The sequence below is a fragment of the Elaeis guineensis genome, chromosome 9, assembly GCF_000442705.2.
Source record: "Elaeis guineensis isolate ETL-2024a chromosome 9, EG11, whole genome shotgun sequence".
Lineage (NCBI taxonomy): Eukaryota > Viridiplantae > Streptophyta > Magnoliopsida > Arecales > Arecaceae > Elaeis > Elaeis guineensis.
Window position 1 is genome coordinate 71,080,110 of NC_026001.2, and position 72,089 is coordinate 71,152,198.

General features: G+C 37.8%; 2 protein-coding genes across 2 annotated transcripts; one reads left to right on the plus strand and one right to left on the minus strand.

The window, feature by feature from the left end:
- Positions 1-12,974: 12,974 nt before the first annotated feature.
- LOC105033949 (uncharacterized) lies at positions 12,975-28,681 on the plus strand. Its single transcript, XM_073243027.1, is given in 10 exon segments — positions 12,975-13,285; positions 13,379-13,421; positions 23,264-23,305; positions 23,395-23,566; positions 23,569-23,729; positions 23,857-23,908; positions 25,378-25,448; positions 26,162-26,204; positions 28,306-28,554; positions 28,557-28,681. Coding segments are annotated over 10 exon segments (888 nt in total). The 5' UTR covers positions 12,975-13,277; the 3' UTR covers positions 28,604-28,681.
- Positions 28,682-37,456: 8,775 nt separating this feature from the next.
- On the minus strand, positions 37,457-48,755 carry LOC105033950 (probable xyloglucan glycosyltransferase 6). Its single transcript, XM_010908936.4, is given in 6 exon segments — positions 37,457-38,552; positions 38,680-38,793; positions 38,876-39,166; positions 39,520-39,551; positions 39,554-39,827; positions 47,914-48,755. Coding segments are annotated over 6 exon segments (2,079 nt in total). The 5' UTR covers positions 48,643-48,755; the 3' UTR covers positions 37,457-37,913.
- Positions 48,756-72,089: the final 23,334 nt, after the last annotated feature.

The following is a 72,089-nucleotide window of genomic DNA, read 5'->3' on the forward strand; positions in this document are numbered from 1 at the left end:
TCTTTGGTGGGCGTGGGGTTGCTGGTTTGAGTGCCTAGGGACCTTAGGAGAGGTCTCTTTAAATAGACATAAGGTTTGAATCCTATTCAGAATCAAACAAGCTTTTAATACAAGTCCTACTTGCATTAGGTTTCCTAATAACTTAAATTATTCAACTTTCTTTAGAAAACCTATTAGATGTCAATTCTTGGAGCCCTTGCGCCCATAAAATCACATCTTTTTTTTCACCCAAGTGATACCCCATCAAAGATCCACAAGTTCTCTAAAGATGGGACACATGCAACTTGATCAAATCAAGTAGTGTCCCATCAAAACTATCAAGAAAATAAATTAAGGACTTGCACCCTTAATTAGTTTGATCCAAAATCTTAGGCATCTAATAATTGAAGTCCAATGAATCTAATTCATTTAGATTATTATCAGGTAATTAAGTTTAAATTATCTTATCAAATAAGAAAATTAAACATAAAGAGAAAATTAGATCCAACCATGTGCTAGCAAGATTACTTTGAATCCAATAAGATTTTTCTAAATCCAATTGACACTTCATAAGTCTAATTACTTATTCCAAGTCTAATCCCTTTGTTGTGTGATCCATAGGTTCAATTCTATTTGGTAGTGAGATATACAATGATCTTTGTTATAGTATCATTAAATTTTTTTCAATGGGTCGGAACAATTTCATTCTAACTCATCAAGAATTATCGATCCTAAGCAACCCTAGTGAGCTCTCATAATTTACCAATGACACCTAGCAGTATATAGTGGTAATTCAGTAGAATCAAAAATGAACCTTAAGGTATAGTTAACGTGTGATTCAGTTCCTCTATCATGAGTCTGACAAGATGACAGATTATGGATAAATCGTCAAACCTCAATATCTGTCATATGATAGATTCGATCAGCTCAAATCTATTTGTGATTCTTGTAGAAATTCTTTTTCAATAATTACACTATTGTGGCCACAGACTCTCAGACTTAGCCTCTCAAATCTCATAGGACTACTCCTCTCTATCAAGATCGATAGATCCCATCTTGATGCACATCCTACTCCTACAGTGGACCAACTGTTGCCAACATCCACTACAAGGGCTCATTGAGATCATTTTTATGTGTCAGTCAAACTTCAGGAATCTCACTGCGAGCAGTCGTATCATCTCAAGTTAAAAGACCATTCACACAACTACAACATCGAGACAATCACTGATAATCAAGTAAAAATCTAAGTGATCTCTCGTATGATCACGCTAAGTACTAGTTATTTTCTAACAACTACATGCACTCGTCGTTCAGTGTCTTTACACTGTAGATCAGAAACTCATCTATCCCGAAGGAAGTGATTTATGCGTCAGTCTATGTGGATCGATCACCATCCTCATGATGATACTATGATTGAAAGTATTTAGAAATTAAATACATATCTCTAGTTCTCAACACTTTGAGAATATATCTCGAAAAGTTAATTCCATGGATGATTCAAGAACACATCACACTTGAATGAAAAATAAACTTATTCTTTTATTGATCAAATCAATATATTAAGTATAAAATTATGTCTTAGCTATATTACAATGTGTCAGCCATATTGACTTTTAGGACATATATCTAACAATCTCTCATTTAGACTAAAGTTAATTGACCACTAATCTAAGTCCCATCTTCTTAAGATGGACTTTTATTTTTGGCTGGCTTAATTGTTTTATCAGTGGGTCTGGCACATTATCCTCGAAGTCTACTCTTCGCACCTCGACATGTTTCTTTTCGAGGTAGTTGCATATGATATGATATTATCGTTCGATGTGCTTTGATTTTTGATGAGACCTCGACTCCTTAATCAGTGTTATGGCTCCATTGTTGTCACAGTAAAGTGATATGGCATCCAATGTCATAACCCCAAATTCTATGATAAATTTTTTGAATCAGAAGCCTTTCTTTACAGCATATGAAACAGCAATATACTTAGCCTTTGTGGTCGAATCCGCTATGATGGATTGCTTGAAACTTTTTCAGCTGATTGTGCTACCATTGCAAACAAACACATATCCTGATATAGACTTTCTATCATCAGGATCAGGCATGAAGTCTGAATCAATGTACCCCTTGACTCGCAACTCAGAACCTCCTCCAAAGATCAAGAATAAATCTTTAGTCCTTCTCAAATACTTAAGGATGTTCTTCTCCACTATCCAGTGCTCCTCATCTGGATTCGATTGATATCTGCTCGTGATACTCACACAAGAGCAATATCAGATCGAGTACACAGCATAGCATACATGAGGCTTCCTATGGCTGAGACATAAAGAATCCTACTCATGTGCTGAACTTTCTCAGATGTGGTCGGACACATCGTCTTAGAAAGATTAATACCATATCTAAGAGGTAATAGTCCTCTTTTAAGTTTTTCATGCTGAAACTCTTCAGCATATTTTCTATGTACAGCTTTTGTGAGAAGTCTAGCATCCTCTTAGATCTATTCCTATAGACTTTTATTCCAAGAATATAGAATGCTTTTCCTAGATCTTTCATGAAGAATTCTTTGGACAACAATCTTTTGACCGTGATCAATATGGAATATCATTCTCAATAAGGAGAATATCATCTACGTACAATACGAAGAATATTATTGCTCTCCCACTGACCCTTTTGTATACACATGGTTCCTCTTTATTTTTAATGAAATCAAACGATTTGGTCACATCATCAAAAGGATTATTCCAACTTTGAGAAACTTGCTTTAATCTATATATAGACCTTTGCAGCTTGCAGACTCTATGATCACCATCACCAGATATGAAATTCAAAGGCTGCTTCATATAGATATCTTCCTCAAGATATCCATTCAGAAAAATAGTTTTCACATCCATCTATCAGATTTCATAATCATAATAAGCTGCAACAACAAGCAGAGTGCGGATGGATTTCAGCATGGCTATAGACGAGAAGATTTCTTGATAGTCAAATATCCTCGTGTTGACTATAATCTTTTACCACAAGCCTAGCTTTATAGGTCTCTATCTTACCATCGACATCTATTTTTCTTTTGTAGATTTATTTACACCCAATGGATACTATACCCTCAAGTGGATCCACTAAGGTCCATACTTGGATCAAGTGCATCGAGTCAATTTCTGACTTCATTGTATTTAACTATTTTTCAAAATTGATATAGACATTGCCTCGTCAAAGGTATTAGGATCATTACCATGATCTTTATCTCCTATAAGAAATATTTTCTTTACTTCCTTCATAAGCATACCCATATACCTTTCAGGAGGTCAGGAGACTCTGCTAGATCTTCAAGGTGGTAGAGGAACGTCAACTACTGACTCATGAATAATAAGCTTCTGAGGATCTATAGCTTTTTGCTCTTCAGAGATCTTCTCTTCGAGCTCAACTAACCTCCCATTGCCACCATCCTAGATAAACTATTTTTCTAAGAATATAGTATTCGACTCATAATCACATTATGATCTTGTGAAAAGTAAAAGTAGTATCCCATTGATTCTTTTGGATACCCTATAAAATGAGCTATTACAGATCTATCCTTTAATTTATTAGTCATCTGTGTCTTGACATAGGCCGGATATTTTCAAGTCTTAAGATAACCTAGACTCGATTTCTTATTGTACCATATCTCATATGGTGTGATAGGAACGGACTTTGATGGAATCCTATTCAACAGGTGAATGACAGTTAATAAGGCATATCTCCAAAAATATAAGGATAGATCAGTGAAGCTCATCATAGATCTGACCATATCTAATAGGATCCTGTTCCTCCTTTTGGATACTCCATTGAGTTGAGACGTTCCGAGAAGAGTCCATTGAGAGACTATGTCATTATTTTTGAGATATCCTAAAATTTTTAACTAAGATATTCACCTCCTTAATCAAATTGAAGAATCTTAATGAGCTTGTCTGTTTATTTCTCAACTTTATTTCTGAATTCTTTGAATTATTCAAAGGCTTTAAACTTGTATTTTATTAGATACATATACCCATACCTAGATAGATTATCGGTAAAGGTAATGAAGTAGCTATAACCACCTCTGGTCTGCACATCAAATGACCTACACATATCAGTGTGTACCAGGATAAGTAATTCAGTGGCCCTTTCTCCATGTCTTACAAAAGGCAACTTGGCTATTTTTCCACAAGGGCAAGATTCACAAGCTAGATACGACTCTGGATTAAGAGAGTCAAAGATTCCATCTCTTTTCAGTTTGTTTATCTTATCCTCTCTAACATGGCCTAGTCTATGATGTCACAGGTAGTTCTAGTTAATTTCATCTCTGATCTCTTTTGACCTACGGCACTCACTATTTACTCGTTTAAATTCACATTCGCATCAATATACAAGTAATATGACTATTAATTAAAAGATCTCGTGTAATCAATTTATTTTGTAAATAAATGAAACAAAAATTTTTTATTGAAACTAATTTCAAAACCTTCATTTGCTAGTACAGATACGAAAATCAAATTCCAACTAGCTACAGAAATAAAATAATAGTCCTTTAAATCTAATATAAATTAGACGATAATTGAAGAGGATAAGTGCCAATAGCTTCTGCAGCAACTTTTGCTCCATTGCCAATCCGAAGGCTCATGTCATCTTTCCTCAACCTCTTACTTTTTATTAGATCCTGCATTGAGGTACATACATGAGCACTCGAACTAGAGTCCAATATCCAACTAGAAGTAAAAGAATTCATAAGGTTAGATTCAATTACGAGTATACCTTCTAAAGATTTATCACCCTTTTTAGTCTTTAGGCTCTCCAGATAAAGTGGACAGTTTCTCCTCCAATGGCCTTCAGCATCACAGTGGAAATACTTTTCCTTTGCTTCGACCTTCTTTGGAATGTTCTTCTTTAGCTTGCTCTCTTTCTTTTGCTTCTTAGCGGATTTAGTCTTCTTCTTTTGAGTAGACTTTCTCTTGAAAGAAGTTCGCTCCACAGTAAGAACAGTACCCCTTGAACTCTTCAAGATTTCTTCCATAGTGACCAATATGTTAACCAGTTTGGATATAGTGCAATCGAGTTTGTTCATATAAAAATTTATAATAAATTGACTATATGAACTCGTAAGGGATTGAAAGATCAAATCCATCTGAATTCCTTTTGCATTTTAAGCCCGAGCTTCCAAAGCTCCTCAATGTCCTTGATCATTGTCATATAGTGCTTATGGACTAACTACCCTTCACGTATCTTCAAATTGAATAGTCTCTTGGATACTTTAAAGTATGCAGTATGACTTTGCTCATCATACAACTCTTACAAATGAGTTATCATAGCCCTGACAATGGGCATATGCTCATGCTGGTTTTGCAACTCGTTTGACATAGATGCCAGCACATGGTACTTCATCCGACTGTCTTCATCTGTTTACTTTTCAAAAGTAGTTTTTTGCTCAATAGTAGGACGGTTTGGTAATACTATAGGTTTCTAGTCGAGTACATTACCTAATTTTTTTGAGGTCAGGACAATCCTGAGGTTTCTGAGCCAGTCTTTATAATTAATTTCGATCAAACGATTGGTTTCAAAGATATGGGCAAGAGGATTTGAGGCTGATATGATTTAACTGTGAGAGTAGAGATTCAAGTTAGACTTTTATGCTTTAAAACTATATTTGCTTCTAGAGACTTTAAGATGTAAACAATGACTCTCACTAATTTTTTGGATCCCTCCATTCTCCGGATGGAAAACAAAAATCCTAACGCGATAAAAAGATTTCTAGTGGGTGCTGCGGTCCTATCGATGCCATGCACCTCACCTAACAGTTATTGATAACATACACACCGATGTATGGACAACTCTTTATCCAGATGCTTCTCTAAGCATGTTGCAGCGACTTGATCTCTAAGTTATGTAGACTCACCTAATAGTTATTGACCACACTCCTTAGTTAAATCAGACCCACTATTCACAAGCAGGTGCAAGACCGTCATTGGGTTCCTCATCTAATAGTTATTGGGTCCAACCACATTCTTATCCTGGAGTAACTCTTTGCTAATAGAGTAGTTGGATGTAACTGAACCACGGTAACCAACTGAGAACAATCAACACCAATAGCATGCCCGCATATCTACAATGGTGGAAGATGTATGGACTTAATATTTTTGGAGAGGTTTAGGTTTAGGTCTCATCGAATCAGTTATCATATGACCAATTTAATTGACATGGGCTAAACCAAAAATGCCAAGCAACCTAATTGAAGACTTAATCTTCCAAATTGGTCAGGTAAGTGGAGATCGATGGGAGTCCCCCTGTTGCTTTTTTTTGAATATCAATAAATTGATCAGATCAGCTAACGAAATCAATTAAATAACTACCTCTCAATTACTTGTCTTAGATATCAATACGTCAATTGGTCCAAATAGGTTAACTCAAGTGAATTAGACTCAAGCCATTGAGCCGAATTAGGTCCTTAGATTAATCTAGTCTATATATGGGATTCAATCGATTTGATCAACAATAATTGCATGATAATATTACTTAATTGATCTAATTTTAATCAATACTTGATTTGGTTTGATCAATTACTCAATCGAATTAAATCCATAATATTCAAATCAAAAATCTTAGATACAATTTAATTACATGATCTATTTTTTGATTTTTTTATAATCAAAACTCTCATGCATAAATGTAAGATTCTAAAATTAAATTTCAGATCTAAATTCTTTACATAAAAGGTAAGTTTTAAATCATGAAATAAGTTTTAAATTTAACATACAAACCTATATCTCATATATGTATATAAAATTTAGATCTAAACAAAATTTAGATCAATACATGATATCATATATCTCATATTTAAATCATAAATTAGATCAAATAAAATTTTAGATTTATGCATGTATCTAGATATGACACGAACTAGAAACCGTTCTAGATCAAAATTCAGATCTATGCATGCTTTAACATATCAATTATATATTCTAAAATTAAATCTAAAATAAATTTTAGATTCAAAATATTCATCTATACATATCATGTATTAAGAAAAAAATAGATTTTGAAACTCTTTTCAAAATATGTATATCAATTTCATGCATATGAAATCCGTAGCTCTGATACCACTGTTGGAATTTTCATGTCAGGGCATGCATATATGTTTTAAAAATTTTATTTTTAAATATCACAGTAAAATAGAAGATTAAAACTTCTTTTAATCTATATCATTCATACATAAATTAAAAATTATAAAGATCTACTTTATATGCTGAAATTGAATATACACTGAAATTTAATATGTGATCGAATTACATATCTGTTTGGCAATTTTTTTCTTCAAATCTGGATCTGAAAGAGAAGAGGCTCTCTCTTAATCACGTAAGTACCCGACCTTTACAGATATTCACTCAAGATCAGTCTGGAACAGCCCTCTTAAAATTGATTTTTCTTCTCCATGAAAAATTAGCCTGCAAATCTGAACGAAGTCTGGATCGCAATCAAATCTTTGATCCTTTTCTCGATCATCTTCTTCTTTTCTTCTCTTGCTTTTCTTCCTCTGATTGTGCTGCTATTAGGGACTAAAAACCAGCATAAGACGTGGATGCCCAAAGCCCTTATGGGCGTGAAGAAGATGGACACCCAAAGAGAAGGATGTTGGACAACCAAGGGAGAAGAGAGGGAGAGAGGGCATGGGGCTCTCTTTGGTGGGCATGGGGTTGCTGGTTTGAGTGCCTAGGGATTTTAGGAAAGGTCCCTATAAATAGGCATAAGATTTGAATCCTATTCAAAACTAAACAAACTCTTAATACAAGTCCTACTTGCATTAGGTTTTCTAATAACTTAAGTTATTCAACTTCTTTTAGGAAACCTATTAGATGCCAACTCTTGGAGTCCTTGTACCCACAAAATTACACTCCCTTTTTCACCCAAGGGATGCCCCATCAGGATCCATAAGCCCTCTGAAGGTGAGACACGTCCAACTTGATCAAATCAAGTGGCGCCCTATCAAAATTATCAAGAACATAAATTAAGGACTTGCACCCTTAATTAGTTTGATCCAAAACCTTAAGCACCCAACAATTAGAGTCTAATGAATCTAATTTATTTAAGTTATTAGCAGATAATTAAGTTTGAATTATCTTATCAAATAAAAAAATCAAATATAAAGAAAAAATTGGATCCAACCATATGCTAGCAAGGTTACCTTGAACCCAATAAGATTTTTCTAAATTCAGTTGATACTTCATAAGTTCAATTGCTTATTCCAGATCTAATCTCTTTGTTGTGTGACCCCATAAGTTCAATTCTATATGATAGTGAGATATATAATGATCTTTATCATAGTATCATTGAAACTCTTTTTAATGAGTCAGAATAATTTCACTCTAACTCATCAAGGATTGTCGATCTTAAGCAACCCTAGTGAGCTCTCATAATCTATCAGTGACACCTGTAGTATATAGTGGTAATCCAGTAGAATCAAAAATGAACCTCAAGGTATAGTTAATGTGTGATTCAATCCCTCTATTGTTAGTCCCAACTAGATGGCAGATCATAGATAAATCATCAAACCTCAACATCAATCATATGATAGATTCGATCAGCTCAAGTCTATTTGTGATTCTTATAATTTTTTTTTTTAACAATCACACTACTGTGGCCACAGACTCTCGGATTTAGCCTCTCAAATTTCATAGAACTACTCATCTCTATCAAAATCGATAGATTCTATCTTAATGCGCATTCTACTCTTACAGTGGACCAACTGTTGCCAACATCCACTACAAGAGCTCATTGAGACCATATTTATATATCAGTCAAACTTCAGTAATCTCATTGCGAGCAATCATATCATCTCAGATCAAAGGACCATTCACACAACTACAGCATCGAGATAATCACTGACGATCGAGTAGAAATTCAAATGATCTCTCGTATGGTCACGCTCAATATTAGCTGTTCTCTAACAACTACTCGTACTCATCGTTCAGTGTCTCTATACTATAGATCAGAGACTCATTTATCTCAAAGAAAGTGATTTGTGCATCAGTTTATCTGGATCGATCACTGTCCTCATGATGATACTATGATCGAGAGTATTTAGGAATTAAACATATATCTCTAATTCTCAATACTTTGAGAATATATCGAAAAGTAATTCAATGGATAATTCAAAGATACATTACAATTGAATGAAAAATAAACTTATCTTTTTATTGATCAAATCAATACATTAAGTACAAAATAGTATCCTAGCTATATTACAATGTGTCAGCCATATTGACTTCTAGGACATACATCTAACAATAAATATATCAGAAAACTATATTTTCAGATTAATATGATGCAAGATCTCATTTCGAATCAATCTCATATCTCTCATAGTTGTTAAGGTTAAGAATTAAGAAAGAAAGATCAGATCTTCATCTTTGCACAGGTAGCTCTTCATCGTAATTTGATAATTATAGATGTCTTCTCGATTTCTTAAAACCACACAAGTGTCCGATCTTTATAGATATCCATATAGAAACGATCAAGTATTCTCTCCAAAAAGATTTGATTTTCTTCACAAGAAAATCAGCACACAGACTTTTCTTATGCAGCCTTTGATTGAGTGTCAACGTTTGATTGTTAGATGCAAAAAGAAAGAAGAGGGACAAATTCTCAAACCCATCCAACACCTTAGGCGTCCCAACCTTGGGCATAAGAGAGGAAGAGGAGAAGAAAAGGCACTGCAATCTATCTAAAATCTGTTGCCACATGCCCCATATAAATAGGTTTTATCCCTTAGGCACGTGGAGTTTTATGCAAACTAAAACTCCTAACAACCAAAGGAAAAAGGGGGAGCATAAAGGAGCTTCCTAACATGGAACCTTTCCAAAGGGGTTGTGTGAAAGAGGGTTGGCATCAAGGGATTGCATGAAGATTCAAGAGGAGTGCACACCACCTTCTAATGTGATTTCATATTGATGCTAGGAGTCCTACTCCTAGCCTTCTTAATGCCCCTTTTGTTCTACACTCAAGCCTCTTATGTGGTGCACACGGAGTTCTCCATGTTAAGGACTCTTTAAAGATGAGATATGGTGCACAATAAAAGGAAAGCTTTGATATGAGATCCAATCTTAAACCAATAAGGAGTTCCAATCCCATAAGACTTTGATCAAAACAAACCTTTTGATTTAGCCCAACCTTTTTAATTCTTCAAATCCTTATTTGAGAAGGACTCAGGCTCGTGGTGCTCTCTTTCTCTACACAATTAATAATTGGATGCGTGCTCAAATTAAAATCCTTATCGAATAAGGACTCCTAATGATTTGAAGAATCTAAGATTTAACTATGTGCTAGTATAGTATTCCAAAATTCTTTAGAATTTTATAAATCCTAATCTGATTAGAACTTCTCAAGCTCAATTTTAAATCTTTGATCTATTTTCTTTTGTGTATGATCCTATAAGTTCTATTCTATCTGGTAGTAAGATATATTGTAATCTCCATCATAAATATCATTAAAACTTCTTTTAAGAGATTGAAACAATTCCAACTCACTCATTGTGAATTATTGATCATCAATGTAACTCTCATGAGTTCCAATCCACTACTGATACCTAATAGCATGTAGTGGCATTCTAGTAGAATGGAATAGGTAAACCTCTAGGTGCAGTTACCATACGATACAGTCCTTTCGCAAGTTCCAACAAGATGGAGTCATGGATTGCTCATCAAATCTCATCGTCTGTCATATGTCAAATTTATTCAACTCAAATTTCTGATGTGAAAATTATGAAAACTCTTTTCTATATTCACACGGTCCTAGTCAAGATTTTTTGAACTCGATCTCATAAATCACATAGGACTAACTCCTTATCTATCAAGGATGATAGATTTATCTAAATGTACATCCTACTCCTACAATGAATCTACTACAGCCAATATACACTGCAAGAATCCATATGGCTAGGAGAGTAAGTATATGTATAGCTAAACTACAGCAATTCCATTGTGAATAGCTGAGGCACACAAATCAAAGTACTAGTCACACTACTGTAGTATCGAGCAAATCACTGATGAGTGAGTAGATATCCAAATGACTTCTCGTATGGGTCACGTTCGGTATTCTTGTTCTCTAACAACCACTTGCATTCTCACTTTAGTGTCCCTATACTATAGACTTGAGACTTGTCTATCCTAGAAGAGAAGTGACCCGTGCATCAATCTATTTGGATCAATCACCATCTCTGAGATGATCCATCGATTGAAAGTAGTTTAAGAATTAATCACCAATGGCATATGCCTCAAATTCTTAACTCTTGAGAATATATATTATCATCTTATTAATTATTTGGACGATTCATGGATACATACACAATATGAATGGAATAAATAATCCAATTTTATTAACAACAATAAATGTCAAAGATAAAATTATGAACTAGAGTAAAAATATGTGTTAGTTTGATTGACTTCTAGGACATATATTTAACACTATCAATATCAGGCTCACATCTTATATGTCAAACAAGATCAAATTTTTAATATCATCACTAGCCACCATAGGGAATACAACTAAAAATATGGAGTACACATATGCAAAGATTTGTATCTTGAAAAAGATCTATGAATCTTCATCTATTGATATGATGGTTGAGAACAAGTTCACATCACATGATAATGAGAAACTAGCACCTGACATGAAAATAATATTGCTTAAGCTAAAGAAGCTATCTGTTGATTGCTAGCATGTAAATTCATTTGCAATTGATATAGTGTGATCCCATATAACTATCCCTATACAAGTGCATGAGAATAACGTACAGGTGGAGCATCATGAAAATAATGTACAAATATATGAGAATAATGATGTTAATTGAAACATAATAGTTTATAAGAAATCTCAAGTTCAAGATAAAACTTGTCAAAATACATGATTTTATTTGACAACTAGGTGAGTCTCAAGAAAAAGAAGAATGTGCTTACAACAAATCAAAGCACATTACTCTAAAAATAAATAAAACAAATGATGCATCATCGAGTGGAATGTCATATACTACAACCAGAAGCCGGAGTCTAATCACTCACTGTAGGGTCTTGCGGAGGCAAAGGAAACTAATGATAAAACTATTGTACGAACTGATCAAGTCATGCAAATGTCTCGTCCAGTCATGCTTTGATACCATCAGCCTACGTGTCAATCCATGCAGTTAGAGATATCTCTAATGCATCTATCTGAGTAGATAATACATGTAGATCGAAAGACTGCTGATCAAACTATGCAGGATATATATGCCGAGCAGGATGTCTAGATCGGTCCCTGTTGACTAGCTAACCTTCTCCTTCACTATCATTTTTTTCTTCATATATCGTTAACATACACCTCTATACCCCATTAGTACATATATATCTCATATGCCTCAGAGATGCATGTGTTAGTAGGTTTGAGCCTAATAACTTTATTGTCATCAGTAATAAGAACATTAAAACTTGAGGCATTAATTCCAGCATCTGATGCTTAATCAAGCATGGAAGTTGCTGGCCTTCCATGGATATTTTGCTAGTGATGTAAATGTTTCAGCTGCAAAACTTTAGACAACATATGCCGAATGATTTATGCTACACACAGCCTGCATGCTTCCAACATTTGGTTTGTAGAGAATTGAACTATTATTATCACTGGGAGAGATTAGCGCCTATGCTATCAGTTTCTATGCTATGCATTGCTAACTGGCAGTCCACACGTAGACTGATTGCCAATTTTATAGTTAACCATGGCGGTCGTAATATCTCTAAATATCCACGATAGTTGTTAGATTTTTTTTTTTTCCTTTTTCTGATATAATCGGATGTATTTGCTCTGTAGATCTCTGTAAATAACCTGGCTTATCAAAAAGAAAAAAAAGGAAAATAAAATTCCTCAAGCCCAACTCAGTCCAAATTTTAATTTCAAGCGCAAGATGGATCTGGTCGAGCTATGTAGGCTTACATGGCTAAACCAGGAGCTAATAATAATAAATTGGATCAAGGGAGAGTTCGATGTCTTACCCCACCCTCGACTCTGTCTCTCTCTCTTTCTGCCGACATCACCGCCTTCTTCGGCGCGTCTGCTGTCTGCTCCCCGTCGGCCATCGCCGCCGATAGCCTAGGGGAGCACTGCTTCCTTCTCTCGTCTCGGCCATCCCTTCGTCGCCGGCGCCACCACAGCGTGCGCTCCCAAAATAAAACTAGGGTTCTTCCTCTTCTAGGCGAACGTCTCCCAAACCCTTGATTCGGCCCCCGTTCGCTTTCAATTTGATCCTAAAAGGAGTAGGTGGATCCGTGCCTCTCACCATGCCTCGGTAATGCGATCATTTCTCCCACTTCCATCCTCTTCGAATCTTCCCCCCAAAATTCTGATCTTCTCTAGCTTTTTCTTCCCCTTTGTTTCTCAGATACTATTGCGACTATTGCGACACTTATCTCACCCACGATTCCGTAAGTTTTTTTTTTGGTGGATTCTCTTTCTGTTTATTATTTTTTTTCGCAGTTACTGTTCTTGTTGTTATATGTTGTTTCATTCTTGATGTTTGGGATATCTGTTGTAACCTCTTAGTGGAAATAATAATAGCCCAAAAGCGTGTGGTTTGTAGCTGGTTTGAGGAGTTCTGTAGTGGGGTGCATGGTTATCGTTCTTGAAACATCGCCTTTAGAATGCCAAGGGCTAAGTATTTATAACTTTTTTTGGATATTTTGCATGGATTTTATTTATTTATTTATTCTTCTGATGAGATGGTTGATGAATTAATACCTCATTGTTTTTTTTTTCCAATTTAGGTTTATTTGATTTTTGATGGCTAGTTTTCATATATTGTATATTTATCAGTAATGTGTGGGTTGCTTTGGAGATCATGGAATCTTTTCTTATAGAAGAAAGAAAGGAAGATTCTTTTGGAGAATGAGAATAGTGGTCACAACTTGCCACTATTATATTGTATTGTATTTATAGACTCGTGATTATATAAGAATATAAATAGAAAGTTTGACCCAATTGATTTGGGTTTAGATTACAAAATTCAAAATGCAAATTCAAATTTAAATTACAACAAAATGATAATCATGTTGGCGTATCTCATGATTGCATGAATAAGCCTGCTATTAATAGTCGATATTTGAAATTCAAATTCAAATTTGAAATGCATCGAAAATGATAATAATGTTGGCGTATCTTGTGATTGCTTGTATCAAATATGGTATCAATGGGTATTGTTTAAAATTCAAAATTCAAATATTTAATGCATCAGAAATGGTAGTCATGTTGGCATATTTTGTGATTTAGATAGGTATGGATCAAATCTGCTATTATGCCTCCTCAAGCTAAACAAGTGAGTCTGATCATTGAGCTTGACCTACAAGTAACGTAGACAGTTAGGATGTAGGCCTTAGTGAAGATGTTAGCCATTTGTCAATGGTAGAACTGAATCGAACATCTAGCTCTTTATGGGCCACCTTTTCACGAACAAAGTGATAGTCTAGCTTAATATGTTTAGTGCGAGCATAAAAAATTAGATTGAATGTGATGAAGATAGCAGAAATATTACACACTAAATAAGAGTGGTTTGCAGTGGAATTTGAAGTTCAGTGAAGAGATGGCAAATCCATGTGATTTTAGCAGTAATGTGGGTCAAGCTATCTATATTCAGCCTCCGTAGTTGATTGGGCGACAATAGGTTGCTTCCTAGCAGGCCAAGAGATTGGCTTAAATCCAAGATAAACATAATATCTACTTGTTGAGCAATGATAAATAGGACCGTCAGCCCAATCAGCATCATTAGAAGCTTCAAGTTTAATTGGACTAGGTTGTAGGAACAATCCATGAGTGAGAGTTGCTTTTAGGTAACATAGGATGTGTTCGATAGCAATCTAATAATCTTCAGCTAGGGATTGCATATGTTCAGTAACTTGGTTTACTACAAAGGAGGGATCTGGCCGAGTAAGGGTAAGATATTGCAAAGCACCGACAAATACAATGCTACGATAGCGAGTTGGGTTAGATAATAAGGGACTTATGGTGCAGTTTAACTTGGCTGAAGCAGTTGGAGAGCTAATAGGTTTGCATCCAAGTATATCAGTCCATTCAACGAGGTCAAGAGCATATTTAGTTTGAGATAGGTGAAGGCCATGAGGAAGGCGATGGACCGCAATGCCAAGGAAATAAGTTAAGGGCCCTAGGTCTTTCATTTTAAAATGGAAGCTTAACTCGATGATGAGCATGAAGATATGACAGGGATTATTATCAGTAATAATGATATCGTCAACATAGAGAAAGAAAATGGAGTGGGAGCCCTCATGACGAATGAAGAGTGATGGATCACATCGGGATGGGAAGAAATCCAACTCAAAAAAGTTTTGAAGCAAATTTTTGATACCACGCTCAAGGGGTTTGTTGAAGATCGTAGATAGACTTGTGCATGTAACAGATATGTGTAGGCCGTTCTGGATCAACATTACCAGATGGTTGTGCCATGTACATCTCTTCTTGAAGATCCCTATGAAGAAAGGCACTGTCAACATTGAGTTGGCGGAGAGGCCAATTGAAAGTGAGGGCCAAAGTCAACATGATAAGAATGATGTTATGCTTCATCACAGGACTGAAAGTTTTAATAAAATTTACTCCTGGTTGTTGATCAAAGCATTTTGCAACAAGATGCGTCTTGTACTTATTGATGGAACCATTAGGATTTTGTTTGAGACAATACACCTACTTACAGCCTACAACATTCATGTTAGATTGAAATGGGATAAGAGACCATGTATTAGCATATTAGGGAGCCGTAAATTTAGTGTCCATGATAGCATGCCACTTAGAAATTTTAGATGCTTGTGTATAGCATGATGGCTCCAATGGATAAGCAACGAATAATGTAGTAGGAACAGGATATTTGGTGTTGAAGAAAGTCTTCTTTTTAACAATTCTATTTTGGGATCTCATCATCATTGGATGAGTGCGGCATGGATTTGAAGCTGGTTGGGATGGACTAAATTGGGACTGTTCTTGGTGGATGGAATGGAGTGGTTGGAAAGATTGGTCAATAATTGGTGGTTGGATATAAGGAGTAATATGGGTTGGTAGCTGAGTGTGTTGCTGTTGTAGTATAGGTGGACTTGGAGAGGGGCCCAACAGGGTTGGAGATGGACTCCTTACTGTTGGTAACACACTCAAAATAGGTTGGAGATTTGATGTGGAGCTTGGGTGTTGGATAGTATTTTGGTGTGGCGCTGTTGGCTAAGGCAACTAAGAGTTGATGTAACCCATCATGTTTGCAAGTCTGAAGGTGATGAGGATGAGGTGGAGGGAAGAGGAGTTGCATAAAATACAGCTAAAGGATTTAAATTCTAGCGTATGAGATCGGTAAGGGTGAAGATAGGGATAGCATACACATCCAAAGGCTTTGAGATGGTGTAGTCTGATGATTTTTGAAATAAAATTTCATAAGATGATATGCGGGGAATAGGAGAAATGGGCAGCCTATTAATAAGATATGTAGCAATTAAAAATACTTCAAGCCAATACTTTTAAGGGTAAATTGAAGCAGGCAAATGAGCTGAGGGCGGTTTCAGTAATATGGCAATGTTTTCATTTGGAAACATTGTTTTGTTCAGGCATGTATGGACATGTCAACTAAGGGATAATACCATGAGATTTAAGGAAATTAGTGAATGCATGTTCCGTGTGTTCGCCCCCACCATCAAACGTAGAATTTTGATTTTTATTTTAAATAGATTTTCAACTTGTTTGAAGTGAACAAATGTGGTGAACACATCAAATTTGCATTTTAGTGGAAACAACCATATATAACGACTATAATCATCAACAAAAATAAGATAGTACTTGAATTTGAAATTGAAGCAATAGGAATAGGCCCCATACATCGCAATGTATTAGTTCCAAAGGTTTAGAAGATAGGCAACTTGAAAGAGAAAAGGCAATTTTATGACTTTTTTCAAGTTGATATGATGGACAAATGCTCTTGGAAGACTTTATTGAAGGAGAAACTTTGGATACAACTATCTGTTGTAGAGAAGAAGACGGATGCCCCAGTCGATGGTGCCATGCCTCATCTGAGATCCGATGCTCGATGAAGGATATTGGGGAGATCATCTTATTTGATGGTTGGATCTAGTGAAAGATGTAGAATCCATTGTCAAGTGACCCATAGTGGAGCATCCTCATAATCTTCATGTACTACAAAGCCATTAACAATAAATGTGAAGGAGCAATTATTATCATGAGCAAATTTTTGTACTAAAAGTAGATTGGCTGATGCATTTGGATAATGAAGGATATTATTTAACATAAATGAGTGAGGTAGAGTGATGACATGAGAAGATCCAATGTGTTTAATAACCAAACCTTCATCATTTCCAACTTGCACACTATCTAAGCCTTGATATAGAGAGTTGATGGTTTGATTTTCGAGATCATCAATAACGTGGTGAGTAGCTCCGGTATCCATATACCATTTAAAGTTATTTGTTGGATGTGGTGTAGCCATCATTGCAACTAGGCGTTGAGGAAGTCGACCTTGGAAGGCAAGATCAAGATACTGATAGTAATCCAAAGCTGTATGCCCAGCTTTGTGACATATTTGACAAGTAGGCCGTATAGTGCTTTGCTGATCTGGTGCTTCACGATTGTTGGCCTGATTGTTAGGCTCTCTACGATACTGTTGAAATCGATTTAAAATGCCAAATGCATGCTATTGCTGTTGATGGTTGTTGGAGCATTGCTGTTGCAGATTGTTGGATAGACGATAATCATTATTTTGTCTATTAGATCCATCATGGTTTGCAGTAAATATAGTAGTATTAAATTGTGTGGGGATTGGATGGCTCACCAAGACTTAACTCTTCCACTAAAAGAAGACTATGGAGTTCTTCTACAATAATTAGTGCATATTTTGCACATGTTCTAATAGCAGTTTGAAAAAGTTTATAAAATTTTGGAAGACCTTCTAGAGTGTAAATGATAATATCCATATCACTTACAAGTTCTCCACTAACAGCTAGTTGGTCCTCGATTTGTTTAATTTTATATAAATATTCCTTCATTGAGAGTGAACCTTTCTGAATTTCACCTAACTGTTGCTTCAGATGAATGATGTGGGATTGGGTGATGGTCCCAAAGCATCTCTCAAGCGCTTCCTATGTCTCTAGCAGATTTGACACCTACAATGTATGGCATAGTGGTTTTTGAGAGGGTAGCATGGATAGCATTAATCTAAAATAGCACCATTTGATCTTTTCATATTACTTATCAAATTCTTTTATCACCTTTTAAGATGGTTTCTGGAGGAGCAAGACTGCTCCCATTTATGAGGCCCATCAATTTATGACCTCTAAGGAACATATAAGATAATTGTTGGAATCAAGCTTAATAGGAATTAGGTTGGCAATGTTGGCGATTACCAGAGGAGCTAATGAAGTTTCTGACATAGTGGCTGAAGAAGATGATCCTTCCATGATATTAAGGTATTTGATCCCAGGCATAGGTGGCGATGAGTCTTTTATGGCTCTGATACCAAGAAAGAAAGGAATATTCTTTTGGAGAATGAGAATAGTGGTCACAACTTGCCACTATTGTATTGTATTTATAGACTTATGATTATATAAGAATACAAATAGAAAGTTTGATCCAATTGATTTGCATTCAGATTATAAAATTCAAAATTCAAATGTCAAATGCATCAGAAATGATGGTCATGTTGGCGTATTTTGTGACTTAGGCACGTATGAATCAAGTCTGCTATCAATAGATAGGTGGAAATTAGTAAACTTTGGATTTGCCACATTATGTTTTTGAATGGAAGTATAAGAGAATGGTTATATAAAGGCCTGCATGAAAGTAAAAAATAATTATTGCTCTACTCTTTTTAGAGTGGTTTGTTAGAGACAAACATTAGGCTTTCCTCCCCTTTAGCTCTTTTCCCCTTTTTATTGATGAGTAGGTGTGGTATTATTAGGTATGATATATTAATGAAGGATTACCTTACTTTTTGCTCTATTTCCTTTGATGAGAGTTGGCTAATTGTTGAGGAAAATCTGAACAGTTTTTAGTGACTCAATATAGATCATGTTTGTTGGCAGTAATTGGCACTGTTGTTTACTTGGGACCTTTGCAGAGTCTAGCTTGTAAGCATGTGCTTAAGTATGTGCTTACGAAACTACCCTTTATCAAATAACATTAGAAATTGTTATTACTAATTCTAGAGATGAGGTTGTTGTCAGCAAGTTTATTCATGACTTTAAAACTTGTCATTTATAAGGATAAAGGACTAATTGGGTGACCTCCATCATGTGGCAGTTGGAACTTTCAAGAATTTCATGAACTATTGCAATGGCTTGTCCATAGCTGTAATTTGTGGATTAATGTTCAGGAACCGCATTTCATGGTCAAGGTCTTGGTCATGAAACTTTCCTTTAAGAGTGAATATTTATAAACTATTTAGTTCTAGTTTTAAGAGGTGCTAAATAAATGCCATGCTCGAGGATGCTTGAAGGTTGCTCTGGCGAACCAATTCAACATAATAAAGATTGTAAAAATGAAAGGTTTCAAGCCTTTGTGTTAAGTATGAGAAATAGCATCAAACAGGGTTTCCGATTGTCTAAGTTTTGATTGAGCAGCAGTTTGTTTATTCATGGGTTTTAGAGTTCTAGTTGAAGAAGCACTTAAGGATGATTTGGTTAAAATTTGAGCCAAGATGAGTGTCTTCTAGTAGACGGAGTTCTACATTTCTTTCTTATGTTTGCAATTCAATGTTTGACAATTCAGCATTGGTAGAGAACAATCTTATGTCAAAGTTTGATATGTTCGACATACATTCTTCTGACATACTTGGGGCTGTTGGAGTTTTCTTTTTTTTATTTCCGACTAACAAGGCAAGAAAATCTGACTTACTGATTCATTTTTAGTGTGCCAACCTCACATACCATGTCTCTCCTATGAATTTTCAATATTATGAGAGGAAGTTATGGTATAGATTCAGTGTAGAGCTACTTGGCTATCTGACATGTTCCAACACTCAAAACTACTATGGGTTTCATCCACATAACCTTGTAACATCCCTACATGTTGCTAAGTCAAAATGAAAGGACCTAAAGAAGCAAGTTTTAGAGATGGTTTCTTAATATACAAAGATAGCCATGGCATATGTTTAGAAAACAATGGTTTTCTTGCATGTAGAGAACATTTGTGACATATAATAACACGTCATAGGTGTAGTGGTGGTCCATACATTTGAAGTGATGCTTGATTGTGGAAGTGGTGTGGCACATTAAAAACTGAGCTTGAGGAGCAACATAATCTAGTGGCATAGAGGAGCCTTGTTAGGGAGTTACTGTGCCAGAACTACCTTGCAGCTTAAAGTTGTCCATGGACATTGTGGCTCTTGATGGTCAAGCTTTTAGTACTTTTATTATGAGAATCCAAAAATAATACAGCCACCAAAAGCAAGAATACTATTATCAACAACATTCATCGAACCCATTGGAACCATGCGGTTCGGCCCATATCAAACTGAACCGGTACCAAATTGGGATGGTTCGGTTTATAAAACCCTTGCCCCTTCCCCTCCCTTCAGCACTTCAATATTTTGAGTCTATTAGAGCCTTCGAGAGGGCTCTCTCTCTCTCTGTGCCCCCCTCCCCCTCCCTCTTTAATGTCGCGATGCTGTCACCCTCGAGGTAAGCCTCCCCATCTCTCCTCTCCTCCCTCTCTCTCTCTCTCTCTCTCTCTCTCTCTTCTTCTCCTTCTTCCTTCCCCCTCTCCATAAACTCCTCTCTCTCTCTCTCTCTCTCCACCTCTCTCCTTCTCCCTCCTTCCCTCTCTTTTTTCTTCCCTCTCCCTCCCCATGGTTCAGTATGCGTCAGTACCGTACCGAACTGATCACCTGGTCAGTATGAGCTGTGATACCAGTCCATTGGACCTTGATGATGCATTTGGTATCTAGGACTGCATGTTTGATGGGGTTTTGGTTCAGCACTAGAAAAAGTTGGCTCAGATATGTGGTATACCAGGGGGCCTCTTTGGTGCAGTAAAATCACTGATGGATATCAAGAAACAATCAAATATAGCTTTTAATTTTTCCAAAAACATAATAGAAATATTTTTCCAAAGAAAAGTGATCACAAAAATATTAGAACTTAAAAACTATTATAAGGATTTAGATAGAATATCACTACATAGGTTATCAATGATTAGAACAATTAGAAGGCTGTTTTTTCCTCCTGATGGATACCCATTCATTTGAAGAAGTCTGAGATCTTTTTATGTTTAACTAATGGGTCTGAACAGTTAGATGAATATCTGCAGATTCAGAGCATGGGTATTATACTTACTAGTCAGGAGAGAGTTTGTAAACGTTTGGGAGGAAGCAGGCATTTGTTCTCATAAGGAACTAAACCAGTTTTTGGTAAGTGGTTGTGGTTCAATAATGGTTGTCAAGTAAAGTTTTGTCCTATCTTGTCTACAAGGAAGAGTGTCTAATATGGGGAAGCCATTTCGGAAGCCGGAAGAACTTTTCTGTTTGGAGAGCAGGATGATGTATAAATGCATTGATTTTCTCATCCTTTCATATTTGTTTAATGTGTCACATTATGATTATTCTAGTATTGAGTGACAGCAGATAGCTTGGACTGATTGTGTTGGATTAACCGAAATGAGAGTGAGTTTAAATGGTCAGAGGACTTCCTTTTTTCTATTAAAATAAGAAAAACTCAAGCACATGCTTTGCAGGTTGAAGGAGATGGTGGATGAAAATGTTAGTACTGATTATTATGATAAAGATGTAAAATTTCAGGAGGATGGTGGAGATAGAGCCTGGTGGTTTCATAAAGAAACTCATTTACAGTTTTGTCGTAAACAGATAATCATTTGGACTGCAAATTTTCACACTAAGATCCAGGTCTTCTTGTTGATATTGGTAAAATTACAATTCTTATTAGCGATAAATTATGTACTATTGTATATAGCTGTCATTAGGCTAAATCACCTTCTCCCCCAGGAGAAAAAAGCCCTAGGTTTGATATGCTGTTCCTCTTCATCCAAATTACTTATGCTGACTGGAAATTTTTAAATGACCTTTTACAAAATATCATTCGCATGCCATTTTCTAGTCCTTTTGGCCAGAAGGGACTCACAGAATGTTGAACATGGACTACAGATTTTCTTAGTGGTTTTGACAGTATGTGAATGATTTTTGACACTAGCTGGGCCACAGAGTTTGGCGGCAGTTTCCACAACAGAAATGGATTAGGTTTGAGATCATGAATATGCTGTTGCACTACTTTTTGTGCCGGATCTATCTAGGATGTTGGTCTTATGGTCGCATTGGTGTTTAGTCTTGTCTTGCAGAATTTCTTTCCATGTGGCCTTATCCTGGTGCAATTTTGGTAAAGTTCAATCTTCTCTATTCATGTACTATTTCAATCCAAAATCCATCATATATTTTAACTGTATCTCTGAAAAATAACTGTCAAGAAGAAGCTCTGAACATTAGACAACTAGATGAGTTGTTCCTTGATGAAGATCTGGGAACATGTTATCATGTATAAATTGCAGTTAAGCAAACAGATACTTATTGATTCAATGATCAATTTTATAAGTAATGAATGGATTCTTCATTTACTCTAAGTAGTTGTTCTAATTAAATTTACTCTAAATTCTTATAATATGTTCTCTTAGTATTATGAGTGGGACCTTGCAGTTTGAACCATCAATAATGTATATTTAGCGATCCTCATCTTGTTTTTGTACTCTGACACCAATTTTTATGATTCATCATCTTATTTACAACAATAATCAATTTATGGATTGTTGAGCTATTTACGTTTATTCAAATGACAAGGGAGTAGCCATATGCTTGTCATTGTGTTATCTGGTTTTAGTTGTAGCTTTATGCTCGTCATTATGTTATCTGGTTTTAGTTCTCTTTTCTCCATTGCTTTTATGGTAAGAATTAATGATGCTTCTCTAACTTTGTGCGTGAATATTGTTCTACTTTTTCTTTGTTTTTTGTTATAGTGTAGAACTTATGCAGTGTCAATTTGCTCAATAAGCATTACCAAGCTTATGTATTTTTCTCCTCATTCTGTTTGGAGCAAAATGAAAATATCACTCCATGTTCTAGGCAGTTTGCTATTATTAATCATTCATTAGCTTCTGTTAGTTTTCTGCCTAGCAGATAAATGAGCCTTTACATTGGCAGTAATCCAGTGTTTGAGCATCTTATATTTAGTATCTGGAAACATGGGGTCTTTAATTTTCTGTCTTAATGGTGCAGCCATCAGTCAGAAAACAACATAATGCTGGCTACAAACACAAGGTTCTAATGCTTCCTTATTTAGTTTGAAGCATTTCCTTCCACTTGTTACTTTTTTTCTTAACATATCTTGTTAATTTGTGTAACTTCAGGCAAATGTTCGTTCATATTATCAACAATTTGAGGAGCAACAAACTCAGAGCTTAATTGATCAACGGATTAAAGAGCATCTTGGGCAGGCTGCAGCATTCCAAGTGGGTGCAACTTTTAACCAACACCTGATGTCCGTCCCAGGAAACCCTCAAAGGCCCCGTCTTCCTGTTTTAACCCCCCTATCTTGATTGCTGGAGCATCTTCTCAGCCGCCTATGACCTTACCATTGATACCAGGAGTTAGGCCTCCTGTTTTGCCCCGCCCGTTGTTGGTGCGTAGACTAAATCTTTTTGGTTTCTTCTATTGCTTAATTATTTTGATACCACGTGTGATTTGAGAAATATGAATGCTCATTTGCTTTATGTTTGGAATACTCTAGATGATCTGGCTGTCCCCAATTCGTGATTTTGCTGGGTCATGCTTTCAGAATATATCTTTAACATGCAAACACATGCATGCAGAGGAAAGGCATTTTCGACGTCTTTTACAAAAATATGGACTTGGGTAATTGCAGTATGTGTGGTTCTCTATTGCTCCCTCGTTGTCTCACTCAAAAAGAAAAAAAAATCATCATAACAGATCACTATTTTTCCAATTGTGTGAGATCTGAAGTTATTTAATATTAAACTATTATAAAGGTTACTATAATAATGTTATAGTGGCAATAACAATGTTATTCTATAAATTATTGCTTGCTAAAAATTGTCTTCACATGGTACAAATCGTTTTGGATGGAAAATTTGAAAAAAATGTATTTAGAAAAATTTATGTCAAAAAAAGTGAGAATGCCAAATAACAGGAGCCAAAATACTAGAGAAATTATTAAATAACCTGTTACCCATCATATTTTGTCTCAAATTAGATATAATATAAATATAATGTAGTGGAGCCAAAATCATTATAACAACCATTATGTTGAAGCATGAAAAACGATCTGCTGAGGATGATATAAATTTAAAATAGTCTTGACAACTATGCTTATAACATCAATGAGATAGCTGATTTGACTATGTATTGTTCTTAACATGACATGAAGAGTTTAATATACAACTTGTACCTAGTATTGGCAACTTTAATCATCAATAAAGAATGAATATTTCAAATCAAATGTTGTGCCCATATCGGAGAGTTATCATATATTAATTCTGGTCAGATACAGATATGGTTCCAATACTTGTGTTAAGTATCCTAATTTTCAATTTTTTTAAAAAAAAAATATTTTGGATGCTTCTTGAATATTTCCAAACATGCAAGGCAAGGTCAAGTTTCTAGCTATGACATTAATTTTAAAATATGATTGGGTTATGGCTTACGAATTTGATTGATGATTAATTTGTAAAACTTGATGCTATCGTATAAAGTATGGACTGGGTAATTTTGATAGCCTACTATGCTTTCTGGATTTTTTTTAGATGCATACATATGTATACATGTATTTATGCATGATGTATGTGTAATACATACATATGCATACATACATATAGACACACATGTATGTACATATATGTACTCTCTTCTCGATTCGTTGTATCCACTTATCCGTGATGTGTCATATCTTTATCCTATATCCATGTTCTTTTTTCATAGTTCACCGCCAACTTAATAGAATTATATCCCTTCATGGTAGGTAGCTTTGTTATATCAATTTTAGAACTCATTCAGTTGTAAACAGGCCTTTAACCAATTATAGGTTGAACTTTTAAAGTAATTTTTTGTTACTTGCTCCTGCCAATTCGTAGGCGAGCCTAATAGGCTGTCTAACATAAATTTCTAGACTTGTAGGGGGATTGGGAATTCTATCGTATAAGGGAGCCTGCATGTGTGCCATGGAGCTCCGAGCTACGACAACTTTCATGTCGCATGCTTTTGTTGAAGGCAAAGCACCATTTTGATATTTGAGGGGGCGGGTAGCCAGTATTTAGCAAGAAGGGAGTAGGGATCTTCTTGCCATTATTTCCCAATATTTGTGGTTTTTGCTTTAGTTCAGGGTGAAAATCTGCCCCACTTGATTGTGGGTGTGACCGCATCTGCTGATTTTCCAACCTTGGGTTTTGTTAGTTCATGGCCTGATTTTGTAGGGTAATATGATAACAAATGATTTCATTCTAATTACTTGGTTTACTAATAATTACAATCTAATGGAGTCTCATCTATAATTTTTTGCGGGAATCATCTCCAAAGTACAGAAAGGGAGGATCTTAGGAAATACAAGTTATGCTACTAAATCATCGATCCTGCTTCCTCACGAGAGAACCACAATATAGAGCAACCACCTGGTCAATTGATCCCTTTTCCCTTTGACTGGATAGGTCTCCTAGTTCTGCCTGTTTTATTTTTATTACACATCCTTTTCTCATGACCTTTAAGTCATCATGAGAAACTATTGAGTCCCTCATCACAACTCTGGAGACTGAGATGCCTAAAGGTAATCATAATTTCATACTGTTTTCTTTGTTGCATTAGTTACATCATCAAATAATAACATTTTGTTGAAATAGTTAAGTCTTCAAGTCCACTAAATCACATGTTTGAAATAAGAAAGGAAATATGTCATTTCTACAAGATCTGATTGCATAATCTTTTGGAATTAGTTGAGAAGATTATCTTTGGGTGGTGAAATTCAATTTATAGATTTGACAATAGGAATTAAACAGGTAGCTTTTCTATGAATAATTAATATAACATGTTGAAGAGGCATGGTCCAACGCTATTTGAAGGATGCAGCTTCTTTTAATGAATTTTATTGGTTGTTTTGTTTTTTGGCAGGACTGGGTAGGAAGCGGGGTGGGGATGTGCAGTTTAGTTGGGGGTAAGCTGGAGGAGTTGCTTTGAGGCGAGGATAAAGCATACCACAAGAGTGAGTAGGGCTGGCAATGGCCAGATGGAGTTTGGTGGGTCAATTTGCAATATCAAGGTATATGATTTGTTTGATCCAAACCCAATCCAACTTTTAGTAGTTTAGATCCTTTGACTTGAACCTACCAGTAAGTTGACTAGGCTGACCCATATCTGAAATGCGTACTAGATAACTACTTTCTTCCTCATTGCCTCATATTCCTGATTGCTAATGGTGCATGGGCTTTATGCTGCTAAACCTGTTCAAATGCTGACTTTACACTCTTGTTGGTCCAACATTGACTAGATCCTGCGCTGGTCTCTGCCTCTTGTTGGTTCTTATGTCATTAATGACATGATCCAATGTTATTGTCACCCTATCACCAACCCCTCATATTGAGGGCAACTTAAGAATTGACCCCATCCTCCCCCTAGCTTTCATGGCAATGACGAAGCTATCTGGCAGCATAAGGTTTGATTCATGGCATGCAGTGAAATGGGTGGCTATGCTGTCCTCTACTACCATAGCTCACGGCTTGTTTCTCACTGTTGGGACTGTCCATGAGATGGACTTGACTAGAGGAGATGGCTGCTAGAGAGGATCTGGAAGTTTGGGAGAGGGAGATGCAGAAAGAGGAGAGGTAAAGGGAGAGACAAGAAGGTAAAGAAGAGATACGAAGATGGAAATGAGGAATTAGGGCTTTGTGTATCCAGCATTTTTTTTTTTTTGTATTAACTATATATTTAATAAATGTATATGGGGAACAGATGAGTTCAGCATGTTGACCTGAATATGACAGAACTCATCAGGAGCTCTCTCTTGCATAACCTGTACCTGGCAAGTGTTGGATTATGCTGGTCGGATCCAGGTTAGAGCTAGGTCTGGTAGATAGGTTTGTGTTCAAATTCGCACCAGCCCTAGGAGTAGGTATAGTTAATGGTTCAGTCTTTGATGTAGGAATTGGAAGGGCTAGTTGTGGCATTATGTTTGATGTCAACTGTGATATGCTTTATTTGCATATTCATTATTTAATATCTAAATTCCTATTATGAGTTGGCATTGGAGCTACAAACGTCATATTTGAAGACACGAGATGCTCAGATATTTCTTGCTGTTCTTGGTGTTTGGTGGACCTTTTAGCACACTTCTTTCTAGTTATATCGTCGTTATTTTTGCCTTGGGTAACTTATGCTTGATTTTCTTTGAAATTCTTTTCTAGAAATAGTAATTTTATGGGACCAAACATTTTACTGAGCACCTAAGGCAAGAAAATTGCATTAGATTGGGGAATAAATAAAAAAATGTAGAAAATTTTGCATCTTTGAGGAAAATTTGATATTCTATCTTTTTCTCCAACTGTACAAGCACTCTTCCATTCTTTCCTCCTTGAATCTGGCTTCAGATGCCTTTCATTGTTATATATATATATATATATGCATGCATGCATGCATACATACATACATGTATATATATGTATACATACATACATACATATATGTGTGTGTGTGTGTGGATACATACATACATACATATACATACATAGGTATATATCTCTATATATACATATACATACATATATATGTATGTATGTATCTATATATATATGTGTGTGTGTGTGTGTGTGTGTGTGTGTGCATATACATATATATGTGTGTATATATACATATACATATATATGTGTATATCTGTACACATATGTGTATGTGTGTGTGTGTGTGTGTGTGTCCGTATATGTGTGTATATGTGTGTATACGTACGTATGCATGTATACATACATACATATATTACATATATCCATATATATGTATGTATACATACATACATATACATATATACATATATACATATATATGTATGTATACATACATATATACACACATATATGTACATATATGTGTATATATGTACATATATATGTGTATATGTGTGTGTGTGTGTGTGGGGGTGTGTGTGTATGTACGTATGCATACACACACACACATATGAGCTACGAGTATAATTTATGTTGTATATATCTAAATATCATCTGAATATATGTCAGTTGACATAATCCTATTCGTATGGGCATTGGCAGGTTATGGTGTTGCCCCTAATGTTCCAACTGTTCCTCCAACTGCTATGCCACCTGGTGCAACTTCTATGCCAATGCAGATGAACCACCTTCCTAGGCCACCTACATTGGCACCTCCAGCTTCAGGGGCTACAATGACCCCTAACTCAAATGGTGCTGCCTCTCTGATCAATCCTGTTATGTATCAAGCTGATCCATCATCAGCTACAACTGCAAGCTTCACACCTCCAGGTGCACTTCCTGCTCCTGCTGCCACAAGGATGGTTTTTCATATGCTCCAACCTCTGAGACCAACCACTAATCTCCATACATACCTTTCTGCACTAACTTTATTTCGTGTTCTATGGTTGTGTGTTACAAAAGATTTTTGTTCTGGTAATTGCTTCACCTCTTCAGTAACTATCATTACATATATATATATATATATATATATATATGCAGTCAGAATCCAAGCGCTTTAGATTTGGTAGGCTTTGGAGAGGTGGTTTGTCCAATTTGGTCTACCATCTAAATGAAAGTTGAAGGTGGAGATGCTGTGCCAGTACTCTCACTTAGTAATAGGTGCTTTTGCCCTGTGACTTGAGTCTAAAAGATTAATGAAAAAACCTTCTTTTATTAGTTCTACTGCAAAAGGTTCTCCATGGACAAATTGCTGTAATGAATATTAGATTCAGAAATTTCGTTCCACTGCAGGCTTGATTCTCTCTCCTATGATTACAGTCTGTGTAAGCACTTCTTTTGCTTGATGAAATGTGATTTAAATCCATCAGGGTTTTGCGTTGCCTTCTTGCTGCTAACAGAAATTTTTAGTGACTTAATAATCACTCAATTAGTTTGACACCACTTTTACCCCTCAGATCACTGAAAGATTATATATATATATATATGTGTGTGTGTGTGTGTGTGGATGCACGGATGCATGCACCGAACAGATTTGGTAGTCGTTTGCTTGCTTATTGCTTGGGGCTAATAAGTGCGGAATCTCGTTCCGTGAGAAATCTCGTACCGTGAGAAGATGATCCGTGGATGGATGCAAGCCTGGTGTATTCGAATTTCCTTTTTCCTTGGGTAAGCGAAGTTCAGAAGAAGCAACAACAAGCTTAATGGCGCCATTGGCTCAGGCCTCTGTATGTTTGGCAAGGGGGTAGTCCCTCCATTCCGATGGATTAGCTGATGCAGAGTATGAACATTCTTTATCCTGGTTCAACAAGTTCGTTTGTTGAAGGTAGTTGATATGTTTAGCATTTCCTTGTCATGCTCCAAAAAATGTGTCATTCTCCCAAAAGCAAGAATTCTTCAGATCAGATAGATCAATGGTAGGTTATGGATCTTTGGTTCTGTACCTTTCATCGAACAGATTTGGTAGTCGTTTGCTTGCTTATTGCTTAGCGCTAATTAGTCCGGAATCTTGTGATCCGTCTTGAAAAATTAGCGACGGTTGGAAAAATGCCTGAGAATTGTGCAATGCAGGAGGTAAGATGTTTTCCCTATGTATGTATATATGTATATTGAACACTACAAAATATTAGGCTCGTTGGTGGCATCTTAGTACATGCAATATGTACCCGTGAGTACAATGCATCAGACTCTTATAACATGTAATCGTCCACTGGAACCCATTTGAAGAGGTAAGCTGTGAAGGCCCTCAAAGATGGTGGTAACTTCAACTTCTCTATCGTAGTTAATCCATTCGAACTAAGGGAGAGTACGGAGACTATCGCTATCCCTTATAATTTAATCCTCTGAAATCAGAACCCAGTCTAAGTAAAGCCTGCTGTTTAGAGCTCGTAGTCCAATCTGTAAATAGGAAGATTATTTGCTTTGATACCTCTCAACTTATCCATCCTTCAATATGAATATTCGATTATTTCTCCCTTCCTGATGCACCAGAGACTAATTGTAATAAGAATATCCACTGCTAAGTTTGATTTGCTTTAATGGATGTTTATTCTCCATTGATGCCATAGTTCGTGAATGCCTTTCGGTAGTTGCTGGATTGTTATATTTTGAAAGATTGCCATCTATATAGATCTAGAGTATTCACACTCCAACATTAGATGATTTAAGTCTTTAGATTGAGGAGAGCATAGCGGACATGAGATAGGACCTAGTATCCCTCTTTTGACAAGATTATTTGCAGTGAGAATCTTGTTATGATAACACAATCAATTAAAGGCCTTAATCTTTTTTGGGATTGGAAGATGCCAAATAATTTTACCAAAATGTGCTAAAATCCCTCCATGCATCATAAATAAGTGGCATCGCTTGCTTGTGAATTGATGGGATGAGTGCCATTTCTAGTTCCTTCTGTCATTCCCTATACTAAGCTGCATGATCATGGACGTCATGATGTTAAGCTCGCTAGTTGTTGTAGAATGTAGAGGTTGTCTAAAGTGATTGGGCCAATCCCCTTATTTCGATGGAGTCAGCTATGGATCCTGTCTTCTGGATGGTGAAGAGGTATAAGTTAGGTAGCCACAAGGAAAGAGGTAATTCTCCTTGCCAAGTATCATACTAGAAGGATATCTGTCTTTTATCATGCACTATGGAAATTGTGAATTATTAGAATAATTTATAAAGCTTTACAATGCTTCTCCAGAATGGTGAAGTGATTCTTTGTAACACAAATAATTTGATTGGGATAGCGATCCCGTAACCTCAAACTTAAGTTTTAAAGGACAGATAAAGCATTTGTTGATTTTTATTTTTTAAAGGTTGATAAGGTAGGGGTAGTCGGGAAGATTTTCATTTTTCACAGCTCTATTGGTTACATTGACTTAGGTCACATTTGACATGACTTTTGGAGGGCTAAAAATTCTTTTGGATGGCTTGTGGTATCTTCAAAAAATAAAAAAAAATGGAGAAAACCTTCAATTTAGAGCTTTTGGACAAAAGCTCCATTGAAAATGCATCTGAAAACTATTTTTGAGGATGGAAGTATCCATGGCAATAATACAACACACCACACTATCATATCATATAATATGACATAATATAACAATACTGTTACATTTATATAATATATTAATATTATTTTCATATAATATAATATTATGTTATTATGTTATATCATATAATAAAACAATTTGATTATGTTATATCATACTATAAAATAATATATTATATTATTATGTATTTTTTTATTATCATACTAAAATTATATTACTATATTATTTATTAATATACTGCACTATTATATTATTATCATCATATCATATCATATCATATCATATTAAATCATAAAATATTATAAAATACTACACTAAGCTGCACAACATTGCAAAACTGACCTAGTTTTATAAAATATTGAGTCCCTTGGACACTTGTGAATCAAGTAACACCTTATCTGCTTCTCTTAACTGGCCTAAGGGTGGCTAGGGACTCACCCAGGAGTCCTGTGACTACCAAATGGGCAGTTTGAACCTACATCACCAAGAAGGGTTGAAGCCCAGACTTGGTCTCTAGCACCTCTGAAGCTGACACATTGCTAAGTTTTGGAAAGAAGCCAGTCATGGGGTGCTCAAGCTCTTCAGCCTTTGGATCCAGTGCAAATATACGTTTTGTGATTTTATACCAAAAAAAAAAGAAGAAGAAAATACGTTTTGTGATCTTTGGAATGACTGTAGCCTTGCACTAGAACTTGGACATCAATTTATACTGCAAGAATACTGATTGGAACTGAGTTCAAATGGATGTTTGGTAAGGGACAGTCAATCCCCAAATTTAGTGATGCCTACTTCTTAATTGACTTTCTTTGCCCCCAAACATCAATCATATTGCAGATAATATGACGGTGGCTAAATTTATTATGGACCAAAAGCAATGGTATCTCACCAATTCAAATAAGGTCTTCCTTCCGAAGGTGGTAATGTATAGCAAGTGTTGGGCTTCCTCCAGTTGGATCGGCTCCAGCTTGAGGCAAAATGCGAAAGCAGAGGAGGTCTACGAGACGATCAAACTCTCTCTCCAGTCCAAGCGGTCATCATCCTTTCCATGGATTTGGATTTGCGCCTCAAGTTCAAATGTTTTGGCACGAGGTTTCCAATTGGCAACCAAGATTTCGGCTGCGATTTCTACAGCCATCAACTTAAGGATATTGGTCTCGTTTTAATACCCTACCATGGTGCATCAAGTGTGTCATTTATGTCTTAACTCAGCCACCTTGTTAATATTTTCTAGTCATTAGAAGAGCTCCTAAATTACCCGATCCCACTCTAGCAGTCCCTATGATTCGGAACCAAATCTTATTCTACACTTGGTGACTCTTGTGGTGCATTCAGAATGAGTAGATCTTTCAAGAAAACATGCAACTTTTGGAAGCTGGTGAAAAGTATCATCCGATATCTTTTGAATTCATCCAAGCTACTATGGCTGATGTCTTGTTTGGTTAAGCTTTTAGATTATCAGAAAGTAATTTCGATTTTCAAAAAATTTTTAGATGATATGCGATGTTTGTAAAAAAATCAAAAATTATTTTGGCTTTGCTAAAAAACTAAAAATCTACTTGAAAAAAAAAAGCTCTATTTTGAAGTTTTTCTCAGAAATGCTTTCTAGCTAACGTGGGAAAGTTATTTTGATTTAAATTAAATTTTTTTAATGATCAAAATTCCATCAACAAATCTCATAATTACATCGTATATCATATTATATTATTATACTATAAATATAATATTATAATAATAATATTTTAATAATAATATAATATAATAATTATATAATAATAATATAATATAATCTATTATTAGATTAGGTTATAACCAATATATTATCTTACATTACAAATTATGTTACAATTATTATAATATTATTATTATAATATTATGTACATTATATGATAATAATATTATTAATATAATAATATTTTAATATATAATATTATATTGTATTATTTTTACTATAAATATAATGTAATATTTTTTATTATCATTTTATCATATCAAAGTACTTTTTATTTTAATTAAATTATATGTTAAAGTTTGAGAGCATTTTATATACTGGTTATCAAATAAAAACAGTTTTTTTGTAAAAAGCCCTTTCAAAAGCTCTACTTCTCAAATTCTACTTCCAACAATTCAAAAGTCTCTACCCACAATAATTCCAAACTGAGCCTAACTCAACAGCAATGGATCGCAATGGCTCTTGTAGCTTTGACAACCTTTTGTCTCCTGGCTTACCTTCGGCATATTGTCAAGCTCAATTTCAATGGTTCCATCACTGATAGCAACGCTGGAGCTACCTTCAAAAGTCTTGCAAGTTGTGAATGATCATGGAAAACTACTTCTCATTGGTGCTCAGAGACTATCAGAATGCAATGTCCCAAGTGCAAAGCTAAGAGTAGCTGGGGAATTAAGGTATTGATTAAGGAGATTCAATGACTATTTCAATTGAATCACCTCTTCGCCGAGCATGACGCATGTCATGATAAAAAATCATCTCATGGATTCCAGGAAAAGGTTTTAGCAAACCGGCATTAAAGATAATATATAATATGCAACAAAACCCGGAAGAAATTGTAGGACAAACTGAGATGATCTCAATTAGCCCACACCATATGCATCGGCCTCATGGATTCCCTTTAAACGAGTGCAAATTCTCTACAAACAAGTCAGAGGATTTTTCCCTCACACCGTAAGTTATTCTTAGTGGCAGTCATATACAAAGAAATCCACAAATACCATCCATAAATGTTCTATCTTGTCATCCAAATAGCCTCTCAGGGCTTCATGACAGGACTATGATATGCCCATGTTCGCTCCTACATGAGTTTATTTGGCATCCACTTGGAGGAAATATATGTATTAGACTACCCATGTGATCCTAGAAACTTTGGAACACCTAAATGATGTGGGGCATGATATATATAGCTCTGTTGTGCTGTAGAAACAAAGTGTTTTGCTGCAATCCAACATTGTTTATTGTGCATCCTACCTCTAGCTCTTCTATGCCTATGCATGGTTACATAGTATATAAGAAACAATAGAATATTATTTACATTGCATTCTAGCTCTTTCACTGGCATTGTAGCTCTTTCACGCCTATGGTTGCTCCAAGTATAAGGACTCCAAAGTATCCTTACATGTAATAAACTATTATTCCTTAGGAAAACTTGGCACCCTACTTTCTTGATCCTTTCCTTCTTCACTGACCAAGCAGCAAACGCATCATGGTTCCCTACCAATAAAATTAGCGAGTAGAGAGAAATTGCATTGGAAACCATATCCTGAAATAAGCATCATCGAGAGCCACAAGTATTGGGAAATACCACACCTAATGCCCATTGATCAAAATTTGGTAAGGAAATCGAGCAAAAGGCTAAATTCTTATTAGTGTTGAAATAATTCATCAGCATTAAAGCCTTATCCAAAAACTACAATGTGCAAAAGCCTTCCACAAGGTTGCACTGAAGTTCCAAAGAATAACAAAGGAACACTAGGCCGGAGAATTGAGTCGCCCAATATTATTGTCTTTGAAATGCAACAAATATTGGGGTCTAATTTTCTAATAATTTGCTTAGCATTATTCAGAAAGAAGACTTGGCGGTATCTCTCTATAGTACCAAAACAAGATGATCGTTCATAACAATTGCGAGAATAGCTATTTAGATTTTGCTCAACACCATCATCCAAAGTGTCTACAGGCTTTGGGGAATTGTCGTTGGATAGTAATTCTTCGACCTCCTTAGCGGCCACACCCATTGCAACTAAGCAACCTGGTTATAGCTATAGCTCCCATGTTGGAATTTCTTTTTCCTTCCGACATATATGTCGCTGCCAATCCTCGGGGTGATGATGTGAATTGTCTTCATCGATTTGCAAAATAGAAACTAGTTAGAGAATTCACTAGATTGGCTCTGATCGGACCCTTGGTTGCTTAACTTTGAGAAAGGGTTCAGATAATGATCTAGGTCTATACATAGCCACATAGTCCGAAATATTTTGAGAGTGGAGATATGATAGATTGGAGTCATGCTATAACCATCCAAGATCACATCATAACCATTCTAAGATACAGCATAACCTCTTAGAGCTATTATAGTTATCCTTGGTGTGGTAGAGGGAGCGCACTTTTGTATAGATTGGAAAGCTCCTGCTTGAGGTGAGAGGGCTTAGGTTGGTCCAAGCCAAATGATTGTTTGTCCAAGCTGCACGATTTTGCTTCGGGCAATGTGTAACTTTAGAGGTTAGTCGATTCTTAACCTTAGCTTTCTTTGGGACTGACCATTTAGGCTCCATCACCTGGGAGATGTCCCAGTTAGTTCCACTTCAGCTTCATGATATTTTATATATGGATGCTAGTGGATGTATAGAAGTAGGGATTTGGTGCCTAACTCAACAGTTGAAATGTTAATTTCTACATATATCCACATCTAACGGCAATGAGGCCCCTCGAGGACATATTTTGGATCTAAACCCAGAATGGCAATGGATAGGAAATCTGCAAAATTTGCCTTACCAATATCCGAACCTATTTAAAATCTTATTACCTGAGCCGATCCCAAATTTGATTAAAAATTTGCTCAAAAACACTAAATCCATCCCATCAAAAAATAATATATCCATCAAATGCCAAACCCATCCGATTAATCTTTATTTAGATCAGGTCAGATAAACAAAATAAAATTTCAAAAAAAAAATGAGGGGGGAAGGGGTGTTGGAGGCGAATGGGGGACAAAGGGAAAGACATTTACATAATGACTTGAATGTGACTAATATCAAGTAATTTATCCAAAAATCTCAAAACCATCCCATCAAAAAAATAATATATCTACCAGGTTCCCTAACCTGCTTGCTTAATCTTTGTTCAGGCCAGGTCAGTTAACCAATATAAAATTTCAAAATAATAAAATAAAAAGATGGGGAGGAGGGGGGGGTGATGGAAAGATCTTGACATAATGATTTGAATGTAGCTAATATCAAATAAAAATTAATAATACATCAAACTTCCAATTCAAACTTAAACAAATATTAGTTCCATAATCTCCTTACCCTCTATCTATCGTATATATATTTTTATAAAATAATATATATATATAATCAGATTCGGATAGTGTGTATTCAAGATCAAATCTCAAAACTGTTCTAAAAATCTAATGGGTTCTAATTTTAAATCCCAAACTCTATAGAATTTTCCTAGATGGGTCCTGGATACTTGAAAGAAACCTGTCTGCCGTCCCTGGAGTCAACAATGGCACAAGTTGATGGAATCTCTGACTTTTCCTGGATGGTACGACCAAAGCTTATCATACCATCTTATCGTGTGGAGATAATAGAAGTGGAGAGCCGAAAAACTGAAATCCAAAAATCTGCGCCCCCTCACCCGTCGGTGCTCCAGAGACATGCCAACCTCTTGCTAGTAGTGCAGAGGCAAACTCTGATGCTTGCTCCTCCAACCCTCATCAATGACCATTCTGTCTTGGAAATGCAAAGGTGCTGCTAAGTCCTCTTTCAGAATCTTGTATTTTGGAAACTAGTATCTCAGGTTACTCAAACACTAGCAACCATCGACCCCCAGCTATGGTAAATGCTAGCACCTGTGGCTTACGGAACACTGGTAACCAAGAGTTGCCCCATTCTTCTCATGCCACATGGCAAGGAGATGCTCATGTGCACATCTGGGAGTACCACAGCACTACTCTTATTTTATATCTCAAATTACTTGGACTGGTATAGCACTACTCTTATTTTATATCTCAAATTACTTGGACTGGTATCTATTACATCGGTTAGGCATCCTACGTCTTTTCTTATGAAGAGAAACAAGTAGGGGAAGAAAACAGAAGACCAATGGGAAAAAAACATCCACAGGCCAGTAGACATGTTAGGCTGTCACTAAAAGAATAGCACTATAGGAGAAAAAAGTATCCACATGTTTAAGACTACATCCATGACAAAGAGGTTTCCAAGGAAAATCCTTTCACAAACTTGTCTAATCATGCTTTCCATGAATAAGGGGGATTCTCACCATCATATGCTTCCAAAGACATTTTGCCAGTAGTAAATGGATAACATAAAACAAACAAGAGCCCATGGCAACCTCTTGATTTGTGAAAGGTAACACAGTAACAAAAAGGCGCGTGGCTTGAACAACATCATAGCTAACTTTAACTGCTCACTCAAAGAAAAATAACATTACAGCCTCCTCACTTAAACAGACATGAATTAATTCGATTGTCTTCTATATGATAGCTATATAAGAATACCAGTTCGTCCCCAATGAAACTTTCAAAGGAGAAAAAAAAATCTTCAAATTTATCTATGAATCATACATAAAAAAAAGAAAGGAAAAAGAATGGAAAAACTAATAGATAATGCCTCCTTTGGTACATAGTTGGGCATGACAGTCTTCCCCAGCCAAGCAAAGGATCCATTCTGATTCAATGGTTACAGGAGAAGAACTTCTAAATGATACAACAACACAAACTGGTAAACAATTGAATCAATGGCTGAAAGCAACCTATCTGATAGTTCCATCCTCTTTTGGGTCAATAAGACCTTCCATCAGAGGACCTAGGAAGCAGCCGCTGGTGGTTTTTGTAAAAGAGGCAATTGGGGGAGTGCACAATATTTTCTTAAAGCCTTCTTTTGGCCATAGCTTGAACGATCATATTGCGGTTAGCTCACCTGCTCTCCAATCAGATCAAGCCCAACAACAAGGAAAGTGATTCCTTGAAACAATAAGAAATAGAAATGAATCCCTTGCGCAGACAATAGGCTTCTGGCAGAAGCGGTTAATAGTATGAATGCAAGGGCAAGTTCCTTCCGGTACAAACGGTTTCTCTTGATCTTCCCCGGCTTCTTAATTGTCTCCAATTTGTTTAATTCTGAAAGGCCTGAATCCGAAGATGCTCTGTGAAGGCCCCTACTTTCTGCTTGGGGCTGAGGATCCTTCTCAGCAAAGGAAACTAAGTCCGCTTCTGATGACCTCCCTAGCTTCTTGGTGACTATCCATTCATATGAACTCCCAAATTTAAAAAGTCCTGATATCATGGCATTGAATTTGGTGACTGACATTGTGTTCTCAAAAAGGAGGTAGGGAACTATAAATGGGAATGACCTTGGAGCTGGAAGGATGCTCACGACAGACATAATACCAGGCACATAACACACAACCCAAGCTGGCAATTGAGCCTCAGGCAGGAACATGGTCAGTGGAAGGATAATGCAGAAGAGAGTGAATGAGTAGAATGGTAGGATCAGCTTCCGCAAGAGAAAGAACAGAAAAATCAAATTGGCCTTCTTCGACAAGCTTACCTAAATTTAGAAAAGAAGAGGGGGGAAAATGTCAGAACCAAAACATTACTGTATGTTAATATAGGAACAGCACAACCCAACTTTGATGCACATCCTTTGTGACAAAAGATCTGGATGGAAGCCCCACCTTTGAACGAAGGATGTCAATAAAGCACAATCGGAATAGTTGCATCGGACCTGAATGCCATCGGTGTTGCTGTTTCTTGTAAGCCTCATAGGATTCTGGAAGTTCACAAAGGCACTGCATAAAAAAAGGGAATCATTATAATGATTTTCTAAAAGAAACTGTTACGGAACTTCCAAGTAGCGGTCCATGATCAAACCTTTACGTCATTTAGAAAGATAAATTTCCATCCACAAAGATGAGCACGAACAGCAATATCCATGTCCTCCACAGTGGTTCTCTCCAACCAGCCACCAGAATCTTCAAGAGCTTTTATTCTCCACACACCAGCAGTGCCATTGAAGCCAAAGAAATTGATGAAATAACCATTTACCTGCTGTTCAACCTCAAAATGGAATGACAAATTTATGTTCTGCAGCCTTGTGAGCAGATTTTCATCCTTGTTGACAAAAGCCCATCTAGCTTGGACCAATGCCAGATCATCATTTCCCTGTAGAAGAAAATTTAACTCAAGTTGTATTAGGATAAAATTGTTATACTGCAAGCATAGGATATTTTGGAATCCATCATATAACACGTTTTTGGAAATATTAACACATTGTATATATCTTTCTAGCGGCCCATGTTTCATGAGGCATGTTCTCAAACTCAAATCTTATCTATCAACTTTACATTTTAATAGGTCATTGCAGTCTTTTGCATTACATGCTCTTTATAACTGCATTTTGATTGCTGTATTCTTGATGTAATTGTCCATTTATTTTAATTTTTATAACCTATGTCTTAATAGCACCTTCTATCCTTTTCTTTTGAATGTTTACCAGAACTGCATTAGTAGGCTACCTTAAAATGTGGGATTGTCTTCTTCAAGAATCAGGTGTGGGCTGAAAATCTGCATCAAATATCGCAACAAACTCATAATCCTTCACATAGTCACAGCTCATAGCAGAATTCAAGTTCCCTGCCTTGTAGCCTGTGCGGATAAGCCGGTGCCTATACAAGATGCGAACACCCTTTTGTTGCCATTTCTGGACTTCTGCCTTAATGAGGAGCTGCACATCCATATCATCAGAGTCGTCCAAAACTTGGATGAGCATTCTCTCCCTTGGCCAGTCCAGAATGCATACTGCTGCAATTGACTGCTGGTAGACCTGTGCAGTTCAACATAGAAATGCATTCAGCACAAAAAAAGAAACTGATTTAGAATCAAGAATAATAGCTTTATACAACTATACCATTAGAAAACTATCTGGAGAAACAAGTTTTGAAAAAATTCTCCCCTTGAACTACAATTGGTAAAGAATAAGTTCATTTAGACCTTGGTGACATATTTTATCTTTGGATATTTATTGGCGGAAAAAGTTTCAATAGTATGGCATAAAGTTTTCTTTTTTTTTTTCATGTGAAAAATCAGATATAACACTAAAATATAGGTTTTCACATGTGTTTCCATGATTTGTTATATTGAAAATACAGTGAAAATATCATGATTGATTGCAAAAAACTGAAAAATTGCAACATCTGGCGATATGTTTAATATCTGGTCATGTTATTGCTTCTTCAAAAGGTGTTCCAATAATGTTGCTTATGATCAGTTCATTCGATTTTCTTGTCACCTCTGAAACAACAAATTATATATTAACAGATATTTTCAAGTGAGCTTCTAAACATGTTGGCTGTTTTATAAACATTTAAACCCCTAACATAAAGAAAAGTCATAGCAAAAAAACAGGCCCAGAAGATAAAAAGTCCTTTAAAATACAATAAAAATGATCAATGAAGCAAAAAGTTTTTTCTCAGATTCACAGTTTTCTAGTTAAACTACAGTATCTGCCCTGAAAAGAATCCAAAACCTCTATTGTTCTAAGGAGCTAATCTAAAATTAATTTATAATTTGGAAGCACACAAGCTGAGAGAGAGGGGGGGGGGGGGGGCAGACTAAAAGAAAGATTGGGGAGGGGGATTATTGATCATCCAATTATCAACTAAGAATTTATACATAAATAAAGAGATTCAAGTAAAAGATAATAATATTAACCATAGTGAACAATTTCTGTTCTTGTTATTTGAGATTGAAATCATTTTCCATTCATTCTTATCAAACATTACATCCTCTATTACCGACTTTTTCAAATCTTTGTTACCTTCATTCATGTTAAGTTTCCACTCCCCTTGAATGTCAACACAAAAGCTAACTGGTTCTTATTTGTCCCCCTTAACCTTACCCACACAGCCCAATAATGTTATCTGGACACTCCATTTTTAAGCTGTCTAGGAGAGCTGACACTTCTGAACACTTAGACCCGACATGACACAACATAAGATGGCTAGACACTGCTTCAAGTATTCTACTGATGCCAGCAAAAAAGTGCCTGACCAATGGCACCTTTTTTGTGGGGTCATGCAAGGGACTTAGTTTTGTGTGCTGAACTCAGTGAAGTATCCTTAAGCTTTTCTAGGCATTTCAAGCAAAGTATGCTTTTGTTTTAAATGTACATGTAAAATTATCTATAATTTTAAGTTTCTCTTTTCTTGAATAAGTAGTAAAAAATATAAACATATATATGTATGTACATATGTAAATACATGCATACACACATACACTTATAAATGTGCATGTAATATATATATATATTATATATATATATATATATATATATATATATATATATATAATATGCCTACGCCTAGATTTTTGAAGGTTGTCATGTCCAACACTTGAGGACACTTCGACACTTGGCACCCATGTCAAGTGTCTAGGTACTAAATGTCTATGTAAAACATTGCCCATACTAAGTTAGTTACTCACCATGATAACCTTAAGTGGAAAACTCCCATGCTTGTTTTGATGTAATTGTTTCCATCGCTATCCTTTTTTCTCCATTGCATTTATATGCTCAGGCTCTCTTTATTGCCTAACTTAATGATGAAAGGACACTTTTCAATTCAGTATTATACTATAGTTATCTTCCCTTAAGTTGCAAGCATATGTCTACCAAACACAATTCCAGTTAGATCACCCAGCTATAATGAAAATGGCGGCATGTGATCACCTCATAATTCTAGCACTGTCAAGATCTCTTACTATGTTAGTCTGTAAGAGGGAACCAAATCAACAATAGTGTGCGAATTCCAAAAAACAAGTGTTTCACAAATGCCCCAAACTATTTTCTTTTCTTATGTAGCTTATGCTAAACAGGTAAAAACTAGAAACAGATCCAAATTTGATACTTGTGATTTGTGAGTGTGCAGGCATCCCCTGTTTTGTGCAACAAGCCACAACTTTACCAATTATGGTGAGAAGTGGGCAAGGGTTTGCTATGTTGTCATCCATAAGTGATGGACCAAAAAGGAACCTGGTTATAGTGAAGAATGAGCTTTGCTAGATCATCTCCCATATACAACCATTAAAATGTAACCCAGTGTTGGAGGCAAAAAGGCAAGAGTTATTTAGGTTTTGGGTGTCTTCTAAAATAATAGGGCACAATGATGCCCAATTGAACTTCTAAGAGGACAAGAGTTGCCAAATCAAATAAAGCAAAAGCATGTAAGAAGCAGATAATGCAAAATAAAATGATTGATTTCTACTTGGGATTTTGGAAATTTGATTGAAAAGAATAAAGAGCTAGAAAATATGATGCTATGAAAGAGGATCAACATTTGCTCATTTACAAGAAACCGAATGGAAAGGTGGAAAGCATGCGGTGATAAAGTTACAGACTTTTGCATGTAGATAACGATAACAAGACAAAATATTATGAATTAAAAACTGAAGGGTTAGCTTGTGCATGCAGAAAGGATATGTAATAGACTAATAGTTATTTAGTTAGTTTAAGCTAATGTAGTTAAGTCAATGCAATATAAGAACATTTCAAGGAAAGAATTACAAACAATTTTGGAAGGAGATTTGGTGGATTACTATAAAATATTCTGAAGAGAGATAGGAGGATTCTAGGCGGCGACTTAAATGGGTAGGTGCAGAGCCAAAAACCTGACCCCCAACCCCCCCCCAAAATAAATAAATAAATAAAATAAAAATAAAAAATCACAGCAATAACCCCCCTTCCCTTTTCATCTCAGCGACCAACCCCCTTAACATCACACTGATTGGATTCTCTTGTAACAGGCCAATGGCTTTATCTCCTCGTAGAATAATATTCAAGATATTCATACCTTTTGAAGAAGCCTAAAAGCCCCTTTTATTCTAGCACTGCTTTAATGCTAGACTTTCTAACAGAACAAAACTTTAAAGGAAAAGCCACATGTGCATACCCAGCCTGGAAGGGAAATAAAAGTCCTTGCATGGTATCTTATGTTAAGAAAATATCAGAATTGATAACTTAGGACCTCATAGTGGAGGGATGTGATCTCCTTCCTTGTCTTCAAAGGATTCAAACCTCCAAAAATCAATGTTCTATCAACGGCTGGCCAATATGATACATTCCTCGATGTGTGGGTAGGACACCTCCCTATGTCATGTCATAAGCATGCAAAAGAGAGAGAAAAAGTATACCAAATAATATGGGGTGGGTATGCCTGGATATGGTGGTAATACACCTCGAAGCAAGCTTGGCTCAGTTGATTTTGCCTTCTAGGGCATAGCAACCCCTCCAAGAATGGCTTGAGGCAAGTATAATATGTATTAAGTCTTGTTTTGAAGCTACATAATCTTGTAATGCTCAACCTTTTTATAGACTCTTAAATGCATGATACCATTTGAACGTCGGTGATTTGAGAGTATTTAGTAACAAAAGATAATATATGTTACATGGCTATGAAGATGCATGGAACCCAAATGTAAAATATGTATGTCTAGGAAAACTTAGGTGATAAAATTTAGTGGGTCAAGAAGCAATCAATAGAATGACAGGAGGGTCATACAAGAAAATATATATTTAAAAATATGAAAAAAATATGAAATAGGCTTTAGTGGTTTTTTAAAGATTCAAAAGCCATTGGTTTATAATATCAAGTCCTCCAAGTCCATCCATAATGCAAAAAAGTGAAATAGGCTTTAATGGTTTTTCAAAGACTCAAGAGCCATTGACTCGTAGTACTAAGTCCTCCATGGCCATCCATAGGATTAGATACCTCTTTAATCACCTAAAAATCAATTCTAATCCTCATTGACCCCCATAATTTTATATCCCCACTTTAAATAATATTACCTATTGACCACACATACAAGGCTTATACTACCATATAAGAGTTGCATTATTTTCCTTAATGAACCACTACTTCCTCAGAATAGCAAGGTTTTGGTTTTTGTATTCACCTGTAGACTAATTTCAATTAGTCAACATGGGAAAATATTAGTAGTAAACTATTATATATATGTAACTTATATGTGTGTTTGCATACACATATATACTAGGAAAAAATAGCTCATCATTCTAACACACATATATACTAGGAAAAAATAGCTCATCATTCTAACTCCTTTCTATAGAAAGCTCTCATTACCACCCACAAACTTATCCAAACAAAAAAATAAAAGATTCTTCTTCTAATAAAATTGTCATTCTGTATTGTCATTAAGCCTCATAAGTACAATCCTTAATATAACATGATACTTTCTTCCAAGCTGAACGTTCATAACATAGCCTTTTATTCTCATGGTCTGGTTTAGAGTGTGTTTCCTAAATGGAAAGGATTACTACATAACTGAAATTCTTGGCTAGTTGTGCGAACCTTTATGATCTCCATGATTTGCTCACAAAGTTCTCAAAAATCTCATAATGTTTCTAGCCATTAACATCAACCCATCGATTCCCTAAATAGAAATAACATGTAATTTTAGGGTGTGTATGTGTGCATGTAGTTTGTTACCAATCATTTTGTACAATAATGAAGCACTAAGGGTGGTTAATGTTCTCAAATTAGGTAAGCATTGCCCTCCTTTTATGGAAAATTATATTTGTGAATAAGAAAATTTTGATGAAGAGTACGGTGAAGGGTAGAGTGTTGCCTTTCAAGACTCTTAATGAACATTGCCAACAACCAACTTTACATGCTACAAATGTGCAAAAACCTTAGTGAAGATGTAAGCAAGGCACTTGAGTCTCAAGACAGTAATGTGCAAAACTGAGTATAAGAGAATACCTACCCTTCCATTCGTAGTAATAAAATTGTAACATATATGCTGCCGAATGTTTGTAAGTTATAGGAGTGTTTTGCTTGTTGTCTAAGAGGGACACTTTTGCAAAACAATAAGGGATTGGCCCCTAGATACATATATGCATATAAATATATACATATATGTATACATGAAACTTATGTGTGTATATATACATATCTATGTGTGTGTATGTATGTACATACACACTTGCTAGGACCAGTAGAGATGATATCATCATTTTATGAAACAAAGATTTGACTTATTTCTTTTTTATAGCACATATCAGTTGTGGTGGGAATCAAAAAAGGTTGGAAATAGGCCAAACCAGCCCAAGGCCCATCAAGTTAGGCTAGTTTCCGATCGAGCCACGGACTAGGCTTAAGGTAGCTCAAGTCGGTCTTGGGCATGGCTCGGACAAGCCCAATTTGTAACCAAGCTCATAGCCCAAGCCTGGGCCAAGCCCAAACCAGGCCTAAGAAACCCCATTCAATCTCTCTCTCACCCAATCTCTCTCCCCTCTCTCCATTCTTTCCCTTCATTGATCTCTCTCCTTGCTCCACTCTTTCCCATCCGATCTCTCGCCGCTCTCCACCCCATTCCTCTTTGTTCCCACTACCTCTCAATATCTCTCCCCCTCACTCCCCTCTTCATCTCTCCCAATTCCTCTCTCTCCCATTTAATCTCTTTCCCCTCTTTGCTATCTCTCTCTTATCTACTCTCTTCCTCTCAATCTCCCTCCCCCTCTCAATCTCTCTCCCTTCTCCATTCTCTCTATTCTCTATCTCTCCTCTCTCTCCTCTATCTCCCTCCCAATCTCTCTCTCCCCTCTCCTCTTTCTCCCACTAGATCTCTCTCCCCTCTCCGTGCCCTCTCCACTCCTTTTTCTCCCTCCCAATCTCTCTCCCCTCTCTACACACTCTCCTCTCTCCCCTCTCTACACACTCTCCTCTCTCCCTCCTTCTCTCCCCTTTCTCATTTGTCATCTCTCTCCCCTCTCCACGTCTCAATCTTCTCTCTCCCACCTAATTACTCTCCCCTCTCTCCTCTTTATTCCACCTGATCTCTCTCCTCTCTCTCCCTCCTTCTCTCCCTTCTCTTATCTCTCCGCCCTCTCCACTCTCTTAATCCTCTCTCTCCCACCCAATCTCTCTCCTCTCTCCGCTCTCTCCTTACTCTTCGGGCTAACCCAATCGAGCTTCGATCCAAAAAAGGATTCAAGCTGAGGCTGAAATTTTTGAAAAGAATTCTAGCCTTAGCCTAGCATGAAGCCCAAAATTTTTTGGGCTAGGCCTGACCTGCATGGAGACAAAGCTCAGCCCAACTAGATTCTAGATGCTAGGAAATAATAGGAATTTAAGTTATACTCACAATGACAGAAAATCTATCTGAACCTATAGATGGACTTGAAGATTGTGTTGTAGGCACATATATTTCTCTCTTACGTTGTTGGACCTATTTTATACTAAAGTGTTTTAATTGTTTTATACTATAAAAAAGGATTCATTTACAAAACAATAAGCAATTGACCGTTATGTATATCCTAGCCATCCACCCTTGAGGTCATAATGTTTTACCAAGTAAAAATTCTTTGTTTTCTTCGTAGAACATGAGGCTCAAAGAGTATGGGAAGCATGATGTAAGATTAGTAATACCTTTTTTGTCCACTCCATCTTCTTCTTTTGTTTATCTTCCTTTCTCTTTCTTCTTCTTTTCTTTTTTCCTTTAATCTCTCTAGTTCACTTGCCTAAAGTGACATAAATAGCTCAAACCTTGATTAAAACAGCCAGCACCCTTGATGGGCCAATCTCTAGCTGTTTGCTCCCATTGAGAACTGACCAAACCTCAGAATTATTGCAGGATAGGAGTGATCAAAAAGTAGATGGAAGCAATTTCAGCTCTAACAAACATCAATTCATCACCACGAAATCTTCTAAAACACCTTCATGAACCTTGAATGTTGTTCAAACATGATGCTTAAAGTTACTGATCTTATGTAGTATCAGCTCATAGATATAGGTCTGCTTGTATGTTTTCTAGATATATAATGCATATTAGTATTTACCCATTATTTCACGTACTTGTTCCATGATTAATTGATTCCTTTCAGTTGATATTGTTTACCTTTCATCAGTATAAGTTAGGCAATAAAAGGTTTTAGATCAGCATTAGTGTTTGTGCCTTGCATATCAGTGTTCTCCAGGGTTGTATTGCATCACCTCACTTTTATATCCTCCTCCTTGAGTAAAGAGGTATTGTTGGACCATCTCATCTTGAGGCTTGAGGCATGGCAAGCTCCAAAAATTGGTTTCTCAAAAAATAGTTGAAAGGGTTGTTATTTTCTAAATAGCAATTTATGATGCACCAACTGATAAAAGTAGATCTTTGTGGCTAGGAATTATGACAATATCACCATGTGTCTCTTGAAAATTGTAACACACTTAGATAAAGCAAGAGCATGTTGAAGTTGAAGCAGAGCAAAAAACATTAGAGCAAAAGCAAAACTTGAGGCACAACATTCATTGTCAGAACCTCTCACCCTAACATAAACTCTAAAGATTTAAACTGCCCACCAAACTTAGTAGTGGAAGTTTCTAGTACATTGATGTCACTATGGACATTAAACTGTTGAGAAGTAAATTCACAATTTTAATCCATCACCCCAGTTGTTCCCAGTAACCTTTGTAAGCTCGACATATTATCACATTAAAAAATTCAAGGAAAAAGAAATGAAGGTAATTGCTCTTTGCCTAAGGCACCTTCATGCACTGTAAAGATGGATTTTTCTAAATTCTTTCTTCATTAGGAAAAGCTACATTTAGCTTATGGAAATCCGCTTGACACACCAATAATCATGCAAAATTAGTTTCCCCCAAATCAATCATCTACAGTTCGGTAGGGTTAAATATTAGATTATAGAAGACATACAAATGCCCTTCCAATTAGTAATAACAAAAATAAATACAAAGATCCAATATTCATTACCTAAATTAGCCAGCAATAGCAAGACAATCCTATAGATAAATCCAGATTTGCTCTTGAACTTAAGGAAAAAATAAATAAATCCTTGAATCGGGCAAAAACCAGGGCAAGAGGATATGCAGGGACCTACATCTCCTTACCTCCCGCTCATTGCACATGGGGATCTGGACGAGCACCATGGGGTAGTTCTCTACCACCCGCCCACCCTCCACATCCCCATCCTCGTACTCCATCGCCACCACGGGCTTCAGCCCCCGAACTCGGATATAGATACAGCCGAGCATGAGGACGACCCGATCCACGGACTGGATCAAGAAGAGGACGATGCACACATTGGCCATGACTTGGACCGGGGGAGCGAGGTACTGGGCCCGGATGTAGAGCCAATTGGCGTAGAGGCGCTCGAGGGCCTCGGCGGAGGAGGCGTAGGAAGGGGGGCTAAAGTGCCAGCCTTTGAAGTAGGCGAGGAGCTCGAGGAGGAGGAGGAGGACGGCGAGGACGAGGAAGGCGCGGATGGCGCGGTAGAGGCGAGAGTCGGTGGAGGAGGAGACAGGGGCCGAGGAGATCCGGCGGGCGGCGGTGAGGAGGAGGGAGAGGAGACGAGAGGGGAGGGAGGCGAGTACCGCGGCGGAGTGGTGGAAGCGGAGGAAGAGGAGCCAAGAAAGCTGTCGGGGACTGCGGCCGCGGGACTTTCCAGCGGCGCCGGGGGTGGTCGGGGTGCGGACCTCGACGGCGGCCCAGGCGGCGTCGGCGGCCGCGGAGGAGGTGATGGAGGGATCGTCGGGTGCCGGGGCGAGGAGACCGTAAGCCTTCTCGCGCTCCTTGTTCCACCATTCCTGGAACTCGTAGTTGGGCGGAGGCGGAGACATCCAGATCTCTCGATCTCTCTCTCTGGTATTGGATGGGAGAGAAGAATGGGTGGATTTTCTCTGTGTAAGAAGGGGCGTGGGGGGCAAAATCGGAATGGGGGGAATAAGGGAAGCGGACGGCCAAATTTAGCGGGAGGGGGTGGGAAAGGAGGATCGGTATGAAAGGGATCAAAAATACCATGGAGCTCAGATACGTGGTACCAACGCTGTGGTTTATACCATGAGACTGGCCAGGCATGCAGAAATATTTCCAACAGTGGTTTTATTCCCTTGTATTAAACCTTCAACTAAATGCCAATGTTCTTACCAAATAATAATAATAATAATAATAAATGCCAATAATGATTACACTGATCATTATCTATTTTACCTACGTTTGGTAATCTTATGATAATTATTATACTAATCGTTATAACGATATCATAATGGAAAAAGGGTAGAATAATGGTGCTGGGTCCACATCGTTGTCCACGTACATTAACCATTATAACATGAAAACAATCAAATAGTAATTATTATTTATACCAATTATGGATAGAGTTGGGGGATGATATATCGTTTAGCATCTAAATCAATTTATGGATAGATAATTATCAAATCTTTATCTGAATCTATCTATAATATTATATAATTTTATATAATATCTATTAATTTAAAAAAAATATATTATTAACTTAATTTATTATTTATTTAGTAATATCATTAATTTTTTAGTCATAGAGTTTAATTATCCAACTTATATCTATATTTTAATATTCGAATTGTATTCGTATCTGTTTAAAATAAATAAATAAATATATATATATATAGGGACAGATTTAGATTAGATCGATTGGATTTGGGCTCAGATTTGATCAGATCAAAATGGGATAATGGGGGTTCTATATCAATGATCCAAGCCGTTGGATGTGATATACTACCTCAAAATTACTTGCATATAAAAAATTATATGATTTAAAGACTTCTAGCTTATATATCAAATAATCAAAAAAATACATCTAATTCAATTTTTTTAGGTTGTCCAATTTTTGAGTATTTGATGCATAGATTAGGCGTCTCCAAATCATATGATTTTTTATATATAAGTAATTTTAAGATAGTAAATCATATTTAACGGTTTGGATTATTGATGTAAAATTTCTATCATAGAGTTTTGACCTAATTAGATTTGAGTCCAAATTCGATCGATCTAATTCTAATCTGATTATATATATATATATATATATATATATATTATATATATTATTATATATATATTTTTATATATATATATATATAATCATAGTAAAGAAGAAATTGTGTAGTATCGGAACCGAGGAGGATATCTTGCAGGATGTAGACTTCAAGTTCTTTGGTGATGGAGACACACAGGGTACAGGATTGATGCACAGGATGTGGTGTGCAGGAGATCCACTATGGCGGCAGTGGATGCGGATGCATCGCATGTGTGAGCATGGAATACTAGAGGACAACAGGACACTAGAGGATGTCAAGGCTTGGGACACCAAGGTGGAGATTATTGTGCATGTATGATGCTCTCAAGTCTTGGGAGGTCATAAGAGGAGTCACAATGATGACTCCGGGAGGCTAGGACTGGGGTTGGGTCCTAAGACTAGGACAGGAGAGATTCTAATGTGAAGTCTGCTTCAGCCAGTAGAAGAGCCGACTCAAATTTGGGTGGAGTCGACTCAGATCAGATTGAGCCATCTCGGGACCCTGAGAGAGCTGGCTCGGATGCGGAATAGAGGGCTAGTTTTTGCTGACACGCGGATAGCATGACAGTCGAGTCGACTCAAGGTCTGACCGAGCTGGCTTGAGTTATGAATAGAACCGTGTGTGGATTCTGATTTTGGCTAGGATTGGTTTTGATCTTAGGGATCTTGAGGCCTTATTTGGGAGGTTTTAAGGAGGCTAACTCAAGGGCTTGGACTGAGATTAAGTCTAAGAGGTGAGAGCATGTGAGACATAGTTCGATGAGTATTTTCATGTATTGAGTTGAGTCATGAGAGTTTTTTGGTCGGACCTATGGCTGTGTATATATATACAGAGGTTGTATTAGGATTTTTATAATAAAAGAAGAAGAATACAAGATCTTTTCTCCCTAACTTTTTCTCCCTCTCTGTTCCAATGCCAAACCCTAGCATCCTTTTTTCTTCTTCTTTATTATTTGCTAGAGTAACATTCAGGTTCCACATGAGGTGGTCCTGATCAGGTACAAGGGGTTGTACCGGAGGTTCTCAATAGGAATCTACTAGTTTTTTATTTCATATCATTAGAATTTCTTATTTATAGATGAAATATGGGAAAAGAATAATGGTTCATTAGTATGTAGAACATGGTTAGAATATTGATCAATCTGAAGGACATCATTATAAATTCGAATGCTCGATATATATATATATTATATATATATATATATATATATATATATATATATATATATATATATATATATATATATATATATATATAGAGAGAGAGAGAGAGAGAGAGAGCACTTAGTTGCTACCATACACTGCGGGTATGATATAAAATACAAAACTTTTTTGTCGATTTTATTGTTGGATTCATGGGTTTTTTTTATTATTTTTAATTAGATATTTCCAAAAGTACTGTCATTCGAAACTTATTTTTGGATTTGTCGTCCACGTATGAAATCGCCACTTGAAGTGGCAATTTTATAGCCACGCAAGCATATGACATGGCCCATTAAAAATCATAGTTTGAAATGGTGAGTTCATTGAACTCACTAGTCCAAGTGGCCATTTCAGAAAAATCACTTCATGGACCGGCGATTTCAATGAAATCCTCATTTGAAATGGCGATTTCATACATTTGAAATTATTGGCACTGTGGTACTATCAGCATATCATTTATTTGTTACAACCAATAATCAGCATGCAGGATTGGATGAAATTAATGACCGTAACTATGATGGTATTCATCCAGACTATAACAACCATTAACATATCATTAGAAATCAATCGATACATGAGCACAAGCAACCATCAAGTGGGAGCCAAGCAAATGATAGCACTGCTATTTCTGACATGTACACATACGCTCCGACAACCTTACAATTTGCACATTTCAATTACAATCTTAAAAAATATATTTATTCATTTATTATCAAAATTTTTTTTAATAATACAACGAAGGTCTTGCATTAGGATTTCAACTGAGTGTTGTTGCCTTTGTTCGTATAAGGTCCATAGAATACCAATGCATTTGAAACATCTCACTTGCTCTATCGAATCTTATTATATTATGAAAGGAAGGAAAATAATTTCTCTTCAAAAAATCCAGGTTGCATCTAAAAATTTTTCTATTCTTTACATGATTAAGGATCAAATTCTTACCTGAATAACAGTAAAATTAGAGATCAAATCTCAAATTATCTGGATTAAACCTTCGTGGAGGCCTGGATGTGCAGATCCTCTACTTTGCATGCATATCAGATGCCGCAAGAAAGTAGGATGAACTCCAATCCAATTGCCTTCGCAATCCAATCAAATGAGGGATGAGATGTACTGGTGTGAGACCTCACACCAGCAGGTGGGATGCCCAAATAGGATCCATGCCCAAGAAAAGAGGGGCGGCAACAAGGAGAGAGGCCAAAAGGGAAGAAGGGACCTCTCTCTCTTCTCACGCCTCTCTCTCTCTTTCTCTCTTCTCTCAATCTGATTTGTTTGCTATGCATCTATAGGTAGAGATCTTCTCTATTTGTAGATAATTTTTATGACCTAATAAGTATAGGAGTCCTAACTTAAATTTGATTTGAATTAGTCTAATACTCATAAAAGAAGAATTCCTACATGAGATAAAATTGCCATCACATATGACAACCAATTTGCACCCACTTCCTCACCCACATGGGATGCCCCAAACCAATACTATTCCAGATATTGATCGGCCCACATGAGAGGGAAATCTCAGTGCAAATGGAAATACTCATATCTTATCAAAACGGATCCGATTTGAATCCAATTCAAAGTTGGTTCGAAATAATTTCGAAAGACTGTTAATCCCAAACTCTTTAGGACTTTTATACCAAATCTAACTTAAATTTTTATACCCAATTAAACCTAATTAATTCAGATCTAATTTAAAATTAGTCAGTATTTAAATTCAATCTTTCATATGCTCCATGGATCATAGATCAGAAACTATTCATCTCCAGGATCGAACCTGAACTTCATGTGTAGTGCTAGCTGACATAGTCAACTCTTCAATCCCATTTAACTCATAACTTAATTTCAATCAAGTTAGCTTATATGTTCAATCAAGTCAAGTACTTCTAAATTGGATATATAAATATAGGCCAATTCCTTCCTAGTTTGTCTGACTTGTGTGCGTGACTCCATAGATTCAAACACTAAGTCAGTAGCACTGGAATCAATTTCTGTACTACTTGAGATACCATCTAGTAATGATTTCGACATCCAGATAGGTCAAATTAACGTAAAGAAATATTTTAGAATTCATATACATGGTTACTATATAATTCATCCTTTTGACCCTGAGTACTCTAGGATGGTCTCAGGTTAACTGTCAATCGAGATTGCTTCATCCACATTATATTTTAATATTTCAAATCCATCTCATAGATTATCCTGATCAAGATTTTGCTAAATTAAAATATAGTGATACATCGACTCCAATAATCCAGAGGGGTCAATCTTATCTTGATCCACACATAGACTTGTAAGTTTTGACTGTACCCAGTAGCCTTCCGTCACTGCATTAGAAATTCAGATAGTCCGGCACCAAAGCACAGTGAGTTGCTTGCAAGTCACTATGATGATCTCAGATCTGAAAGACCCTTATACCATATGTTTTACGAGCAGCTCTTGATAACAGAATGCTCAGCAGGTGAGTTACTTGTTCAGTGACGATGTACTCCTACATCTCATCTGTATGCCATACCAGTATCACCATACTCTTTGATTAAGAGGACAATCAATCCATATGGTGCATAACGATCTCCACTCGATAAACGTCATCGTCCTGTAATAACGTATCATTTTATCGTGAATATGTTTAAAAACTATATGATAAATCTTCTCTTTATTGCACACTAGCATAGTTCTAAGGACTTCATCATAACATAAGAGTTCAAGGAAGATGTAACTTTATGATGAAAAATATCAAAATAATTTTTATTCAATAATCAATAATTCATATATAAGATAAACTTAATCGTCACATGATTGATTTTAGGGCACAATTCCCAACAATTTTCACTTAGATGAAAGCCAATCGAGGCAGTATCTTATACCCATCTTCCATTTGAAATCATCGAACTCTTTGTATTAGAAAAATGGATAAGCAGCATGTGTAGATTTCAAAACTTTGAAAACAGGCAGCAAAAATAGAATGGATTAAACCCTTTAATCCTACATGCAAAAGATCAGATCTAAAACTATCCAAGCTCAGGAGAAAATACATATCAATAATTTAAAATTTAAAAATAATTATGAGATTAGATCTCATTACCTTTGTGTGGATAAAAATTTATCACTTTTGATGATCTCAAATTCGTAGAAGGTTGAGCCACACATGTGTCCGACCTCTACGGATATCCATCGGGATCGATCTCGAATTTCTTTCCCCTCGTAGAAATTTTTTTTTCCAAGAAGAATCTTAACCTTTGAACTCTATGATCAACTTCTTTAATTTGGACTGTGGGATCAACTCCTTGATCAGCAGCATTCTTCTTCTTCTTGATCTACGATCTCTAAGTCACCAATACAACTTTTGGGCATGTGGAAGAGAAGTATCCAACTTTTGGGTGTGAAAAGGAAGAGAGGAGGGAGAGAAGGCGTGGAGAAGAAAGAGAGGATTTTTTTGATAAAAAATTCAACCACTTAAGAAACCCTAGAGTCCTCCCTTTAAATAGACACTGTCCTGATACATATGAGGAACCCAATTATCTTAAAAAGATAGATTCTTATCTCATAAAAATTTTTACCTTTTTAATCTGATTTATACCAAATAAAATCAGATAAAATAGTAATTAATCAACCCCTTTAAGCATGTACAAGAGGCATCATGGAATAATTGTCAGGTAGTTGGGGCGCCAACTCTTAGCGCCCCACATAGGGATCTCTAGCCTAAAGTGATGGGGCATGGACCCATTCTCTCTCCTCCATGCCATGATACATAAGAGGGGGTGGGCCCCTCTAGGATATGGCACCCAATAATTATCAAAAGAAAAGGAATGCACCATCCAATCTTTCATCTATTCCACATGCACACTTAGAGATAATTAGGAGATAAAGAAGAGATAATGTTAGGATAATTATGCCAACTAATTGACTTAATCAAATCCTCTTGGGCTTATAATTAAGAGCTCAATTAAATCCAAATAGATTTAGGTTAGGTTCAAGGCTATAGACTTGATCAAATTGAAGTCCGAGAAGAATTAGGTTTAATCGTGTGCTAGCATGGTTCTCATAAACCTAATAGGATTTCAATAAATCATAATCCAATTAGAACTTCATAAGCTCAAATGGTAAATTCGAGATTAAATCTCTTAATGTGTGACCTCATAAGTTTCATTCTATCTGGTAGTGAGATATATTGTGATCTCCATCACAATATCATCGAAACTCTTTTCGATAGATTGAAATATTTTCAATTCTACCTTTCGAGGGCCATTGATCATCAAGATGATACCCAAAGAGTCTCACAATTCATCAATAACATCTAGCAGTATGTAGTGACAATCTAGTATAATGAAAATATGAATCTTTAGGTACAGTTATCGTATGATCTAGTTCTTCTATCATGAGCCCCGATTTGACGGAGGTCATGGAGAACTTGTCAGACTCCATCGTCAGTCATATGCTAGATTGGTTCGATTCAAGTTCATTTATCAATTCTATGAAATTTTTTTTCAGCATTCACACTTGCTTTGATCAAACTTTCTGAACTTAATCTCGCAAATCGCATAAGACTTCTCTTTTTCTATCAAGATCGATAGATTCTTTCTAGGTGCATCTTACTCCAGATAACGAATCTGAACCTACTGAAGCCAACATACACAGCAAGGACTCGAATAGCTAGAGATCAAAAAAATATGCAGTCAAACCCAGTAGCCTCACTGTAAATAGCCAATGACATCACAGGTCAAAGGACTACTCACACCACTGCAGCATCGAGAAGATCATTGACGAGTGAGTAGATATCCATGTGGTTTCATGTTGGTCACGCTCAGTATAAGTTATTCTCTAACAACCATCCGCATCTTCACGCCAGTGTCTCTACATCGCAAACTCGAGACATATCTGCCCATAAGGAAGGTGAACCATGCATCGATCTCAAATGGATTGATCACTGTTCTCCGTGACGATCCTTTAATCGAGAACATTTAGAAATTAGCTACTAATTAATGTATGTCTCAAATTCTTAACTCTTTAAGAATATACAAAAATTATCTTTGTTAATTTTTAAGATAAATTATGGACACATATACATGATTGGAATGAAAAAACTTTTTATTGATAATAAAAAGATTACAAGTACAAGCTTAGGCCCTAAAAATACATAATGTGTCGGTCAATAATTGACTTCTAGGATACAAATCTAACAAACTCTCACTTGACTTAAAGTCAATTGATCATATATCTAAGAACCATCTTCTCAAGGTGAGCTTCGATCTTTTGCTGGCTGAGAGGCTTGGTCAGCGGGTCCACCACATTCAGATGGAGTCGACTCTCTGCACCTTGATGAACTTCTTCTCGAGATATTCACGTATGATGTGAAATCGTCGCTCTATATGCTTGGACTTTGGTGAGACTAGGCTCCTTAGCAAGGGTATGGCACTGTTGTTGTCGCAGTGCAGTGCAATGACATCTGATGGCATCACACCCAACTTCGCAACGATCTTCTTAAACCAAAAGACTTCCTTAGCAGCTTCAGAGATGACGATGTACTCGACTTTCATAGTCAAATCTACAATGATTGGTTGCTTGAAACTTTTTTAGCTAATCGCACTATCATTACACAATAAGATACACCCCGATGTAGACTTTCTATCATCGACATCAGTCATAAAGTCTGAATCAGTGTATCCCTCAACTTTTAGCTCCGATCCTTCACCAAAGACCAACATCAAATTCTTAGTCCTCAAGTACTTAAGAATATTTTTAACAGCAATCCAGTATTCTTCTCCTGGATTTGCCTGATATCTACTCATGACACTCATGGCAAGTGCTATATCAGGACGTGTACATAATATGGCATACATGAGACTCCTTATTACCGAAGTATAAGAGATCTTGCTCATGCACTGGATCTCCTTAGGTGTGTCGGGACATATCTTTTTGAAGAGATAAATACCATGTCTAAGGGGCAAAAGATCCCTCTTAGAGTTTTCCATGCTGAACTTCTTCAGCACCTCCTCTATGTACATATGCAGTGAGAGTCCTATCATTCTCTTAGATCTATCTCTATAGACCTTTATACCAAGAATATAGGAAGCTTCTCCTAGATCTTTCATGACAAACTCTTTCGACAACCATACTTTGACCGACGTCTACATGGGAATGTCATTCTCAATCAGGAGGATGTCATCCATATACAATACGAGGAATGTGACAGTGCTTCCACTGACTTTTTTGTACACACATGGCTCCTCTTCATTTTTGATGAAATCAAATATTTTGATCACATCATTGAAGTGAGTGTTCCAACTCTGAGTTGCTTGCTTGAGTCCATATATGGACCTTTACAGTTTGCAGACCTTGTGATCACTATCACTAAATGTGAAATCGAGAAGCTGCTCCATATAGATATCTTTCTCAAGATATCCATTTAAAAAAGTAGTTTTCATATCCATCTGTCAAATTTTATAATCATTAAATGCTGCTATGACAAGCAGAGTATGGATAGATTTCAGCATGGCTACAGACAAAAAAATTTTATGATAGTCAATGCCTTCACATTAACTATAATCTTTTGCAACTAGCCTTACCTTATAGGTTTCTACCTTACCATCTGACCCAATCTTCCTTTTGTAAATCCATTTACACCTAATAGGTACAATACCTTCAGATGGATCTACTAAGGATCAAACCTGGTTAGAGTGTATGGAGTCAATTTCTGACTTCATTGCATCCATCCATTTCTCGGAGTCTACATCTAACATTGCCTTATCATAGGTTTTGGGATCATTCCTAATGTCCCTATCTCCCATAAGAAATTCTTCCTCTAAATCCTCTGTAAGAATACCTCAATATCTTCAGGAGGATAGGAGACCCCACTTGATATACGAGGTGGAGGAGGTATCACATTTATTGACTCATTACTGGGTTTAGATTCTTAGACTCGATGCTCTTTAGAGACTTTCTCTTCGAGCTCAATCTTTCTCTCACTACCTCCATCTTGGATAAACTCTTTTTTCAAGAAGACAGTATGACGGCTCATAATCATATTGTGATCTTCGAAAAGATAGAAGTAGTATCCCATGATTTCTTTAGAATATCCTGTAAAATGAGCCCTAAAGGATCTAGCCTCTAACTTATCCGTCTGCTGTCGCTTGACATGGGTCGGACATCTTCAAATCTTAAGGTACCCAAGAGATGACTTCTTACAATGTCATAACTCATATGGTGTGGTAGGAATGGATTTAGAGAGAACCCTATTCAAAAGATGAATCGCAGTAAGCAAAGCATGTCCCTAGAGGAAGTCAGAAAGATCTGTGAAGCTCATCATAGACTGGACCATATCTAATAGGGTTGATTCCTCCTTTCAAATATCTCGTTGAGCTGAAGCATCCTGGAGCTGTCCACTATGAGACTATGCCATTATCTTTAAGATAGACCCAAAATTTTTCACTAAGATATTCGCCTTCTCGATCTGATCGAAGAATCTTTATGGATTTTTTGATATATTTTTCTACTTCATGTCTGAACTCTATGAACTTTTCAAAGGCTTCAGACTTTTGGTACATCAGATACATAAATCCATACCATGAATAATCATCGATAAAGATTATGAAGTAGATATAGCCATCCCTAGCTTGTACATCAAATGGACCACACATAACAGTATATACCAGGGCTAATATCTCAGTGACCCTTTTTCTTTGTCCTACAAAGGATAGCTTGACCATTTTTTTTTGAAGACATGATTCATAAACTGGATAAGATTCAGAAGTCAATAATTTAAGAAGACCATCTTTCTCCAGTTTGTTGAGTCTGTCCTCTCCAATATGGCCTAGTCTAAGGTGCCACAGATACTTTTGACTGATCCTATCTCTAGATCTCTTAGATCTTATGGCATTCACTATTTGCTCATTAATATTTACACTTGTATCTGTATGCAAATGGTAAAGACCGTCAATCAAGAAAGTACATGCCATAAGTTTATTTTCAAAATAAATAGAACATATATTTTTATTAAAATAAAAATTATAATTATCCTATGCTAACACAGAGATAGAAATCAAATTTCTACTGGCTACAGATACATAAAAACAGTCTTTCAAAAGCAAACTAAATCCTAACGATAGTCGTAGAGGGTAGATCCCGACGGTCATAGCAGCAACCCTTACTCCATTGTCGACTCGAAAAGTGATCTCACCTTCTCTCTGCTCCCTAACTTCTTCAAGATCCTACATTGAAATGCATAAATGAGCATTTGAACCAGAATCAACCCAACTAGAAGAAGAGAAAACCATTAGATTAGTTTCAATAACGAGTAATTTAGTACCTCCAGAAGGTCCATCCTTCTTCCTACTCTTGACAGTCACCAAGTAGGCCGGACAGTTCCTTCTCCAGTGGCCTTCGACGTTGCAATGGAAATATTTTTTTTTATCATCAACCTTCTTCAAAATCTATTTCTTGGGCTTGGCCTCGTTCTTCTGCTTCTTTACGAGCTTTTTCTTCTTCTTAAAAGAAGATTTTCTTTTGGAGAAAACCCACTCCACAGCTAGAACTGTGCCCTTTGAACTCTTCAAGGTGCCTTTTGTAGTCACCAGCATATTCAATAACTCTGACAAAGTGGCATCAATTTTATTTATATGGTAATTCATGATGAACTGCTCATATGAATCAGAAAGAGACTGAAGGATCAGATCCACCTACAGTTTCTTGTCCATGTTCATTTCGAGCTTTTGAAGCTCCTCTATGTCTTTGATTATTGTCAAACAATAATCATTGACGGACTGCCCATTGCATATTTTCATTCTAAAAAATCTCTGAGAGACCTTAAAATGAGCCGTTTGACTCTGTTCATCATACAACTCTTGCAGGTGAACTAGCATCTCTCTGGCAGTTCTCATATCTTCATGCTGTTGCTGAAGATTATTGGATATGGACACTAAGATATAACACTTCATCTTGTTATCTTCATCCATCTACTTCTCAAGTGTAGCTCGTTGATCAGTGGATGGGCGAGCATGTAACACAGACGCTTTTTGATCGAGGTCATTGGTAAATTTTTTGAAATTAAGAACAATTCTTAGATTCTAAAGCCAGTCTTTATAATTAGTGCCGGTCAACCTATTTATATCAAGAATTTGGGCTCAAGGGTTTGAACTCAACATAGTTATCTGCAGAGAGAACAGTTTCTAGTTAAATTTTATACTTATAAAATTATTTATTCTAGAAACTTTAAAAACAAACAAAAACTCCTATTATTTTCTTGAATCTCCCACACTCCTCGGATGGAGAAATAAAAATCTATACGTGATCGATTTCAAGTGGATACTGTAGTCCCATTAATCTATACACACCTCATCTAACAGTTATTGGTGAGTACAGACTAATGAGTGGATAACACTTTGTCCATTACTTCACTAAGCAAGATGCAGTGGGTTTGGTCTCTAAATTCTGTGGCCTCACCTAACAGTTATTGGCACATTCCTTAGTTAAGTTAGACTCATCGTTCACCAGCAAGTGCAAAGCCATCATTGAGACCCTCACCTAACAGTTATTGGGAGTAATCCTATTTCTATCTTGAGATATCAAATGTCAATAGAGTTATTATACCTTTTTGATGCAATCGAACCACTATAACCAATCGAGAATGATCAACACTAGAAAGGCATCCGCATCTCTACAATGATGGAAGACCTCTAGACTTAATATTTAATAAGAAGATTTATGTTTAGATCTCTTCTAAATCAATAGATCTGACATCCGACTGATTAAATCAAGTCAGCATATCAATATATCTAACCATCCTAGTTAGCATGGGTGAACTCGAGTCAACAAGTAACCTAACACGAAACTGAATCTTCCAAGATGGTCAGGTAAGTTAAGATGCATTGGGGGTCCCTCCGTTGCTTTTCTTAGATACTAATCAAAATTGATCAGGTCAGACAATGAAACTAATTAAATAACCACCATCTAAATACTTGCCTCATACATCAAATTGATCGATTAGAATCGATTAGATTAACCTATTGAAACAGACCCGAACCACTGAGCCAAATTCGATCTTAATCAATCAACTCACATCAAAATATGAATCGATGTGACCAACTACAACTAAAGTCGACTTTGAGCCTCTTTGATCTAATCCTAATCATTCGTTGATTAGGTTCAATCAACTACTCAAAATTGAAAATAGATTCTAGCCTGATCTAATCAATTAGACCCTAATTGTAGTTTGTTCATTTAGACCTAATTTGTTCAACTTATACCCGCATACAGCAACATAATTTTAGATCTAAAAATAATTTTTAAATTATGTTTCATTGCATGCAATTAATGGCTTATGATCTTGAAACTATTTCAGATCTAAACCTAGTTTCATATATCGAATATATGTAGTTTCAGATCTAAATCAAATATGCATCAATATACATTAATTTTAGATCTAAAATTAAATTTATATATATCAAATATGTATAAAATCAGATCTAAAATAATGATCAAAATACTTTAAAAATATCTTTTCAAAAATTGATTCACATCAAACTAGGACAACCTTTACAATATAGGGGGTAAACCCTATATCAGAACAACCTTATATTAGTTTGATATAAACTTTTAATCATTTTAATTTTAGATTTAAATCTAAATTAAACATATCATATATCTTAATTTTTAGATCTAAAATATTTGATTTAATTATTTCAAAAATAATTTTTGAAATCGATCAATCTTGTGCGAGGACAACCTTTACAATATAGGGGATAAATTCTATACCAAGATAATCTTATATCAGCATAAAATTAATTTTAAATCATTAAAACTTTTAGATCTAATCTAAAAATCAGATCATATATGTTTCTATAATCTGTGGCTCTAATACCACTGTTAGAAAAATGGATAGACAGCATGTGTAGATTTCTAAACTTTGAAAACAGACAGCGAAAATAGAACGGATTAAACCCTTTAACCCAACATGCAAAAGATCAGATCTAAAACTACCCAAGCTCAAAGAAAATATATATCAATAATCTAAAATTTAGAAATAATTATGAGATCAGATCTTATTACCTTTGTGCGGGTAGAAATTCATCACTTTTGATGATCTCGGATTTGTAAAAGGTTGAGCCGCGCACGTATCCGATCTCTACGATATCCATCAAAATCAATCTCGAACTTTTTTCTCCACATAGAAGATTCTTCTTGGACCTTTAAACTCGTTGATCAACTTCTTTGATCTAGACTGTGGGATCAACTCCTTGATCAGCAGCCTTCTTCTTCTTCTCCTTGATCTATGATCTCTAAGTCACCGACACAACTTTTGGGCATGTGGAAGAGAAGTACCCAACTTTTGGGCATGAAAAGGAAGAGAGGAGGGAGAGAAGGCATAGAGAAGGGAGAGAGAATTTTTTTTGATCAAAAATTCAACCACTTAAGAAACCCAAGAGTCTTCCCTTTAAATAGACACTGTCCTGACACATATGAGGAACCCAATTATCTTAAAAAGGTAAATTTTTATCTCATAGAAATTTCTACCTTTTTAATCTAATTTATGTCAAATAAAATCAGATATAAATGATAATAATTAGCCTCTTTAAGCATGTACAAGAGGCATCATGGAATAATTGTCAGGTAGTTGAGTTGGCGCCCCATAAAGGGGCACCCCACAAAGGGATCTCTAGCCTAAAGTGATGGGGCATGGACCCCACTCTCTCTTCTCCATGCCATGACACATAAGAGAGGGTGGGCCCCTCTAGGATATGACACACAATAATTATCAAAAAAAGGAGATGCGCCACCCAATCTTTCATCTATTCCACATGCATACTTAGAGATAATTAGGAGATAAAGAAGAGATAATGTTAAGATAATTATACCAACTAATTGACTTAATCAAATCTCTTGGGTTCATAATTAAGAGCCTAATTAAATTCAAATAGATTTAGATTAGGTTCAAGGCTATAAACTCGATCAAATTGAAGTCTCGAAAAAATTAGGTTTAACCATGTGCTAGAATGGTTCTCATAAACCTAATAGAATTTCAATAAATTCTAATCCAATTGAAACTTCATAAGTCCAATTGATAAATTCGAGATTAAATCCTTTAATGTGTGACCTCATAGATTTCATTCTATCTGATAGTGAGATATATTATGATCTCCATCACAATATCATTGAAATACTTTTTGATGGATTGAAATATTTTCAATTCTACCCTTTAAGGATCATCAATCATCAAGATGATGCTCGATGAATGTCACAATCCAGGAGTGACACCTAATTGTATGTAGTGGCAATCCAATAGAATGAAAGTACAAACCTTTAAGTGCAGTTATCGTATGATTCAGTCCTTCTATTATGAGCCCCGACTTGATGGAGATCATGGAGAACTCGTCAGACCCTATCGTCATTGGTTCGACTCAAGTTCATTTATAAATTTTATGAAAATTCTTTTTCAGTATTCACACTTACTTTGATCAAAGACTTTCTGAACTCAGTCTCGTAAATTGCATGGACTTCTCCTTTTCTATCAAGATTGATAGATTTTTTCTAGGTGCATTCTACTCCAAACAGTGAATTTAAACCTACTGAAGCTAACATACACAGCAAGGATTCGAATGGCTAGGGATCAAGAAAATATGCAATCAAATCCTGTAGCCTCATTGCGAATAGCCAATGACATCATAGGTCAAAGGACCACTCACACCACTGCAGCATCGAGAAGATCACTGACGAGTGAGTAGACATCCATGTGGTTCTCATATTGATCACGCTCAGTGCAAGTTATTCTCTAACAACCATCTGCACCTTCACCCCAATATCTCTACACCGTAAATTCGAGACACATCTATCCTTAAGGGAGGTGAACTATGCATCGATCTCAAATAGATTGGTCACTGTCCTCCGTGACGATCCTTTGATCGAAAGTATTTAGAAATTAACCACTAATTAATGTATCTCTCAAATTCTTAACTCTTTAAGAATATACAAAAATCATCTTTGTTAATTTTTAGGACAAATCATGGACACATATACATGATTGAAATAAAAATATCTTTTATTGATAATAAAAAGATTACAAGTATAAGCTTAGATCCTGAAAATACATAATGTGTCAGCCAACAATTGACTTCTAGAGCATAAATTTAACACTTTGATCTTGAGAGCTTTAGTGAAAGGATCGGCTAGGTTCTCTTTCCATCGATCTTCTAAAGCTCGACGTTACCTCGGTTCATGATCTCTCGTACCAGATGATAGTGACGCAGAACATGCTTGGTGTGATGGTATGACTTGAATTCTTTCGCCTGAGCTATAGCACTGGAGCTGTCACAGTATAGCATATAGGGCCATCAATGGAAGGTGTAACTCCCAGTTTGCTGATGAACTTCTATAACCACACCATCTCCTTTGCAGCATCCGATGTAACAATGTATTCTGCTTCGCATACAGAATCGGCCATAGTATGTTGCTTGAAATTTTTCTAACAAATAGCTCCTCCATTCAAGATAAATACGTAATCCGACATGCTTCTGCTATCATCACAATCTGACTAAAAATTGAAATCAGTATATCTCACAAATTTTAGATCAGTGTCTCTGTAGATAAACTATTGATCTTTAGTATTTCTCAAATAGTTAAAAATTACTTTTGCAATCTTTCAATGCTTCTCACCCAGATCAGACTGGTACCTACTTACTATCCCTAGTGAATAGGCCACATCCGGCCTCGTACATGTCATAGCATACATGATAGATCTTACTGCTGAAGCATATAGTATTTTACTCATATGCTCTTGTGGGAAATTCAGTGCAGGGGTAAAATGGTAATTTTAAAACTTTTCAAAATTATGATTTTACAGAGAAAAATATTAATTAATCTAATTAATTAATATAAATTTATCCTACACTAGGATCTAAATATGATATATAGCATGCATGCATTTAAATTTAAAATTCGAATTTGAACAATAAACACTTTATTGTAATGTGTTCAGAACACAATACTTTTGTGCGAGTAGTAGATTGTCGCAATCTGATCACCGTCGGGAGAGTCTGATCATCACGACACAGTCACACAGCATGTCTGATCTCTGTGGATCATCCACACAAAGCTCCCGATCTGATCGACTCCTCACGAGTGCTAGCTCGTTGTAGAGCCCTTTTGACGGCGATGCTGATCGAACTCCTTCGATCGATGTCTGTCGATTCTTCGGATGCTCTGGATCATCAACAGACATATTTGAGAGGATGTTGAAGATCTCCTTGAGATTTTGTGGGCTCACGACACTCGTAGCTCACTTTCTCACTTTTCGAACCCCAGGCTAAAACTCTAGGAAACTCATCGAAAATCTTGTACCCACTTTTCTTTCTTTTCTTTCTTTTTCTCTTGGAAGGATATGGACTTCCTTCTCACGCACAAGACTTCTCACACCCCAAAATTTTTCTCCAAAAATCTTCATCTTACACACCCCACTCTTCTCCTCCTTTTATAACAACGTCAAACGTCTTATCCAAAAGAAAGGATAAAGATGAGTAATTGCACATTTGAATTCAAATCAAATTTTGAATTCAAATGGACACCAACTCATCCCTTATCCACTAAAGGATGAGGCATGGCTTAAATTATACATGGAGTGATTTCATGAGAAACTTTTTCTCATGTAATAAATGGGGCGTAAAAAAAGAGATAAGATGCAAAGATTGATTGCCCATTCAAATTCAAAGCAAATTCAAACTTTATTTTGAATTTGAATGGCCAACCAATCATCCTTATCCATTCATTTGACACATTAAAGTGGGGTGTGGAGAGGGCTTGGCATGAGAAAAAAATTCATGAGAAGTTCCTTCTCATGAATTCAAATGGGTGCAATGGAAGTGAGGTGGCGCATGGAGATTGGGTCAAGGTGGTTTAATTATTTAAACCAACCTAATTGACCAAATAAGTTAGGTCCAATTAGACTAATTTAAATCCAACTAAATTAGGCTTAATTAGGCTCAATAAAATTTAATCAAATCAGAAATTGATTAAACCCAACCCCTGATCAAATCAGGGACCAAACCATCTCGACGATTAGATCAACTCTTAACCTAATCAGGTCAAACCCAACTGAATCCAATTCAATTGGACTTGATCCAAAAATAATTACTCAATCAAATTGAGTTAATTAGCGATCAAATCACTAATTAAACCTCTTATAAATATTGAGTCCAAATTCGATGGCAATCAGGCATCAGAATTCATCGATATGTGTTGGGTATAAAATACCCCCCAACCGAAGTTCGTGACAGGAGTGACCCTCCGAGGATCCAACCGACTTCCGACCTCCGACAACATCTCTTCAAACCTCCTGGGCGACCGAGCCCCCGCAACACTCCCAAGTTTTGCTGACGGATGAGCCCCCACCAGCGTCGACCGATTCTTCGCAACGGACGGACTCCACCCAAATTTCCATGATGATCGACCATCTTCTAGACTTCGTCCGGACTCCTACGGAGCCGGACTCCCCCACGACTCCAATTGCAGGCAGACTTTGTCCGGACTCCTACGGGAGCCAGACTCTGCCCACGACTCCAATTGCAGGTAGACTTCGTTCGGACTCCTACGAGAGCCGGACTTCGCCCCCAACTCCAATTGCAGGTAGACTCTACCCGGACTCCTATGGGAGCCGGACCTCGTCCCCAACTCTGGTTGTAGGAAGACTCTACTCGGACTCCTACGGGAGCCAGACCTCGTCCCCGACTCCGGTTACAGGCAGACTTCGTCCGGACTCCTACGGGAGCCGGACTCCGCCCGCGACTCCAATTGTAGGTAGACTTCGTCCGGACTCCTAAGGGAGCCGACTTCGCCCCTGACGTCGATTGCAGGTAGACTTCGCCCGGGCTCCTACGGGAGCCAGATCTCGTCTCCGACTCCAGCTGCGGAAGGCTCTGCCCAGACTCCTACGGGGGTCGGACTTCACCCCCAACTCCAATTGCAGGTAGACTCTGCCCGGACTCCTACGGGAGCCGGACCTCGTCCCCAACTCTGGTTGCAGGGAGACTCTGCCCGGACTCCTAGGGGAGCCAGACCTCGTCTCTGACTCTGGCTACAGGCAGACTTCGTCCGGACTCCTACGGGAGCCGGACTCCGCCTGTGACTTCAATTGTAGGTAGACTTCATCCGGACTCCTACGGGAGCCAGACTTCGCCCCCAACTTTAATTGCAGGTAGACTTCGCCCGAACTCCTACAGGAGCCAGATCTCATCTCTGACTCCGGTCGTAGGAAGACTCCGTCCGGACTTCATCCCCGACCTCAACTGTTGGAAGGCTTCGCCCGAACTCCTACGGGAGCCGGGCTTCATCCCCGACCTCAACTGCTGGAAGGCTTCGTCCGGACTCCTACGGGAGCCGGGCTCCGTCCCCGACCTCAACTGCTGGTAAACTTCGTCTGGACTCCTAAGGGAGTCAGACTTCGCCCCTTCTTTGATTGCAGGTAGACTTCGCCCGGGCTCCTACGGGAGCCAGATCTCGTCTCCGACTCCAGCTGCGGGAAGACTCCGTCCGGGCTCCCACGGGAGCCGGACCTCGTTCCCGACTTCGATTGAAGGAAGACTTCGTCTGGACTCCTACGAGAGCCAGACTCCAAACTCCTCTCAGACGGGTAACTAGCCACCTCTCTCCGTCAGACACTCCAGTCGGACTTCGGCCAACAGGCTTGGACCCTCTAGCAGGCCACAGCATTTCTACGGAGATCATACTCCAACCAGACTTCGGCCGATAGGCCTGGACCCTCCAGCAGGCCACAGCAATGCCACGACTCTACTCCACTTCCTGCGATGGATTCCGCACGGCTCCATCACTCCCTGATGGGCCGCAGTAACGGCCACGACTCTGCTCCACTTCCTGCGATGGATTCTGCGTGGCTCCATCACTCCCTGGCAGACCATAATAATGGCCACGATCCTGCTCCACTTCCTCCATCCTCCGGCAAGTCGCAGCAACGGATGATTCCTGCGATAGATACCGCACGATTCCTCTATCCTCCGACAAGTCGCGGCAACGGACGCCGCTCCACTCCCCGCGACAGACTCTACGTGGCACGTCCCGGTGATAGCCACGATTCCACTCCACTACTCTTTGCAACAAATCCTCCTGACCATGGACAACCCACTGCCAGACGGTTACAAACATCACTATCAGTCTGTTGCTCCCTCTGCCTATAAAAGGAGGACCCTAGATACGTTATTCTCTAAGCTCTATTTTCTATCCCAAAACTCTGCTAAAATTTTTGTTTGAGCACTCCATTCTTGTTGAGGTAGAGAACTGACTTGAGCGTCGGAGGATCTTGCCGGAGCAACCCCACCTCCGGTTTAGACTTCTTTTGCAGGTCCCGGTGGCGACCGCGACTCCCTCGACTCCAGCTTCTCCGACGCAGGCGGGTTTTTGCACCAACAGGATTGGCGCTAGAGGAAGGGGTGTATCTTCGCAGCACCCTTGTTCTTAAAGGAGCGCTCAACGGGACCGCCTCCGGTCATCTTTTCCGACATCTGCTCCTCCTTCCCCCACTTGATCTTCACCCGATGCCTCCCCGCAAAGCATCCACATGGTGATCCACGGCCTCCGTGGCCAGATCTCAAGCTCCGACCTCACCTCCAGTCTCCCAGCCTCTACCCCCTCCTCCGGCAGTGGCGGTTGGCGCGGAGCAATTCGACCTACTGGTGCAGCAGGTCAGAGGCCTCACTGAAGCTGTGCAGGCCATACAACGTAGCAGCAGCCACTGGCATCAGTGCGATCGAAAAGAGCATCACCAGAACTCCAAATCCGACGGTGGGATGGGCCACTTGGGCCAGCCGTCCTGTCTTTTTCGGAAAGACGAATCCAAGGGTGGAGAGCCCTCTATCGAACCACGATTCCACCCCCAGAAGATCTCTGCCTCCATTCTGCCAAAAGACCCTCGAGACCCGTAGTCGAGAGGATTTCCTGGACCGAAGGCTCCAGGAGATGAACCAACGGATCGAAGAACTCCTCCATGCTCCCCCCGCTTATGGTGAGAACATTTGTACTGACCCCCCTTTTTCTCAGATGATCATGCAGGAACCGATCCCGCCGAACTTCAAGCTCCCTCAGTTCGAAAGCTACGATGGGACCTCGGACCCAGTTGACCACCTAGAGGCCTTCCGGACAATGATGCTGCTTCATGGCATGCCCGACACCATTCTATGCCGAGCCTTCCCATCCACCTTGAAGGGAGCGGTGAGAAACTGGTACTCGGCACTGAAGTCGGGTACCATCTTTTTCTTTGATCAGATGAGCCACCAGTTTGTGGCTCATTTTGTTAGCAGCCGGCATCCCCGAAAGGGTTCGGAGTCCCTCATCAACATCAAGTAGAGGGAGGGAGAGTCCATTCGGGCCTACATCAACTATTTCAACATCGCCGCGTTGGAGGTCTGAAACTTGGATCAATCGGTAGCGATGGCCGCCTTGAAAGGCGGCCTTCAGAAGAACAACCTTTTATTCTCCTTGGAAAAGAAGTATCCCAGAATTTTGCTGACTTGTTGGCTCGGGCCGAAGGGTACGCCCGAGCGGAAGAAGCCTTCAAAATAAAGGATGAGGAGACCGCTAGAGAGCGGCAGGCGGGAGACTCGAGTAAGCCCGCAGTCAAAAAAGGGGCGAGAGAAGCTCGGCCACGTTCCCGAACTCCTCCCGGCACAAGCGCGTCCAGACTCCTCGAGCACGCAGGCAGGGAGGCCTGAAGCACCGAGCTCGATGGGGCTCTCCCCCAGGAAGGTTCCGCAACTATGCCCCCCTCAATGCATCGAAAATCCAGGTGCTGATGAAGGTCAGAGAGCAGCTCCCAAGGTCAGAGAGGATGCGCACACATCCCGAGAAGCACAACCCCAACAAGTTCTGCCTCTACCATCGTGACCACGGCCACGATACAGAGGAGTGCATTCAGCTCCGAGATGAGATCGAGGAGCTCATCAGATGAGTCGGCTCGACAGGTTCATTCGACGTCGATCTGAGGGCAGAGAGGATCGGCCAAGGGCCCTGCCACAACCTGAACCGTCGAGGAGGGAAGAGGAGCCCAGAGATCAGCCTCCAATTGGGATCATCAACTCTGTCATCGGAGGACCTCAAGGAGGAGCAGACCTTCCACGACCATGGGACTTGGAAAATCTGTAAATGTCATGTTAGGAACAGGAGGAGAACCTCGTCCTGACATGAGCAAAATGAAGGCCCGGTTCTTTTAGATCGGATGGGGGGAGAGGCCAAACAGCACCCATAAGCGCCCCCACAGCCATGTTAGGGACAGGAGGAGAACCTTGCCCTAACATGAGTAAAGTCGAAGGCCCGGTTCCTATTAGATTGGATGGGGGGAGAGGCCAAATAGCACCCATAAGTGCCCCCACAGCCATGTTAGGGACAGGAGGAAAATCTCGCCCTAACATGAGCAAAGTCGAAGGTCCGGTTTCTCTTAGATCGGATGGGGGAGAGGCCAAACAGCACCCATATGCACCCCCACAGCCATGTTAGGGACAGGAGGAGAACCTCGCCCTAACATGAGCAAAGTCGAAGGCCCGATTCCTCTTAGACCAGATGGGGGGAGAGGCCAAACAGCGCCCACATGTGCCCCCACAGCTCCGTTAGGAACAGAAGGAGAACCTCATCCTAACCTGAGCTGAAACCGACCACATTAGAAATAGGGGAAGAACCTCGTCGCGACACCGACTGAGGTCTAGCCGCTCGAGACCTGACAAGAAAAAGAAAACTTTCGCGATGACCCCTCTACGCCACCATGACCCCCTACCCCAACAAAAAATGGAGGCCGAACTACACTAAAAGCACAAAGGACCTCGTCTCTATGAAGAGGAGGAAGAGAAAGTAAGATCTACAGTCATAAACGAAAGGCAAACCGACACGGCGATGACCAGGAACCTCCAAACGCATTGACGCCGAACCAGAAACTCGCAATGGCGACCTAATGCACAGACGAACGAGGAGTCCTCGAACAACATCGACATCACGCGGACAAAAATGAAAGAAGTCCGGCACACGACAGTTCAACGCGACATACGGGTAAGATAGCAAAGACCTTTTCATTTCATTGGCAAAACATGCGTTACAGAGCCTGGAAGCCCGAAGAAGAAAAAATAACAAAAACAACAACGACAGCGACAACGGCGACGACAAACAGACAAGCGACGAAAGAAGACACTTAGAGGAACGAAGGGCAAAAAGAGCCCTAAGAGGGCCCGGCTTCCTCCGACCTCGAACTTTCGGCTTCGACCCTCGTCAGGGAGCCCTTAAACTTTCGACTTCTGCTTTCAATTTCCTCTCTCTCATTAGTATCTCCATGTATCTTCGGTGAAATCGCTGGCTTTCGTTCTCCGTCTCTCGATGCTTTTTTCTCAGGACTCGAATTCTGCCTCCACATCCTTGACGGCCTGCTGCTCGCATACCAGCTGGATCTTTAATTGCTGTAGCTCGCCTTTCCCTCCCCAAGGGTGATAGATAGCTCTTCTATGATTCTTCTCAGGGATTGGAGTTCGCTGGAATCCGGAGTGGGAGCAAGCTGAGCTCCTCCAGCTAGCTGCCTCTGAAGGTGGGCAACCTCGTCGGTCGCCATCCTGAGCCTCCCCTTGTATTCATCCACCTGCTTGCGCCAGCCAGCCCGGTACGCATCATAGCTCGCCTCGGCATCCTGAAGCTTTTGCTGAAGGTCAGAGACCTTCTTCGACCATTTTCGATCGCTGTCGGCCCGAGTCAAGAGTCAGGATGAACTTCCTTCCAACTGGCTAATCCTCTCCTGCACAGCCGACAGCTCCACTTTGAGAGAACTGATCTTGGCAGCTTGAGCCCAAGATCGATCGCTGGCGTGCTTCTTGTGCTCCTCGAGCTCCTTCTCGAAGTTTGCCTTCCTCCGGCTGTACTCCATGATTCCCTTCACGTGGAGGTTTCGAAAGTGGGTGGCCTCTGTGGTGGCTTCAGAGTGGCTCTCCCTCAACCTGCGAAGCTCGCCTTCCATCTTCTTCGACCTTTTCATCAAATGAAGAACTTCCTTCTCCAGCGCTGGATCATGGACTT